At 56.9% G+C, this 66,833-nt stretch overlaps 6 protein-coding genes across 8 annotated transcripts in view; 3 read left to right on the plus strand and 3 right to left on the minus strand.

Moving 5' to 3' along the window:
• Positions 1 to 2,372: 2,372 nt before the first annotated feature.
• MARCHF9 (membrane associated ring-CH-type finger 9) lies at positions 2,373 to 15,034 on the plus strand. Its single transcript, XM_038753098.1, is given in 6 exon segments — positions 2,373 to 2,639; positions 2,641 to 2,802; positions 5,293 to 5,448; positions 14,380 to 14,572; positions 14,699 to 14,871; positions 14,873 to 15,034. Coding segments are annotated over 6 exon segments (1,095 nt in total). The 3' UTR covers positions 15,017 to 15,034.
• A 2,418-nt stretch (positions 15,035 to 17,452) lies between these two features.
• Positions 17,453 to 24,249, minus strand: LOC119933482 (25-hydroxyvitamin D-1 alpha hydroxylase, mitochondrial). Its single transcript, XM_038753016.1, has 9 exons — positions 24,049 to 24,249; positions 23,737 to 23,927; positions 22,198 to 22,433; positions 20,732 to 20,926; positions 19,657 to 19,775; positions 19,340 to 19,512; positions 19,080 to 19,158; positions 18,373 to 18,576; positions 17,453 to 18,268 (listed from the first exon to the last, which is right to left on the minus strand). Exons 1-9 carry the CDS (start codon positions 24,247 to 24,249, stop codon positions 18,155 to 18,157), a joined length of 1,512 nt encoding a protein of 503 aa, XP_038608944.1. The 3' UTR covers positions 17,453 to 18,154.
• A 1,276-nt stretch (positions 24,250 to 25,525) lies between these two features.
• METTL1 (methyltransferase like 1) lies at positions 25,526 to 32,330 on the minus strand. Its single transcript, XM_038752879.1, has 6 exons — positions 32,183 to 32,330; positions 27,629 to 27,768; positions 26,871 to 27,055; positions 26,550 to 26,663; positions 26,279 to 26,380; positions 25,526 to 26,180 (listed from the first exon to the last, which is right to left on the minus strand). The coding sequence occupies exons 1-6, from the start codon at positions 32,263 to 32,265 to the stop codon at positions 26,055 to 26,057; spliced, it is 750 nt and encodes a 249-aa protein (XP_038608807.1). The 5' UTR covers positions 32,266 to 32,330; the 3' UTR covers positions 25,526 to 26,054.
• Positions 32,331 to 32,600: 270 nt separating this feature from the next.
• Positions 32,601 to 38,419, plus strand: EEF1AKMT3 (EEF1A lysine methyltransferase 3). Its single transcript, XM_038752849.1, has 3 exons — positions 32,601 to 32,829; positions 37,347 to 37,458; positions 37,796 to 38,419. Exons 1-3 carry the CDS (start codon positions 32,665 to 32,667, stop codon positions 38,188 to 38,190), a joined length of 672 nt encoding a protein of 223 aa, XP_038608777.1. The 5' UTR covers positions 32,601 to 32,664; the 3' UTR covers positions 38,191 to 38,419.
• A 7,460-nt stretch (positions 38,420 to 45,879) lies between these two features.
• On the plus strand, positions 45,880 to 51,281 carry TSFM (Ts translation elongation factor, mitochondrial). The gene is made up of 5 exons (XM_038752077.1): positions 45,880 to 46,149; positions 48,353 to 48,481; positions 49,281 to 49,403; positions 49,936 to 50,023; positions 50,696 to 51,281. Exons 1-5 carry the CDS (start codon positions 45,880 to 45,882, stop codon positions 51,151 to 51,153), a joined length of 1,068 nt encoding a protein of 355 aa, XP_038608005.1. The 3' UTR covers positions 51,154 to 51,281.
• Positions 51,282 to 59,471: 8,190 nt separating this feature from the next.
• The window catches only part of CTDSP2 (CTD small phosphatase 2), an 8,565-nt gene continuing 1,203 nt past the window's right edge, over positions 59,472 to 66,833 (minus strand). The window contains exons 2-8 of one of the 3 annotated variants that reach the window (XM_038753145.1): positions 63,712 to 63,869; positions 62,842 to 62,880; positions 62,594 to 62,695; positions 62,306 to 62,362; positions 61,517 to 61,609; positions 61,016 to 61,201; positions 59,472 to 60,747 (exon numbers count right to left, since the gene is read on the minus strand). In XM_038753145.1, the coding sequence (XP_038609073.1) occupies positions 60,622 to 60,747; positions 61,016 to 61,201; positions 61,517 to 61,609; positions 62,306 to 62,362; positions 62,594 to 62,695; positions 62,842 to 62,880; positions 63,712 to 63,869 (761 nt within the window). In that variant the 3' untranslated portion in view covers positions 59,472 to 60,621. The remainder of the gene's footprint in view (positions 60,748 to 61,015; positions 61,202 to 61,516; positions 61,610 to 62,305; positions 62,363 to 62,593; positions 62,696 to 62,841; positions 62,881 to 63,711; positions 63,870 to 66,833) is intronic. The other 2 variants (XM_038753146.1, XM_038753147.1) reach the window with 2 other exon arrangements.

Here is a 66,833-nt window from a genome sequence, read left to right on the forward strand (position 1 = left end):
CGCTTACTGTTGCATTGTACTTTCCCAAGCGCTTAGTACAGTGCTTTGCACACAGTAAGCGCTCAATGATTTCCCCCCCCTTCTAGACTGTGAGCCCGTTGTTGGGTAGGGATTGTCTCTATTGGTTGCAGAATTGTACTTCTTTCCAAGCGCTTAGTACAGTGCTCTGCACACAGGAAGCGCTCAATGATTCCCCCCTTCTAGACTGTGAGCCCGTTGTTGGGTAGAGATTGTCTCTATTGGTTGCAGAATTGTACTTCTTTCCAAGCGCTTAGTACAGTGCTCAGCACACAGTAAGCGCTCAATGATTCCCCCCACTTCTAGACTGTGAGCCCGTTGTTGGGTAGAGATTGTCTCTATTGGTTGCAGAATTGTACTTCTTTCCAAGCGCTTAGTACAGTGCTCTGCACACAGGAAGCGCTCAATGATCCCCCCCTTCTAGACTGTGAGCCCGTTGTTGGGTAGAGATTGTCTCTATTGGTTGCAGAATTGTACTTCTTTCCAAGCGCTTAGTCCAGTGCTCTGCACGCCGTAAGCGCTCAATAAATACGATTGAATGAATGAATGAATGAATGAGTGAATGAATGAATGAAATTCGATTGACTGAATGACTGGCTGAATAAGGGACCGAGGATCCGGGAGCGCTGAGAGCGGCCTTTTCGCTCAGCCTCAGCTACCGCGGACAGCGACCTGGGAACCGGAGGCCCTCGTCCCGCCTCTCCCGGCCTCTTCCCGTCCCTCCGGGCCGCGCCCCCTCGCCTCTCTCCGTCCCGTCCCATCTCTCCCTGTCTCCTCCCTGTCTCTCCCCACGTCGCCCCGTGTCTGTCTCTCGGGTCTTTGTCTCTGCCTGCTGGAGGATGATGGACCCGGGGGCTAGGAGTTGGGCCCTGGGCTTCCGCCCTACCTTCCCTGGGGAGGGGCGGGGGACACGAATTGGCCTAGTAGCTGGCAAGTTGGCTAGCTACGGGTGGGTCCACGGGCGGGCCTGTCGGCCGGCACACTGACAGACCTACAGATGGACAACTTGATCACCTTGTAACCCCACCCCAGCGCTTAGAACAGTGCTCTGCACATAGTAAGCGCTTAACAAATGTCATTATTATTATTATTATTGTTATTATGGACCCCCTGACGGGCACACTGAGGGGCACGCTGGCGAGCACACTGAGAGGCATGCTGAGGGGCACACTGAGGGGCACGCTGACGGGCACGCTGAGGGGCACGCTGAGGGGCACGCTGAGAGGCAGGCTGAGGGGCACGCTGAGGGGCACACTGAGGGGCACGCTGAGGGGCACGCTGAGGGGCACGCTGAGGGGTACACTGAGGGGCACGCTGAGGGGCACACTGAGGGGCACACTGAGGGGCACCCTGAGGGGCACACTGAGGGGCACGCTGAGGGGCACGCTGAGGGGCACACTGAGGGGCACGCTGAGGGGCACACTGAGGGGCACGCTGAGGGGCACACTGAGGGGCACGCTGAGGGGCACGCTGAGGGGCACACTGAGGGGCACGCTGAGGGGCACACTGAGGGGCACGCTGAGGGGCACTTTGCTGGACACAGTGTCCGGAAGTACCGGCCCCGCCCCGTCTCTTTGCTGACTGATCCTCTTGCCGAGTCGCGTGGGTCCGGGAGGCCCCTGCGGGCGCCATCGCCCTCCGACCCCGCTTCCCGCCGCCCCCGGCCCCGCCCCCGCCCCACCTCCGGCCTCGGTCCCGCCCCGGTCCCCGGGCTCGGGCCCCGCCCCGCCCCCCCGCCCCGGCCCCGCCCGCCCGCCGCCCCGGGGGGCCCCGCCGCCGCCGCCGCCGCCGCCGCCGCCGCCGCCGCCGCCGGAAGGAGCCGCCATTTGCCGCCGCCGCCGCCGCCGCCGCCGCCGCCGCGCGGAGGACCGAGCCCCAGCTCCAGCCCCAGCCCGAGCGGGAGGTGGAGCCGGGCCCGGAGCCCGGAGCCCGGAGCCCGGAGCCCGGAGGCCGAGCCGGAGAAGGAGGTGGGGCGGGGCTGGGACCGGGACCGGAGGTGCGGCCGGGCCGGGCCGGGCCGGGGCGGACCGGGGCGGGCCGAGATGGCGGGCGGCGGCGCGGCGGGGGGAGCCGGACCCGACAGCCCGGGGCCCGGGCCCCGGCCCCGGCCGGACCCTGAGCCCTAGAGCCCCCGGCCGGCCCGCCCGGCCCGGCCCGGCTATGGCCCCCCGCCGCCCCCGGCCCGCCCGGACGGCCGCCCCCCGGGCCCCGGTGCAGGAGCGGCCGCGCTGAGAGGGGCCCGGACCCCCGGAACCCCCGGCCGCCCCCCGGCCCCCCCCCCGGCGCCCCGGCCCCGCCCGCCCTCCCTCCCTCCCCCCGGGGCTCCCCCCGGGGCTCCCCCCGCCCTCCCGAGGATGCTGAAGTCCCGGCTCCGCATGTTCCTGAACGAGCTGAAGGTGCTGGTGCTGACGGGCGGGGGGCGGCCCCAACCCCGGGCCCGGCCCGACCCGCAGCCCGGCGGCGGCGGCGGGAGGGGCGGGCCGAGGGGCTGCGGCTGGCCGCCTTTCTCCGGGTGCTCGGCCGGGGACGGCGACGGCGACGACGGCGACGACGAGGAGTACTACGGGTCCGAGCCGCGGGCCCGGGGCCCCGGGGTCAAGGAGCCTCGCGCCGGGCCGGCCCCGCCGCCGCCCCCCGCCCCCGCCGCCCCCGCCGCCCCCGCCGGCCCCGCCGCCGCCGCCGCCGCCGCCCCCCGGAGGGCTGGATACCCTGTCCCTCAGCAGCAGCCTGGACAGCGGCCTCAGGACCCCACAATGCCGCATCTGCTTCCAAGGCCCCGAGCAGGTCAGGGGGCCACACCGGGCAGGGCCGGGACGGGACGGACACGGCGGACACCGGGGCCGAGAGGGAAGAGAGACGGGGGGGGGGGGGAGGCGGGACCGACACTCGCTTGGCCTGGGTTGGGGGGGAGAGACATGGTGGGGGACGCTGGGGCTCCATCGGGAGAGACTGGGGCTGGATTAGGGGGACGGATGGGAGAGACTGGGGCTGGACCGGGTGAGACACGGGAGGGAGACTGGGACACCGGTTGGATTGGACGAGAGATGGGGCAGACTGGGGCTGGATGCGGGGAAACACTGGGGATGGAGTGAGGGAGAGACTGGGGTGAATTGTGCTAGGGACGGGGACTGGATTGTGAGAGAGGTTGGAAGAGATGGTGGGAGAGCCTGGGAAGAAACTGGGGCTAGATTGGGAGAGAGACTGAGGCTGGATTACAGGAGAGACCGCGTGGAGGCTGGGGTTGGACTGGGGGAGAGCCTGAAGAAAAGTAGGCCGGATTGGAGGAGAGACTGGAGCTGAACTGGGGAGACACGGGGGGGCTAGACTATGTAAGAGACTAAGGTTGGATTGGGGGAGACACTGGGGCTGGATTGGGGGAGACACTGGGGCTGGATTGGGGGAGACACTGGGGCTAGATTGGGGAGAGACTAAGGCTGGATTGGGAGGAGACACTGGGGCTGGATCGTGTTAGAGAAAGGGATGGGACTGTGGGAGAGGTGGGAAGAGATTTTGGGAGAGATGGAAGAGAGACTGGGAAGAAACGAGCTGGCTTGTGAGAGAGACTGGGGTTTATTCATTCAATCGTATTTATTGAGCATTTACTGCGTGCAGAGCACTATACTAAGCGCTTGAAAAGTATAATTCGGCAACAGATAGACAATTCCTACCCAACAACGGGCTCACAGTCCAGAAGGGGGTTGGATTGTGGGAGAGGCTGAGATTGGATTTTGGGAGAGACTGGGGCTGGATTCGGGGAGAGACTGGGTGGAGACTGGGGTTGGATTGGGGGAGAACCTGAAAAGAAATAGGCTGGATTGGAGGAGAGATTGGGGCTGGATTGGGGGAAGGCCTGGAGCTGGATTATGGGAGAGACTGGAGCTGGGATGGGGGAGACATGGGGACTACATTGTGAGAGACACTGGGGCTAAACCGGGGGAGATGCTGGGCTTGAATTGGAGGGGAGACGGGCTGGATTTAGGGAGAGATTGGGTAGAGACTGGAGTGGATTGGAGGTGAGATGGGCTGTGTGAGAGAGTTTGGGTAGAAACTGGGGTGTATTGTGGAAGAGATTGGGTCTGGACTGTGGGAGAGATTAGGGAGAAACTAGGGCTGGATTGAGAGAGAGAGAGAGAGAGACTGGGCCTGGATTTAAGGAGACTGGGGCTGGATTGAGGGAGTCTGGAGCTGGATTGGGGGAGTCTGGGGCTGGATTGGGGAAAAGACTGGGTGGAAACTGGGGTTGGACTGGGGGAGAACCTGAAGAGAATGGGCTGGATTCGGGGAGAGACTGAGTGGAGACTGAGGCTACATTGGGGGAGAGACGGGCTGGACTAAGGGCGAGACTGGGGTTGGATTCTGGGGAGACGCGGAACACAGGATGGACTGGGAGAGAGACAGGACTGGATTGGGGAGAGATGGGGAAGAGACTTTGGAGTCTGGACTGGACTGGACGGAGAGAGAGAGGGAAGTAAATGGGACGTGGGGGAACGTGGCCCAGGGACTGAGGCTCACCGCTCCTGTTACATTTGGGGGAGAACCATCCTCAATGGAGGCAGAAGAAAAGATGAGATTACCTAAACTGGGTCAGGGCAGGTCAGGTTGGGTCGGGTCCCTCTTCATCTCCCTCCTTCTTTCCTCCTCTCTTCCCTCCCTTCCAACCCTTCTTCCCACCCTCTTCCTTCCCTTCCAACCCCCCTCCCCACCCTCTTCCCTTCTATCTTCCTTCCCCTCCTTCCCCACTTCCCCCTCCCTCTTCTCTTCTCCTTCCCCCATATTACCTTCTCCTCCCTCGCCCTTTCCCTTCCCCCTTCCCTCCTCCTTCGTCTTCCCCCCTTCCCCTCCCCCTTCCCCCTCCCGTCTCTCCTCCCCCTGTTGCCTATTTATCCTTCCCCCCCTTGTCTCTTCTCCCTCCTCCACCCGTCTTCCCCCTCCCTCTCCGTCTCTCCCCCCAACTGTCCCTGTCCCCTTCCTCCCTGCCTTTTTTCCCTCGGTTTGTTTTTTTTTTGTAGATTGTGAGCCCACCCCGAGGGACAGGGAGCGTGTCTAGTTTCCACTCGTGTACTCTTTCCCAGCGAGCGCTTCATAAATAGTACTACTACTACTACTGCTACTACTACCGCTACTAGGACGGCTCCGACTGCTCCGACGAGTTGCCCGTCCTCTGTCCCGTGGCCAGTCCGGCGCGGTCCGGTCCTCCGGGCCCGGTCCCCGCCGCTCGGCTCCCGGTGCCCCCGGTTGCCCCCGGCCTCTGAGCGCACCCTTCCGTCCTGCTAGGGAGAGCTGCTGAGCCCCTGTCGCTGCGACGGCTCGGTGCGCTGCACCCACCAGCCGTGTCTCATCCGCTGGATCAGCGAGCGCGGCTCCTGGAGCTGTGAGCTCTGCTACTTCAAATACCAGGTCCTGGCCATCAGCACCAAGAACCCGCTGCAGGTGGGGGCGGGGCCCCGGGACCGGGTGGGGGTGGGGCCATCGGCACCGAGGACCGGCCCCGGGGAGGGAGGAGGGGCGGAGCCCGAGCAAGGGAGCATCCCCGCCCTCGATCCGTGCCGTTCACCGAGACCCTGCCGTGTGCTTTGCAAGGCTTTGCAACCGGGGAGAACGGTAGCGGGCCACACTGGAAGGGAGCGGGACTTCCAGGCAAGCGGAGAGCCAGAATCGTAATCAGAAGCAGCGTGGCTCAATGGAAAGAGCCTGGGCTTTGGAGTCAGAGGTCATGGGTTCGAATCCCAGCTCGGCCACATGTCTGCTGTGTGACCTTGGGCAAGTCGCTTAACTTCCCTGAGCCTCAGTTCCCTCATCTGTAAAATGAGCATTAAGACTGTGAGCCCCCCGTGGGACAACCTGATCACCTTGTAGCCCCCCAGTGCTTAGAACAGTGCTTTGCACATAGTAAGCGCTTGACAAATGCCATTATAAAAAATAATAATAGTGGCATTAGTGTCAACCACTGTACTGAGCACGGGCTTTGGAGTCGGAGGCCGTGGGTTCAAATCCCAGCTCCGCCACTTGTCAGCTGTGTGACTTTGGGCAAGTCACTTCACTTCTCTGGGCCTCAGTTCCTTCATCTGGAAAATGGGGATGAAGACTGTGAGCCCCTCGTGGGACAACCTGATTACCTTGTATCTACCCCAGCGCTTAGAACAGTGCTTTGCACATAGTAAGCGCTTAACAGATACCAACATTATTATTATTTACTAAGCGTTTACCAAGTGCAAAACACTGTTCTAAGCGCTGGGGAGGTTACAAGGTGATAAGGTTGTCCCACGGGGGGCGCACAGTCTTAATCCCCATTTTCCAGATGGCCCAGAGAGGCCCAGAGAAGTGAAGTGACTTGCCCAAAGTCACACAGCTGACAGTTGGCCGAGGCGGGATGTGAACTCATGACTTCTGACTTCAAAGCCCGTGCTCTTTCCCCTGAGCCACGCTGCTTCTCTGCAAGATAATCAGGTCCCACGTGGGGCTCGCAGTCTACCAAGGAGGGAGAACGGTGTTGAATCCCCAGTTTGCAGATGAGGAAATTCAGCCACAGAGAAGTTAAGTGACTTGCTCCAGGTCACAGAGCAGACGAGCGGAAAAGGTGGGATTAGAACCGCGAGAAGCAGCGTGGCTTGGTGGAAAGAGCACGAGCTTGGAAGCCAGAGGTCGTGAGTTCTACTCCCGGCTCCACCACTCGTCTGCTGCGTGACCTCAGACAGGTCACTTAGCTTCTCTGGGCCCCAGTTACCTCTTCTGGAAAATGGGGATGAAGACTCTGAGCCCCACGTTGGACAACCTGATTACCTTGTGTCGACTTCAGCGCTTAGAACAGTTCTTGGCCCGTAGAAAGCGCTTAACAAATACCATCGTTATTATTAACCTAGGTCCTCTGACAGTCAGGCCCGTGCTCTTTTCCCTAGGCCAAGCTGCTTCCCACGATCAAGAGATGAGAAGAAGGCACAGCATGTAGGTTAACTCTAGAGGAATGATGAGTGCGAGCTGAGGCGTAGTGGGAAAAGAGTGGAAAATGATGGAGAGAGCTAATCAAATGCCTTAATGCAGAAAGGAATATGGGAAACCCGTTGGTGTACAGAATGACATTTTTGAAAGGCGATCAGGGCAGCAGAATGAGTTATATGCTGGAGAGGAGAGAGGCTGGAGGCAGGAAGACCAACGAGGAGACTGATGTAATAATCAAGCTGGAGATTCATTCATTCATTCATTCAATCGTATTTATGGAGCACTTACTGGGTGCAGAGCACTGTACTGAGCGTTTGGAAAGTACAGTACAGCAATAAAGAGAGACGATCCCTGCCCACAATGGTCTTACAGTCGGGGGGGGCGGGGGGGAGTGGAGACAGACTTCAAAACAAGTAAACAGGCATCAATATAAATAAATAGAAATCATAGATCTACACATATATACGTAAGTGCTGTGGGGCCGGGGGTGGGGGGAAGAGCAGAGGGAGCGAGTCAAGATGACGTAGAAGGGAGGGGGAGCTGAGGAAAAGGGGGCTTAGTCTGGGAAGGCCTCTTGGAGACAGTGTGCCTTCAGTAAGTCTTTGAAGGGGGGAAGAGTGATTGGTAGATTTGAGGGGGGAGGGCGTTCCAGGCTAGAGGTAGGATGTGGGCCAGGGATCAGCGGCGAGACAGGCGAGATTGAGGCACAGTGAGAAGGCTCATTCATTCATTCAATTGTATTTATTGAGTGCTTACTGTGTGCAGAGTACTTGTACATATCTATTCTATTTATTTTATTTTGTTAGTATGTTTGGTTTTGTTCTCTGTCTCCCCCTTTTAGACTGTGAGCCCAATGTTGGGTAGGGACTGTCTCTATATGTTGCCAATTTGTACTTCCCAAGCGCTTAGTACAGTGCTCTGCACATAGTAAGCGCTCAATAAATATGATTGATTGATTGATTGATTGCAGAGCACTGTACTAAGCGCTTGGGAAGTACAAATTGGCAACATATTGAGACAGTCCCTACCCAACAGCGGGCTCACCGTCTAGAAGGGGGAGACAGACAACAAAACGAGTAGACAGGCATCAATACCATCAGAATAAATAGAATTATAGCTATATACACACCATTAATAAAATAAATAGAGTAATAAATATGTACAAATATATACAAGTGCTGTGGGGAGGGGAAGGGGTAGGGCAGAGGGAGGGGGGCGATGGGGAGGGGAGGAGGAGGAGGAAAGGATAAAGGGGGTGTTCAGTCTGGGAAGGCCTCCAGAAGGTTAACACCAGAGGAGTGGAGGGTGCGGGCTGGGATGTAAAAGGAAAGAAGGGAGATGAGGTAAGGAGGGGCAAGATGATGGAGAGCTTTAAAGCCAATAGGGAGGAGTTTTTGTGTGATCTGGAGGTTGATAGGCAACCACTGGAGATTTTTGAGGAGGGTGGTGACATACACTGAACGTTTCTGTAGTAAGTTAATCTGCCAGTGGAGTGAAGTATGGACTGAAGTAGGGAGAGGCAGGAGGTTGGAAGGTTAGAAAGGAGGCTGATGCAGTAATCCAGTCGGGATAGGATGAGTGATTGTACCAACGTGGTAGCAGTTTTGTTGGAGAGGAAAGAGCGGGTCTTGGTGATGTTGTGAAGGTGAGACCGGCAGGATTTGGTGATGGATTGGATGTGCGGGGTGAATGAGAGAGCGGAGTCAAGAATGACACCGAGGTGGCGGGCTTGTGAGATGGGAAGGATGGTTGTGCCATCTATGGTGACAGGAAAGTTCGGGAGAGGACAGGGTTTGGAAGGGAAGACAAGGAACTATGTCTTGGACATGTTGAGTTTGAGGTGGCGAGAAGACATCCAAGTGGAGATGTCCTGAAGACAGGAGGAGATGCGAGCCTGGAGGGAGGGAGAGAGAACAGGGGAGGAAATCTAGATTTGAGTGTCATTCTCACAGAGATGATAATTGAAGCTGTGGGAGCGAAGGAGTTCTCCAAGGGAGTGAGTGTAGATGGAGAATAGAAGGGGACCAAGCAGTGAACCTTGAGGGACCCACTACAGTTAGGGGATAATAATAATAATGATAGTAATGGCATTTGTTAAGCGCTTACTATGTGCCAAGCACTGTTCTAAGCGCTGGGGGGATACAAGGCAATCAGTTTGTCCCACATGGGGCTCACAGTCTTAATCCCCATTTTACAGGTGAGGGAACTGAGGCCCAGAGAAGTGAAGTGACTTGCCCAAAGTCACACAGCTGACAAGCGGTGGAGCCGGGATTAGAACCCATGACCTCTGACTCCCAAGCCTGTGCTCTTTCCAAGGAGCCATGCCGCTTCTCATGGGATGAGAGGGAGAGGAGAAGCCCGCGAAGGAGACTGAGAAGGAATGGCCAGAGAGATAAGAGGAGAGCCGGGAGAGGACGGAGTCAGTGAAGCCAAGGTTGGATAATGTATTGAGGAGAAGGAAATGGTCCACAGTGTCTAAGGCAGCTGAGAGGTCAAGGAGGATTAAGAAGGAATAGGAGCTGTTGTATTTGGCAAGAAGGCAGTCATTGGTGACTTTTGAGAGGGCAGTTTCTGCGGAGTGAAGGGGGCGGAAGCCAGTTTGGAGGGGGTCCAGGAGAGAGTTGGAGGACAGGAATTCGAGGAAACAAGTGTAGATGACTCGCTCAAGGAGTTCGGAGAGGAAGAGTAAGAGGGAGATGGGGTGATAACTGGAGGGGGCTGTGGGGTCAAGGAAGGGTTTTTTTAGTTTGGGGAAGACATGGGCATGTTTGAAGGCAGTGGGGAAGAAGCCACTGGAGATGTGACAAGTGTCTGAGCCAGTGCAGTGGCTATTTAGATAGAGAGGAAAGGGCAGAGCTTAGCAATGCTGTGGAGAAAAAAAAACCGTTGAAAGAGTGGGAGGAGTCGAGGATAAGGCCAAGGTTAGGGCCTAGAGAGACAAGGAGGTTGGTGGTGGTGTCAACAGTCATGGAAAAGTTAGGGGGAGGAGAGGATTTGATTGGCAGCAAGCTCGTCTTCTAGACTGTAAGCTCATTTTATATCACGGTACTTGTTAAGCACTTATGTTCCAAGCACTGTTCTAAGCACTGGGGTAGACACAAGTTAATCAGGTCGGACACAGTCCCTGTTCCAGATGGGGCTCACAGTCTAAGTAGGCCAGAGTAGGATATAATTCCCATTTTACAGATGGGCTAACTTCTCCTATGAATCGATGCCTCATCGTGGCAGGAGAATCTGTGCACTCTGATGAAGCTTAGAGCTATGTCATATCAGGCTACGCATAAAGAAAGGTCTAAGCCGAAGCATCGGACAAAGTCGATTCACCTATGCTGGGCAGCGGCATGGGAAAGAGTCAAAGGCGGGTGATCAAGTGATCGAACGTTGATCAAAGACAATGGCAGAGACTCAAGTTTTTACTGCGCAGAAGAAGGCAATGGTAAACCGCGTCTGTATCTTTACCAAGAAAACTGTATGGATACGCATACCAGAATGACTTTATGACAGCAGATGGGATGTTCTGAAGACGGTGTGTCCATGGAATTGCTATGGTTTGGAAATGACTTGACAGCATTCGAATGATAGCAATAATAATAATAATAATAATTATGGTATTTGTTAAATGCTTACTTTATCCATCAGTCAATCAGTGGTATTTATAGAGAAGCAGCACAACCTAGTGGAAATAGCACAGGTCTGAGAGTCAGAGAACCTGGGTTCTGATCTTGGCTCTTTCAATTGCTAGCAATGTGACCTTGGGCAAGTCACTTTACTTCTCTGTGCTTCAGCTTCTTTAGTGGTAAAAATGGAAATTCAATACCTCTTCTCACTCCTATTTAGACTGTGAGCCCCAAGTGGGGCAGGGACTGTGTCCAACTTGATTTACTTGTCTCTACCCCAGCACTTGGAACAGTGCTTAACACATACTAAGTGTTTAACCAGTAATAGTAATAATAGAGTACCTACTGTGTGCAGAGCACTAAACTAAGCATTTGGGAAAGTACAATACAATGGAGTTGGTAGACACAATCCCTACCCTACAAAGAGCTTAGTGTCTAGAAGGGGAGCCAGACATTAAATTACAAATAGAGGAAATGGGAGAAAATAAGGATATGTACAAAAGGGCTGGGTGGGTTGCATATCAAGTGCTTACAGGATACAGATCCAAAGGCATAGGTGATGTAGAAAGGGAGAAAAACGGGAAATGAGGGCTTAGCTGGGGAAGGTCTCTTGGAGGAGCTGTAACCTTAGTAGGATTCTGAAGGTGGGGAGAGTGGTGGTCTGGACAAATGGATTGAATGTTTTGTTTAGGAAAATGATCTGGGCAGCACAGTAAAGAATGGATTGGAGTGGGGAGAGACAGGAGGCAGCGGGGTCAGCAAGGAGGCTGATGCAGTAATCAAGGCAGGATAGGACAAGTGTTTGGATTAAGGCCGTAGCAGTTTGGGTGGAGAAGAAGGGGTGGAATCTGGAGATGTTGAGAAGGTAGATCTGACAGGATTTGGTGACAGATTGAATTTGTGGGTTGAAGAGAGGGATGAGTCGAGGATAATGCCAAGGTTATGGGCATGGGAGAATGGTGGGGTTGTCTGTAGGGATGGGAAAGTCAGGGAGTGGACAGGGGACAGGGCTTGGATGTGAAGATGAAGAGTTTTGAGGAAGACATGGGAACAGTTGAGCTCCCTGAGGGAGGAGTGTTGAGAGAGAAGAGTTGGGAACCCAGGTCAGTGCTTGGAAGGACACCCCCAATTAGGGGGTGAAAAGCAGAGGAAGTGCTGGTGAAAGAGAATGAGAAGGAGCGGACAGAGGTGGGGGGAACCGGATTAGTACTGAAACAGGAATTATACCGAGAGTTTCAAAAGAGGAAGGAGTGGTCCACAGTCTCAGAGGCGGCAGAGAGGGGGCCGCAGTGACCGAGGCAGCGGAGTGGGGGGTCACAAGGCCTAGGCCAGAGTGGAACCCTTTAGACTTGGCTATTAAGAGGTCATCGTTGACTTTGGAGAGAGCACTCTCCATGGGTGAAATGGACAAACCCGGATTGCAGCGGACCAAAAAGGGAGTTGGAGGAGAAAGGAAGTGGAGGCCACCCATCCCAGAAGTTTAGTCTAGATTGTAAGTTACCTGAGGCAGGAATCACCTCTACTAACTCCACTGCATTCTTCCAAGCACTTTTTACAGTGCTCTGCACACGGTAGTAATAGTGGTAGTAGAAGTAATAGTAGAAATAGTAACATCTTTTTTTGAGCACTCATTTGGTGCAGTGCACTGAACTAGACACATGGAAAGTACAGAATAAGCAAGCGACCTGTTTCCTGGGCACAAATAGCTTACATTAACGGGAAAGACAAATAGACAAGTATGCATTATAGTGGTCAAAAACCATAAATTGAATGGATTTATTATTATTAAGTGCAATCGAGTCGTTTCCGATTCATAGCGACTCCATGGATATAGTTTCACCTGAAGGTCCTGTCCTCTGCCATAATCCACAACCTTTCTAACGGTTCTTCTGTTATCATTGTTATGGTCTCTATCCACCTAGCAGTTGGTCTGTCTCTTGCCCATTTTCCCCAGACTTTTCCTAACATTAATGTCTTCTCTAGAGAATTAGTCCTCCTGATTATGTGTCCAAAATTTGATAATCTAAGTTGAGTTATTTGGCCTTTCATTATATACATGAAAAGCAGTGTGGCCTAGTGGAGAGAACACGGGCCTGGGAATCAGAGGACCTGAGTTTTCATCCCAGCCCAGTTACCCGTCTGCTGTGTGATCTTGGGCAAGTCACTTAACCTCTCTGGGCCTCAGTTTCTTCATCGGTAAAATGGGGATTAAATACTTGTTCACCCTCCTACTTGGACTGTGAATGCCATAAGGGATTTTTAAGTACTTTTAGACTGTGAGACCACTGTTGGGTAGGGACTGTCTCTATATGTTGCCAACTAGTACTTCCCAAGCGCTTAGTACAGTGCTCTGCACACAGTAAGAGCTCAATAAATACAATTGATGATGATAAGGGACAGCGGACTATAGCCAACCTGATCATCTTGTATCTCCCCCAGCCCTTAGTATGATCCTTGGCACATAGTAAGCACTGAACAAATCCCACCATGATTAATAATAATAATAATAATAATGGCATTTGTTAAGCGCTTACTATGTGTAAAGCACTGTTCTAAGCGCTGGGAAAGATACAAGGTGATCAGGTTGTCCCACTTGGGGCTCACAGTCTTCATCCCCATTTTACAGATGAGGTAACTGAGGCCCAGAGAAGTGAAGTGACTTGCCCAAAGTCACACAGCTGACAATTGGTGGAGCCGGGATTTGAACCCATGACCTCTGACTCCAAAGCCCGTGCTCTTTCCAATGAGCCACGCTGCTTCTCTTATTATAAGTGTCAGTCTGTAAGCTCCTTGCGGGTAGGACCGGTGTCTACCAACTGTACTGTGTTATAGTTTCTCAAGCGCTTACTATAGTGCTCAATAAATACCATTGTTGAGCTGATAAAGGAAGGTGTAAATAAGTTCGTAAGTGCTAGAGATGGCTGAAGGAATGGTATGACTCAGGTTGCTGGGAAATTAATCGAGGAAAGCTTAGTAGCCACTCAATAAATACTGCTGGACAGGGACCTGCGGGAGTGCGGGGTGGGGGGAGAAAGAGAGAGAGATAGAGAGAGAGGGAGAGAGAGAGAGAGAAGGGTTGAAGGAGTTTGTCAGGGAGGAGTGAAAGAGAGAGAGGTCATGTTTTCTAGAAGATGAGAGGAGTTAAGGTCAGAGGTACAAATAGAGGGGGTGGATTTTGAAAGCAGAAGGTTGCCTACCTTTGGAGATGCCTAGGATGGAGGAAGGAGAGAGAAAATATAGGCCGGGATGGGAGGGAGTTAGGTTGATGAAAGGGAGATGGTGTGGTTCAGGCTGGGCCAGAGGTGGGACCACCAATGTCATTCATTCATTCGATAGTATTTATTAAGTGCTTACCACACGCAGAGCACTGTACTAAGTGCTTGGGAAAGTACAATACAACAATAAACAGTGTCATTCCCTGTCCACAGTGAGCTCAACAACCCCTAGGAGGGGGAACGGGGATGAGGTGGGGGTGGGTCTGGGGGCAAGGTCGTGGAGGAATTGAGACTGGCAGGGGCAGGCCGAGGACACCAGCATTAAGAACCCCCTGCAGGGGGTTGGGGCCCAGGAGTGGAGCTGAGAGTGGGACGGGGGTGGGGGCAGAGGCTGGGGGTGGGACGCTGTCTAGGGTGGTGAGTTGGGAACCTCACTGCGGGGTCACTTGAGGAGGTCCCCGGTCCTGGGCCCCTATGCCCTGGGGGTGGTGGTGGTAGTGGTGTGTGTGTGTGTGTGTGTGTGTGTGTGTGTGTGTGTGTGTGTGTGTGTGTGTGTGTGTCCGTTTGTCCACATGGCTCTCCTCCGTTTGCAGTGGCAGGCCATCTCCCTGACCGTCATCGAGAAGGTCCAGATCGCGGCCATTGTGCTGGGATCCCTGTTCCTCATGGCCAGTATCTCCTGGCTAGTCTGGTCCACCCTCAGCCCCTCGGCCAAGTGGCAGCGACAGGACCTGCTGTTTCAGATCTGCTACGGCATGTACGGCTTCATGGACATCGTCTGTATCGGTGAGAGCCGGTCCCGGCCCCGGGCCCCCGGGCCCCCGGCCCTGGCCCCCGGTCCCTGGCCTTCCTCCCCGCACCCCCCACCCCCTTCCGTGTCGTCTCGGTCCTGACCTCGTCCCTCCCCGGCAGGACTCATCGTCCACGAGGGTGCCTCAGTTTACCGCATCTTCAAGCGCTGGCAGGCGGTGAACCAGCGATGGAAAGTGCTGAACTACGACAAGAGCCAGGACCCGGGGGAGGGTCCGGGGGGCGGGGGGGCGAAGCCGGGCCGCAGGACCTCTCGGACAGGCCCCCCCCGCGGCCCGCCGCCGCCGCCGCCGGCGGACACTGCTACCCCCGCACTGCCGCTACACCATCCTGCACCTCCTCACTCAGCTGCGGCCCCCGCACCCCCGGCCCGGGCCCCGCTCCGCCCGCGAGGTGGTCATGCGAGTCACCACGGTCTGACTGGACGCGGCCCGGCACCGGGACCGGGACCGGGACCGGGACGCGGCCCCGGCCGGGGAAAGCCCCGCGGGGCCACCGGGGCGGGCCTGGCCCGGCCGCACCCACCCTGAGGAGCAGCGGGCGGCTCCCCCGGCCCTCCGGCCCCCCGGCCCCCGGCCCCCCGAGACTCGCTCCCACGTTGGCCCCTGCATGAGGGCGGAGCCCCCGGCATGAGGGCGGAGCCCCCGGCGAGAGGCGGCATAAAAAGTCATTTATATGCAAGAGGAGGATCCGCTGTGGCGCTGTGTGTGGTGCTCCAGGGCAGCCGCCTGACCCTTGGCAACTGTGGCCAGCGCTCCGGCCCTTCCCCCCGCCCCAAGCCCGCCCACCCAGAACGGAGTCGAACCCCTCTCCCGCCACCTCGCCTTCTCCGCCCTGCTTTAGGCCCTCCTGGGGGAGGGGCCGGGCCGTTTCCACACTCGCCGGTGAATAACTCACACGGGCGTCGGAGGGGCCTGGGCAGGGGCTACGTTTTGCCGGCTGGGCCGCGGGGGTTCGGGGAAGGGAATATCTCCGTCCTGCCGAGAGCACCGGGGGCTCAGCCAGGGATGGCACGTGGCTCGCTGCAGCCTGTTCCTCTGTGGAACACTACCGGCCCAGTTCATAGTGCAGTGTGGATAAGAACGGAGGCATGGCCCACCGGATGGCCCTCTTCTTTCTTTGGGGGAATACCACCGTTGCGGGGGGAGCGCAGGGAACCAGGTCTTCTAGGCAGCCTTAGGGCAGGAGTGGTAGTGGTGGTGGAGTTGTGCTGTGTAGGCCGTAGGTCACTCTCTCTCTCTCTCTCTCTCTCACACACACACACACACACACACACACACACACACACACACACACACAAAGATATGCCCAAGCACAGCTGGTCATGTCCATGCACACATGAGTGCATTCTCACATCCCTGTGACATGTGCCTGGTGCACATACTGTGTTGCTGCTTCTCAGCATCCCCTCGCAACCAGAGCCCCATCCGTGCGCACAGATCCCCTCGCACCCAGACCCACGTTGGCCACGGGCACCCCCTGACCCCATGGGTTCAGGGTCCCTCAGAACCCCGCAGGGTCCTGCGGTGCAGGCACCGCTTCCACTCCCCCACCCTCGGGCAGGCGCAGGCCCTTTGTGGGCTGGGGTGGATGGACCCCTTTCATTGCGGGGTTGAGAGGTCAGGCTATAGACCTGACCCTGGACTTCTGCACGTCTCGGCTCTGGGCTGGAGGGAGTGGGGGTGGAAGGTGGAGGGGGCGGGGTGGGGAGTGGGGCTGGATATTGGGAAAACGGGGGCAGAATGGGGATGTGGGGGAGAGGGTTGAAGGAGAAGAGATGCAGAGGGGTGGGGGAGGGAGAGGGAGTGGGGATTCAAGGTGGGGATCTGGTAATTCCCAAAGCAAAAGTGGGGTGAGGGTTCAGTTCATTTGAATTCAATTCATTCTTATTTATTAAGCGCTTACTGTGTGCAGAGCACTGTACTAAGTGCTTGGGAAAAAACTGCAACAATAAACAGTGACAATCCCTGCCTGCAATGAGCTTGAAGTCTAGACGGGGGGAGACAGACATCAATACAAATGAATAACATTACAGATATATACAAAGTGGTGTGGGGCTGGGGCAGGGGGAGAGCAAAGGGAGCAAGTTAGAGCAATGCAGAAGGGAGTGGGAGATGAGGAAAAGTGGGGCTTAGTCTGGGAAAGCCTCTTGGAGATGTGCCTTCAATAAGGCTTTTAAGGGGGGATGAAGAGTAATTGTCTGGCGGATTTGAGGAGGGAGGGCTTTCTAGGCCTGATGGAGGACGTGGGCCGGGGTCGTTGCTGAGACAGGTGAGATCAAGGGTTGGCGGGGTGGGGCAGGGTGGGGGCCGGAATGGGTTTGGCTGGTGACCTCTGACCTGGAGTCTGCCCCAGGCGTGCCTGCTCTCTTCTGTCCTCTGCCTTCATCTCCCTTGTTTAGGGAATCAATCTCACCTGGGCAGCGCCTCTTAGTCTCTTCTGTGAGGGTCTCTGCCTCATCAGTATCTGCTTGTGGTCCCTCACTGACTGAAGCAATGTGCTGGTCGAAGCAAAGCGGTGACCTGGTGGCTGCTTTAATCCATTGTTCAATCAATCAGTCAGTGGCATTTATTGAATGCTTACTGTGTGCTGAGCACTGTACTAAGCACTTGGGAAAATAAAAAACAAAGGACTTGGTAGACACATTCTCTGCCCACCAGGTACTTACAGTCTAGAAGGGGAGACAGACATTAAAATAAATTATTGAGATGTTCGCAAGTGTCCTGGGACTGAAGGTGAGTTGAATATCAAGTATTTAAAGGGGGCAGATCCAAGGGCATGGGCGACACAGAAGGGAGAGGGAATAGGGGGAATGAGGGCTTTGGGTCTCATTCATTCAATCAATCAATCAAACAGTCAAATCAATCACTTGTATTTACTGAGCATCTTTTATGTGCAGAACACTGTAATGTGCACCAGAGAGCGTACAGGCTAGTAGTCCAGGAGTAGACACGGTCCCTACCCTCAAGGAATGTACAATCTAGTTTGCTAGGCAGACAGTAGAGTAAGTTATAGGGAGGAGAAGCAACTGAGTTTAAAGGTAAATGATAAACTATGTGGGGGGAAGGGGGTGGGATGAAACCCTAAATGCTATTTGAAGTGGGGACTCGCAAGCGCTAAAGTGGCGGTGTGTTGGGGGGGTGGGGGAGGGAGGAAATAGGGTGGGGCCGAGTCCCCCCGCCCCGGACCCCAAGGGGAGAGGCTGTGCTGGCCGGAGATCCCCCTTCCCCCGCTCCCCAGAGAACTGGGGCTAGGATTTACACCTGTGCAGAGGTGCAGGGCTGAAAGTGAAGGCCTATTCCGGGGAAGGGGAGGAGTCAAGCGGGAGAGGCGGGGCCTGGCGTCCCAGCCTCTCCTTCCGCCGCCCCCCGCCCACCCCACAACAAACACACCTTTCCCGGCCCGCCTGCCTCGGCTCTTCTGGCTCTGGTCCTGAGCGGGGCCTCCGGCCTTGTTGTCCCCGGCCCGGGGCGAGGGCGGTGCGACGCGGCGCGGCGGTAGGTCCCATTTCTATTTTATTTTATCCATTTGGGCCCCCACCCCCCGCCCCGCTTTCTCCTAGCGGTCCAAAAACTGCAGGTTGATGCTTCTCGCCGGCACCAGGACAGTGCGGGTCATGGGCTCTACGGGGGCAGCGTCCGGTTCTGGCCGCACCTCGAAGTGAAGCAGGATCTGTGGAGGGGGGGCGAGGGGGTCTTGGGGTGACTACTTAGGTGAGGCGGGGGTAGCCCCGGCCTCGCCCGCCCCCGCCCCCCGGACTCCTTCGCCCTCCACACCTGGGCCAGGGTCAGGTGTAGCTCCAGCTCTGCCAGGCGCCGCCCCACGCAGCTGCGCTTGCCGAAGCCGAAGGGCAGGGAGGCGAAGGGATGCGGGGCCGGGGCCGGGGGCCCCGACAGCCAGCGCTCCGGCCAGAAGGAATCCGGGGCCCGAAAATGCCGAGGGTCGCGGGACGTGGCAAACTGGCAGAGAGTGACCAGCGTCTAGGGGGAGGAGGAGGAGGAGGAGGAACAGCGCTTCGTGCAAAGCACTGAACCTAGCACTGGATGGGATGAGGTGTAGACACAACCCCCGCCCTCGCTCCCCCCCCCCCACCCCCACCCAAGGATCTCGCCATCTGAGAGTGAGGAGGGGAGGCGGGAGAATTGGCGACGGGCCCTGAAGGCAGAGCGACCAGAAGTTCAAGAGAGACAGACGAGGCCGACCACCAGGGAAGGAGCAGCGAGGCTCCAGGCGGCCCCTCGCGGCCCGGACCGCCAGACTCCCGGCCTTGCCTGCCGCTGGGGCGGGGGCGCCCAGGACCCCGAATCCGGGGGATGGGAAGGGAGTCCCGCGGCTCCGGGAATGGGTCAGCCAGGGCGGGGGGGAGGGGAGATGGTTGGCGGAGGAGGCCGCCACCTGGCAGGGCTTGGCGACGACTGGGGGCGCGGGGGGTTGGCGGGTGGAGGCCCCAGGGGAGCGGGCGAGGCTTCACTCCACTCCTTACGTTTCGAGGAATGACAAAACGGCCCACGCGAATGTCTCTGTCGGGGACGCGGGAGTTTCCTGGAACCACGGGATAGAGCCTGGCGCGGGGGGGCACGGAGCGCTTAGTACAGTGCTCTGCACATAGTAAGCGCTCAATAAATACGATTGATTGGAGCAGTGGGTTCCCTGGGCGGGGGGCCCCGGGGGCCGAGCAAGCCCCCCACCCGCCGCGGCCCGGCCCCGGCCCCCCGGCCCCCGGCCCCCGGCCCCCGGCCCTACCTCAGCACCTCCTTCACCACGGCCCTGAGCAGGGGCAGCCGGGCCAGGGCTGCGGCCGAGGAGGGGGCGCGGGGCCCCGCGGGCAGCGCCGACGCGATCTCTGCGTGGAGGGCGGCCTGGACCTCGGGCCGGCGAGACAGCTCGTACAGCGTCCAAGACAGGGTGTTGGAGACCTGGGGGCGGCCCGAGACAGGGGGGCGGGTCACCTGGAGGGGCGCGGCCGGGGGGAAGAAGGGGGCCGGCCCCGACGGACAGACAGGGCGGCGGCCCGAGGGCCCCGACGGACAGGGCGGCGGCCCGAGGGCCGAGGCGCTCACCGTGTCCACTCCGGCCAGCAGCAGCTCCGTGACGCTGCCCAAGACGGACTGTGGGGGCAGCGGCCCCCGGAGCAGAGTAGCGGCCAGGCCGCCCCCTGCACGCTCCAGGTGGCGCTGAGCTGCGGGAAGGAGAAGGGGGGAAGGTTCCCGCCGGGGCCCGCGCCCGGCCGCCCCCCGGAGGGCCCCTGGCCGTCCCCCACCGTTCCCCCGCCGCCCCCTGACGGTCCCCCGCCGCCCCCCCCGCCGCCCCCTAGCGGTCCCCCGGTGCCCCCGCCGACCTCTGGCGGTCCCTCGGTGTCCCCGTCGCCCCCTGGCGGTCCCCCGGAGTTCCCCCGCCGCCCCCTGGCGGTCCCCCGGAGTTCCCCCGCCGCCCCCTGGCGGTCCCCCGGCGGTCCCCCGCCGCCCCCTGGCGGTCCCCCGGAGTTCCCCCGCCGCCCCCTGGCGGTCCCCCGGAGTTCCCCCGCCGCCCCCTGGCGGTCCCCTGCCGTCTCTTCGCCGCCCCCTGACGGCGGTCCCCCGCGGTCCCCCGCCACCTCCCCGCCGCCCCCTGGCGGTCCCCTGCCGTCTCTTCGCCGCCCCCTGGAGGTCCCCCCGGTGCCCCCGCCGCCCCCTGACGGTCCCCCGCCATCCCCTGGCGGTCCCCCGCCGTCCCCCCGGCGCCCCCTGGCCGTCCCCCCGGCGCCCCCTGGCGGTCCCTCGCCGTCCCCCCGCCGTCTCTTCGCCGCCCCCTGTTGGTCCCCCGCCGTCCCCCCGCCGCCCCCTGGCGGTCCCCCGCCACCTCCCCGCCGCCCCCTGACGGTCCCCTGCCGTCTCTTCGCCGCCCCCTGGCGGTCCCCCGGTGCCCCCGCCGCCCCCTGACGGTCCCCCGCCGTCCCCTGGCGGTCCCCCGCCGTCCCCCCGGCGCCCCCTGGCGGTCCCCCGCCGCCCCCTGACGGTCCCTCGCCGTCCCCCCGCCGTCTCTTCGCCGCCCCCTGGCGGTCCCCCGCCGTCCCGCCGGCGCCCCCTGGCGGTCCCCCGCCGCCGCCTCCCCGCCGCGGTCCCCCCGCCGCGGTCCCCCCGGCGGCCCCGGCCTCACCGAAGCCGAACATCCGGTCCCAGTCCCGCTGCAGCCGTCGCCGGGGTCCGGGCAGCAGGCGGGGCACCACCATGGCCAGCAGCGCCCCTTCCAGGGCGGAGCCCACCGCGAGGATGAACGCGGCCGTGTCCGCCGGCGGCGGCCCCGCGGGCTCCAGGCAGCCCAGGCGGGAGCCCAGCAGCACCGCCGCCATGGCTGGGGGAGGAGGGCAAGGGGGCAAGGGGTCAGGGGGTTAGGGGGTCAGGGGGTTAGGGGGTCAGGGGCCCACCCTCACTAGACTACACTAGACTAGACTACACTGCCAGCCCGCCGTTGGGTAGGGACCGTCTCTCTATGTTGCCAACTTGGACTTCCCAAGCGCTGAGTACAGTGCTCCGCACACAGTAAGCGCTCAGTCAATACGATTGAATGAAACCCACCGCCACGGCTCGGGGAGGAGGTGTTATTCAGTCGTATTTATAATAATAATAATAATAATTTTGGTATTTGTTAAGCGCGTAGCACAGTGCTAAGCGCTTAGTACAGTGCTCTGCACACTGCAAGCGCTCAATAAATACGATTGATTAAGCGCTTACTCATCATCAATCATCAGTCGTATTTATTGAGCGCTTACTATGTGCAGAGCACTGTACTCAGCGCTTGGGAAGTACAAATTGGCAACATATAGAGACAGTCCCTACCCAACATTGGGCTCAGTCTATGGGCTCACATTGGGCTCACAGTTTACTATGTGCAAGGCACTGTTCTAAGCGCTGGGGAGGATACAAGGTGATCAGGTTGTCCCCCATGGGGCTCACGGTCTTCATCCCCATTTTACAGATGAGGGAACTGAGGCCCAGAGAAGTGAAGTGACTTCATCATCATCATCATCAATCGTATTTATTGAGCACTTACTATGTGCAGAGCACTGTACTAAGCGCTTGGGAAGTACAAATTGGCAACATATAGAGACAGTCCCTACCCAACAGTGGGCTCACAGTCTATGGGCTCACATTGGGCTCACAGTCTACTATGTGCAAAGCACTGTTCTAAGCGCTGGGGAGGATACAAGGTGATCAGGTTGTCCCCCATGGGGCTCACAGATGACATTTTACAGATTTTACAGATGAGGGAACTGAGGCCCAGAGAAGCGAAGTGACTTGCCCAAAGTCACACAGCTGACAATGGGCGTAGCCGGGATTTGAACCCATGACCATTATTTTATTTTGTCAGTATGTTTGGTTTTGTTCTCTGTCTCCCCCTTTTAGACTGTGAGCCCACTGTTGGGTAGGGACTGTCTCTCTATGTTGCCAGTTTGGACTTCCCAAGCGCTTAGTCCAGTGCTCTGCACATAGTAAGCGCTCAATAAATACGATTGATGATGATGCCCTCTGACTCCAAAGCCCGGGCTCTTCCTGTGTGCTGAGCCCCGTACTGAGCGCTCGGAGGGGGGGAGCCCGGACCGCAGGGCCCCCGGCCGGACTTACCTTCGAGGCCGAACTTGTAGAGCTCCCCGGCCACGTCGCTGACCAAGGCGGGCGGCCCGGCCCGGCCCCGGCCCCGGCCCCCGCCCCCGCCCCCGGCCCGGCCCCGCTGCCTCCGGAGCCGCACCACCAAGTCACGGACGACGCTGTCCAGGGGCTCCGCGAAGGCCAAGGCCGCCTCGGGCCGGAGCAGGAGCGGGGCCAGGAGGCTGCGGAGCTCCTCCCACTCGCGACCTTCCCTGGGGGCGGACGCCGGAAGGCTCGCGTTATTATAAAATAATACTAATACTACTACTAATAATAGCATTCCCAGACTGAGCCCCTTCCTTCCTCTCCCCCTCGTCCCCCTCTCCATCCCCCTCATCTTACCTCCTTCCCTTTCCCACAGCACCTGTATATATGTTTGTACATATTTATTACCCTATTTATTTTACTTGTACATATCTATTCTATTTATTTTACTTGTACATAGCTATCCTATTTATTTTATTTTACTTTATTTTGTTAGTATGTTTGGTTTTGTTCTCTGTCTCCCCCTTTCAGACTGCGAGCCCGCTGTTGGGTAGGGACTGTCTCTGTACGTTGCCAACTTGGACTTTCCAAGCGCTTAGTACAGTGTTCTGCACACAGTGAGCGCTCAATAAATACGACTGATTGATTGATTCGTTGAGCGCTTACTATGTGTCAGGCACTGTACTAAGCACTGGGGCGGACACCATGGAGGGGTATTGGACACAGTCCCTGTCCCACGTGGGGCTCACGGTCTCAATCCCCGTTTTACAGAGGAGGGAAATGAAGCCCAGAGAAGTGACTTGGCCAAGGTCACACGGCAGACAAGTGGTGCAGTCGGCATTAGAACTCATGACCTCCTAACTCCCAGGCCCGGGCTGTAGCCACTACGCCACGGGGCTTCCCCGGTTATGGCCGGGGCCGGACCGGACCCATAACAGGGGGGTGTCCCCGAGGCTCCGCAGCCTGTCCCGCCCCCGGCCGGCTCATTTAATCAATCAATCAATCAGTCGTATTTATTGAGCGCTTACTGTGTGCAGAGCACTGTACTAAGCACTTGGGAAGTCCAAGTTGGCAACATCTAGAGACAGTCCCTACCCAACAGTGGGCTCACAGTCTAAAAGGGGGAGGCAGAGAACGAAACCAAACATATTAACAAAATAAAAGATATGTACAAGTAAAATAGTGTAATAAATATGTACAAACATATATACATGTGCTGTGGGGAAGGGAAGGAGGTAAGATGGGGGGATGGAGAGGGGGACGAGGGGGAGAGGGAGGAAGGAAGGGGCTCAGTCTGGGAAGGAGGGACTGTCTCTCTATGTTGCCAGCTTGTACTTCCCAAGCGCTTAGTACAGTGCTCTGCACACAGTAAGCGCTCAATAAACACGACTGATGATGATGATGGAGGAGGTGAGCTCTCAGTAGGGGCTTGCAAAATAGGGACCGCTTCACGAATTTGCGCGTCGTTCCCGGGGTGTTGGGCGGCGGCCTTGGGGCCGGTGAGGGGCCGGGGTGGCGGGCCTCACTCACGCGGTGAGCAGCCCGCAGGCCCGGGGCCCCCGGCGGCGCAGCTCGGTCCAGGGCGAGAGGCGGCAGCGCTCGGGCCACGGGCCTTCCTGCCGCAGGACCTGCTCCACCAGCGCCGCCGCCGCCACGTGCACCGTCCGCACCGGCCCGAACCGGGCGGCCCACACCGGCCCGAACTCCGCACGGCCCCGCAGCTGCGGGAAAGAAACCCAAGCCTCCGGGAAGCCCCCGCGGCTCCCCCTTGTCCGGCCCGCCCGCCCCTCCCGGGCCCCGGGGCTCCGGGCCCCGCCACTCCCTTGGTGCAGCCCCCCGTACCTGCAGCTCGTGCAGGCGGCCCAGCCCTCCCCCAAACAGGAGCTCGGCCGCGAAGGCGGGGCCCGAGGGTCCCGGGATGTCGGCCAGGCCCCCGGGCCCCGAGGCGGTGGCGTTGGAGGCGGCGGCCCGACCCCGCGGGAGCCCCCGGAACCAGGCCCCGACCCGCGGCAGCCCCTGCACCAGATCCACGACGCTTGGCATAGCGCTGACCCCCCTCTCGTGCAAGACAGGGCAAGACGGGACCGACTCCCGGCCCTTTAAACCGCCCTTAGGGCCCGCCCACCCTATCTCCCCGCGAGCTTCACATTGGCAAATTTGTATTTCCCACCCGCTGTTACTCCCCCCCGGGTTGCGGTCCCTCCATCACCCCCCCCGCCGGAGGACAAGGGGGCAGGGACCGAGTAAAGTAAAAAAAAAAAAAAAGGAGTAGACAAACTGGCTAACTCTCACGCGCTGGCACCTCTGGGCTCGGTCCTCACCCACCCCTAAGACCCTCCAGGGGCTCCTTGGGCAGCGAGTAATGGTAATGATGGCATTTATTAAGCGCTTACTATGTGCCAAGCACTGTTCTAAGCACCGGGCTAATCAGGTGGTCCCATGTGGGGCTCACAGTCTGAATCCCCATTTTACAGATGAGGTAACTGACTGAGGCACAGAGAAGTTAAGTGACTTGCCCAGAGTCACACAGCTAAGTGGCAGAGTCTGGATTAGAACCCACAACCTCTAACTCCCAAGCCCGTGCTCTTTCCACTAAGCCACGCTGCCTTAGAAACTTCCAAACTGCGGCTCTGGTCGACGTTCTCCAGCAGCTTTTGCTCTCTCCTCCTTCATCCCCTCTTCCCTCTCGTAAGTCTCCCTCACTCCCTCACATGTCCCTTTTACTCAAGCTTATTCCCCTGGCCTGGAGGACTCCCACTTTCCTAAAACCCAATAGACCCTTTCTTCAGAGCCTCCTGAAAACCCATTTCCAACTAGCCTTCTCCAATTAATCCCAAAACCCTGTATCAGAGCCCACCCTGGCCCTCCGGCACCCAATACCTGTAGCATGTATAGATTTATTTAATCTAGTGCTTAGTACAGTGCCTGGCATATAGTAAACGCTTAACAAATACAATCGTTATTTATTATAATTAATGTGTACTGTCCTCGGCATTTATGTACATGTATTCAATTATTTAGTCTTATTCCATCTTGTAGTCATACGTTGGTCTCCCTATCTTTGGGAAGCAAACTTGTGTGTAGGGAACACGTCTTCTTGATGATGATGATGATGGCATTTATTAAGCGCTTACTATGTGCAAAGCACTGTTCTAAGCGCTGGGGGGATACAAGGTCATGAGGTTGTCCCACGTGGGGCTCACAGTCTTCATCCCCATTTTACAGATGAGGGAACTGAGGCCCAGAGAAGTGAAGTGACTTGCCCAAAGTCACACAGCTGACAAGTGGCTGAGCTGGGATTTGAGCCCATGACCTCTGACTCCAAAGCCCGGGCTCTTTCCCACTGAGCCACGCTGCTTCTCCGCTGCACTTCCCCTAGTGCTTGGCACAGTGTACGGTGCGCAGCAGCCGCTCAGTATATACTATTTCCACGCCTACTGGACTAGGATCAGAGGTCAGCTCAGGCGAGGTGGGGCAGGATGGAGAAAAACTCAAAGGAGAAGAAGGAACAGTTTTAATCCACTGCAGACGGTGCCGTGGCTGCCGGCCACCAAGGATGGAACGAGCTGCTGGAAGCCCAGGATCCTGGGGGTCCCAATGCTTCCCCGTGAGTCGGTGGTCTCCCAGCTGCCGGTGGGGGGGAGGCCTCTGTCCAGGCTCAGAAGGAGGCAGCTTTAGCCCGTGGGGAGGCTGGGGCAGGTGGTAGAGGCTGACGCCAGGTCCGTGGAGCGGTCAGCGTTCGGCTCTAGTTCCGTGGGACGGAAGGTCAGCGTCCAACAAGTGATGGCGCGTCCACCCCAGAACCCGGGGGTGGAGGTGAGTGTCCAGGCTGTGGTGGTGGTGAAGGGTCAGTTTTGGGCCGGGGACTCTCCGACTCTCCGGAAGACGGCTGGAAACGTCTGGCCTCCGGTGCGCCCGACTTTCTTCCCCTCCTCTGTCGAGGTGTCGAGCCTCTTCACGATGGGGTCGTCACTCTGGGTGATCGGAGGCAGAGCGCCAGAATGGTCACCCCTGTCCTTCTCTGTCCCTCCCCGCCTTCACCCTTCCCTCCTTCCAGCCCCCGCCCTCTCACCAGCATTTCCAGGGGTACACGCTCAAACAGCGGGTGTTCCTCAAAGTGAGTACAGATCCAGGAATGCAAGTCCGACACATCTGTGACCGTGTACACCAGCCCCTGTCCGAGACGATTCCCCCCAACAAAGCAAGTTCCCGGTCAGCCTGGCCTGAGCCGGAAAGTCTCCGGTCCCATAGCGGCTGGGCTGACCGAGGCCAGCGCGTGCTGAGGCCGCCGGCCAAGGGGCCCCTCCGTCTCCCCGTGCTCACGGATGCCGGGCGGGCCTCACCCCGAGGGCCAGCACGTAGGCGTACTCTGCCAGCAGCGTGGGGCTGATGATCCGCCACTTGTGTTTTGTCCGCTTGAAGTGAGGGTCCGGGAACAGGAAGAACATCTTCGTCAACTGGGAGCGACAGGCTGGTGAGAGGAGGCCCCTTCCCCTCCTTCCCACGGCCTCCACCCCCTGGCACTCTGTGGCTCTCCCAGTTCCTTCCCGCGGCCACCCTGCTCCCGGCCCTGTACGGCTCCCCGTATCCACGCTGGCCCCGTGAGACTCCCTCCGTCCCCGTCCCGCTCCCACCCAACCTCGTGTGCCCCCTCCGCCCCCGACCTGTCCTTTTCGGAAGAAGTTGGGGAGGTGCTTCATAGCATTGCTGCGCAGACAGGCGATGTTCTGGTATCCGCCCGTGGAGGCTGCCCTCAGGGCCCGGATGCGGTCCTGGACGTAGTCCGAGACCTTCACTCTGATCTCCAGCCCCAGCATCAGTGTGGATGGGAACAGGGGGGACAGTTCCACTGTAGAGACATGAGGAGGTGTTGGGGGAGGAAGACAGTGCCACTGTAGAAGCTGGGGTGGGGGGCAGTTCCACCGTAGGGACATGGGTGGGGTGTAGTTGCCTTGTAGAGAGCTGGTGGAGGGGAGAGTACCCACTGGAGAGAGCTGGGGGAAAGGGTCCATTTGGGGGAAGCGGGGCCCGAGTGTGCCAGCCGGCCTGTTCTGCTTCACTGGCTTAGCTAGCTGCAGGGGGCCGCCCTGACCCGCTGGCCCTGACCTGCTCACTGACCCACTCACTGAGTTGCCCGGGACAGGTACCGCTCCGGGCTCTGAGTAGACGGAGGCGGCTCAGCCCGGGTGGCCCCGTCAGCCCCTCCCCCCGGCCCCCGGTGACGGTCCGTGCGGTTGGGGCCGGGGCTCCGGGAGAGCGGAGCGGACCGCTCTGACGTCAGGGAGCCACGCGCCCGGGTCCGAAGGGGAAAGGCCACGGGGCAGCGCAACCTCCCCAAACCTGCCAAGGCAGCAGAACCCGTCCAGTCTAGGAGGGCCGGCGGGGACAGAGGAGAAGGGGCGGGGGCCGTGGCGGGACTCACCTAAGAGGCCTCCGTAGCCACAGCCGATGTCTGCGAACTCCACACGGGCAGGGGCCCGCCCCTCCTCCTTCTGCTTTGTCAGTGGAGGGCAGAAAGCGGGGAACAGCTCAGACCAGTCCATGTCCTCAGGGCGCACTGGGCTGGAGGAGGACATTATCACCAAGGGGAATTCAACGTATGCCAGGGGGAGCCGGGAACCCGCAGAGGTCTGAGTCACTGGACAGAGCGGAGGGAGGGAGGGAGGAGCCGACCCTACAGGGGCTTTGGAGTCTGCCGCAGGCCAGGAGGGTTTCCCTGAGTCAAAGTGTCTCTCGTCCCCCCTCCCCATCCCGGGGGGCGGTCGGTTCACAGAGTGAGGAACTTTGCAAATCAATCAATCAATAGTATTTATTGGGCACTTACTATGTGCAGAGCACTGTACTAAGCGCTGGGGAGAGTACAAGACAATAAAGCTAGTAGACATGTTCTCTACCCTCAGGGCTCTTGCAGTCCACACTGGGAGACAGCCATTAAAGTGAATTACAGATTGATACATAAATGCTGAGGGTGGGGTGAATATCAAGTGCTTTAAGGGGATAGGGTGAGTCAGAAGGGAGAGGAGATAGGGGAAATGAGGACTTAGTTGGGGAAGGCCTCTTGAAGGGGATCTGATTTTAATTAGACCTTAAAGAGGGGGAGAGTGGTGGGCCGTTGGATATGAAGGGAGAAGGCGTCCCAGGCCAGGGGCAGGTCGTGGGTGAGAGGCTGACGGCGAGATACATGAGATACAGACAGTTGATTGGCATTAGAAGAGCAAAGTGAGCAGGCTGGGTTGTAGTAAGAAATCATGGAGGTGAAGTCGGAAGGGGTGGGCTGATCGAGTGCTTTAAAGCCTAGGGTAAGGAGCTTCTGTTTGCTGTGAAGATGGATGGGCAACCACTGGAGATTCTAGAGGACTGAGGAGGTGCACAGTGAATGTTTTTTCCAAAAGACAAAACAAAACATTCTTTACAGTTCAGTGCTCTGCCCACAGTAAGCCCTTGCTAAATATCATTGATTGGCAAACTCAGAGATGAGTAGATCACCTCTTTTCCAAGTTGATCTCCCACCTCCAATTCAGCAAGATTGGGGGTCGGGGGCCATCTCCACCCTTCCCATTTCCCCAAGCATCCTCGGCCGGCATTTCCTAGAAATCAAGCATTGAAGGCCAGGGTCAAACAGCCACCGATCAGCCAGTCGCTGGTCTCCTACTCCGGCCCTAGTGGCTCCTCTAATGCTAACTTAGTCGCTTTTCCTCCATCTCATCTATCCCGCCACTGACCCCTCGCCCACGTCCTGCTTCTGGCCTGGAACACCCTCCCCCTTTATATCTGTCAGTCAGACTTCCTACCACTCTCCTATCTTTAAAACCCACCTCGAAGCACATCTCCTCCAAGACGCCTGCCCTGACTAAGCCCTCATTTCCCCTATCAGCCCTTTGGAGTCGGCTGTGCTCTCCTTAAGCACTTTGATTCTCTCCCCTGTCCCACTTCTCACTGTGCCTTGTTCTCGCCAGTCCCGCTGTCGAACCCTGGCCCATGTCCTACCTCTGGCCCGGAATGTCCTCTCTCCTCAAATCCGCCAAACAGTCACACTTCCCCCCTTCAAAGCCCTATGGAAGGCTCACCTCCTCCAAGACGCCTTCCCAGACTAGCTTTTAGACTGTGAGCCCACTGTTGGGTAGGGACTGTTTCTATATGTTGCCAAATTGTACTTCCCAAGCGCTTAGTACAGTGCTCTGCACACAGTAAGTGCTCAATAAATACGATTGATTGATTAAGCCCCCCTTTTTCTCAGCTCCCTCTCCCCTCGCCCCGACTCGCTCCCTTTGCTCTATCCCCCTTCCCTACCCCACAGCACTTGTGCAAATATGCACATGCCCATAATTCTATTTATTTATATTAATGCCCGTTTACTTGTTTTGATGTGTATATAGCTATAATTCTATTTATTTATATTGATGCTACTGATGCCCGTTTACTTGTTTTGATATCTGTATCCCCCCCTTCTAGACTGTAAGCCCGTTGTGGACAGGGATCGTCTCTGTTGCTGAACTGTACTTCCCAAGTGCTTAGTACAGTGCTCTGCACACAGTCCTCAGTAAATACGACTGAATGAATGAACAACACTTAGGTCCACGTCCTTATACTCTACACCAGTTCCCCTAGCTGTAATTAATCTTAACGCCTGTCTCCCCCTGTAGACGGCCAGCTCTTTGTGGGAAGGGATCACGAACTGTACTTCCCAAGCGCTTAGTACAGTGCTCTGCACACAGTAAGCGCTCAAAAAATACGACTGAATGAATGAATGAAAGGGATCATTCTTAGCAGCTCAGCCACAGTGTAGAAGCAGCGTGGCTTAGGGGCTAGAACCAGCCCATTGTTGGGTAGGGTCCGTCTCTATATGTTACCAACTTGTACTTCCCAAGCGCTTAGTACAGTGCTCTGCACACAGTAATCGCTCAATAAATACGCCTGAATGAATGAATAAATACGACTGAATAAATACGAATGAATGAATGAATGAAAGGGATCATTCTTAGCAGCTCGGCCACAGCGTAGAAGCAGCGTGGCTTAGGGGCTAGAACCAGCCCGTTGTTGGGTAGGGACCGTCTCTATATGTTGCCAACTTGTACTTCCCAAGCGCTTAGTAATAGTGGTGGCATTTATTAAGCACGTACTATGTGCAAAGCACTGTTCTAAGCACTAGGGAGGTTACGAATAATAATAATGTTGGCATTTGTTAAGCGCTTACTATGTGCAAAGCACTGTTCTAAGTGCTGGGGGGGGGGATACAAAGTGATCAGGTTGTCCCATGTGGGGTTCACAGTCTTAAGCCCCATTTTACAGATGAGGGAACTGAGGCTCCGAGAAGTGAAGTGACTTGCCCAAGGTCACACAGCAGACATGTAGCGGAGCCGGGATTTGAACCCCTGACCTCTGACTCCAAAGCCCGGGCTCTTTCCACTGAGCCACGCTGCTTCTCACGAAGTGATCAGGTTGTCCCACGGAGAGCTCAGTCAATCCCCATTCTACAGATGAGGGAACTGAGGCCCAGAGAAGTGAAGGGACTTGCCCCAAGTCACCCAGCTGCCAAGCGGCGGGGCCGGGATTTGAACCCCTGACCTCGGACTCAACATGTCGAGTTTAACATGTGTTAAGCTCAACATGTCGAAGACTGAACTCCTTGTCTTCCCTCCCAAACCCTGCCCTCTCCCTGACTTTCCCATCTCTGTTGACGGCACTTCCACCCTTCCCGTCTCACAAGCCCGCAACCTTGGTGTCATCCTCGACTCCGCTCTCTCATTCACCCCTCACATCCAAGCCGTCACCAAAACCTGCCGGTCTCAGCTTCACAACATTGCCAAGATCCGCCCTTTCCTCTCCATCCAAACCGCTACCCTGCTAATTCAAGCTCTCATCCTATCCCGTCTGGACTACTGCACCAGCCTTCTCTCTGATCTCCCATCCTCGTGTCTCTCCCCACTTCAATCCATACTTCATGCCGCTGCCCGGATTGTCTTTGTCCAGAAACGCTCTGGGCATGTTACTCCCCTCCTCAAAAATCTCCAGTGGCTACCAATCAATCTGTGCATCAGGCAGAAACTCCTCACCCCGGGCTTCAAGGCTGTCCATCACCTCGCCCCCTCCTACCTCCCCTCCCTTCTCTCCTTCTCCAGCCCAGCCCGCACCCTCCGCTCCTCCGCCGCTGATCTCCTCACTGTACCTCGCTCTCGCCTGTCCCGCCATCGACCCCCGGCCCACGTCCTCCCCCGGGCCTGGAATGCCCCCAATCCCTCTGCCCCTCCGCCAAGCTGGCTCTCTTCCTCCCTTCAAGGCCCTGCTGAGAGCTCACCTCCTCCAGGAGGCCTTCCCACACTCAGCCCCTTCCTTCCTCTCCCCCTCGTCCCCCTCTCCATCCCCCCACCTTACCTCCTTCCCTTCCCCACAGCACCTGTATATATGTATGTATGCTTGTACATATTTATTACTCTATTCATTTCACTTGTACATATCTATCCTATTTATTTCATTTTGTTAGTATGTTTGGTTTTATTCTCTGTCTCCCCCTTTTAGACTGTGAGCCCACCGTTGGGTAGGGACCGTCTCTATGTGTTGCCAATTTGGACTTCCCAAGCGCTTCGTCCAGTGCTCTGCACACAGTAAGCGTTCAATAAATACGACTGATTGATTCCTCTCCCCCTCGTCCCCCCTCCATCCCCCATCTTACCTCCTTCCCTTCCCCACAGCACCTGTATATATGGATATATGCTTGTACATATTTATTACTCTATTTATTTGACTTGTACCTGTCTATCCTATATATTTTATTTTGTTAGTATGTTTGGTTTTATTCTCCGTCTCCCCCTTTTAGACTGTAAGCCCACTGTTGGGTAGGGACCGTCTCTAGATGTTGCCAATTTGTACTTCCCAAGCGCTCAGTCCAGTGCTCCGCACATAGTAAGCGCTCAATAAATACGATTGATTGATTGATTGATTGAGCCAGGCTGGGTGGGAGGCGGGCGGGGCGACTCACTAGCGCAGGGTGTGGTCCGCCATGGGGTTGGAGTGCGCCCGCTGACGGTAGAACCGTTTCTGGGGCGGAGGAGCGCCGGCCATGGCCGGTCCGGGCCGGTCCGATCCGGTCCTATCCGGTCCGATCCGGTCCGCCGCACGTGCAGCCCGAGCCGCCGGCGCAACCGAGTGACGCCCGACCCTGGAGGGCGCGCACGCACGCGCCTCCCTCGGTCAGGCCCCGCCCCTCCGGCGGGCGCGCGCGCGCCTCCGTCGGCCAGGCCCCGCCCCTCCAGTGGGCGCGCTCGCCTCCCTCGGCCAGGCCCCGCCCCTCCGCCGGGCGCGCGCGTGGGCGGCCGCGCGCCCCCCCCCCGGCCGGGCGCTGGGCTTCAGGGGCTGCTGCCCGCGCGCCGCGGAAGCCGCCCTCCCATTGGCTCCTGCCGGAGCGCGCGCGCGCGCGTGTGTGCGTGCGCGCCCCCGCCCCCCACGGACGTCGCCTTCCGGATGGCGGAGCGGGAGGGGTCGGTGGAGCCGGAGCTCCCCCTGGCGGCCGGGCTGTTCGCCGACAGTTTCCCGGAGGAGGCCCGTTTCCGGTTCTGCGGGCACCGGCTGAGCATCGCGCAGCGGTTCGGGGCGCGCCTCGGGGTGGCGGCGCCCGTCTGGGACGCGGTGAGGCCCGGGACACGCGCGCAGCCGCACGTCGGCCGCGGGGTTTTTTTTTTTTTTTTTGGGTGGCACTTATTAAGCGCTTCCTCTGTGCAGAGCGCTGTTCTAAGCGCTGGGGAGGCTACAAGGTGTGGGAAGCAGCGTGGCTCGCCACGTGGTTTTTGGTTTTTTTTGGATGGCACTTATTAAGCTCTTCCTATGTGCAAAGCACCGTTCTAAGCGCTGGGGAGGTTACAAGATAATCAGGTTGTCCCACAGGGGGCCCACAGTCTTCATCCCCATTTTACAGATGAGGGAACTGAGGTCCAGAGAAGTGAAGTGACTTGCCCAAAGTCACACAGCCGACAAGTGGCGGAGCCGGGATTTGAACCCATGACCTCTGACTCCAAAGCCCGGGCTCTTTCTGTGTGTAAAGCACCGTTCTAAGCGCTGGGGAGGTTACAAGGTGATCAGGTTGTCCCACAGGGGGCTCACAGTCTTTTAATCCCCTTTTTACAGATGAGGGAACTGAGGTCCAGAGAAGTGAAGTGACTTGCCCAAAGTCACACAGCCGACAAGTGGCGGAGCCGGGATTTGAACCCATGACCTCTGACTCCAAAGCCCGGGCTCTTTCTGTGTGTAAAGCACCGTTCTAAGCGCTGGGGAGGTTACAAGGTGATCAGGTTGTCCCACAGGGGGCTCACAGTCTTAATCCCCTTTTTACAGATGAGGGAACTGAGGTCCAGAGAAGTGAAGTGACTTGCCCAAAGTCACACAGCCGACAAGTGGCGGAGCCGGGATTTGAACCCATGACCTCTGACTCCAAAGCCCGGGTTCTTTCCACTGAGCCACACTGCTTCTCTGCTTCGTGTTTGTACATATTTATTACTCTATTTACTTATTTATTTATTTTACTTGTACATATCTATTCTATTTATTTTATTTTGTTAGTATGTTTGGTTTTGTTCTCTGTCTTCCCCTTCTAGACTGCGAGCCCACTGTTGGGTAGGGACTGTGTCTATGTGTTGCCAACTTGTACTTCCCAAGCGCTTAGTACAGTGCTCTGCACACAGTAAGCGCTCAATAAATATGATTGATTGATTGATTGATTCGTGGTTCAATGAATCGATCCATCTGTGGCATTTATTGAGGGCCTGCTATGTGCAGAGCACTGTTCTAAGCGTTTGGGAGACTACACTACAACAGCATTAGCATTCATTCAATCGTATTTGTTGAGCGCTTACTCTGGGCAGAGCCCTATACTAAGCGCTTGGGAAGTTCCCTACACATTACGAGTTATTTCTTCTTCTTCTTCTTCTTATTTATTTACGAGTTAAATACGATTGATGATGATTACGAGTTACCACCTGGAGGAGGCCTCGCTGGGTCACTTGGGGAGAATCAGGGGTGGAGGGTGGCCCGCGCTGGGTCACTGAGGGGAATCAGGGATTGTTGGGTGGCCCGCGCTGGGTCACTGAGGGGAATATCAGGGATTGTTGGGTGGCCCGCGCTGGGTCACTGAGGGGAATCAGGGATTGTTGGGTGGCCCGCGCTGGGTCACTGAGGGGAATCAGGGATTGTTGGGTGGCCCGCGCTGGGTCACTGAGGGGAATCAGGGATTGTTGGGTGGTCCGTGTTGGGTCACGGGGGAGGATCAGGGGTGCTGGGCGGTCCGTGCCGGGTCACGGGGGAGGATCGGGTTCCGGGCGGTCCGGGCTGGGTCGCTGGGGGAAAAGTCCAGGATGTTGTTTGCTCCATTCCTCCCCTTGAGGGTGGGCGTCCAGGAAGGCTGAAGAAGTTCCCGGCCAGTGGGGAATCTCCAGCCCTCCAATTTGATAGGCAGTTGTCTCAGCTGGGGTTCAGTAAGGTTTTTCTGCTGCCCAGTGGGCCCGGTGATTTAGAGAAATCCCCCTGGCCTGGAATGCCCTCCCTCTGCCCATCCGCCAAACTAGCTCTCTTCCTTCCTTCAAGGCCCTACCGAGAGCTCACCTCCTCCAGGGGGCCTTCCCAGATTGAGCCCCTTCCTTCCTCTCCCCCTCGTCCCCCTCTCCATCCCCCCATCTTACCTCCTTCCCTTCCCCACAGCACCTGTATATATGTTTGTACATATTTATTACTTTATTTATTTATTTTACTTGTACATATCTATTCTATTTATTTTATTTTGTTAGTATGTTTGGTTTTGTTCTCTATCTCCCCCTTTTAGACTGTGAGCCCACTGTTGGGTACGACTGTCTCTATATGTTGCCAACTTGGACTTCCCAAGCGCTTAGTACAGTGCTCCCTTTTTTTCTCCGTTTTTGTAGATCACAGTGCTCTGCACACAGTAAGCGCTCAATAAATACGATTGATGATGATGATGATGAGAAATGCTAGCTCCTCTGCCAGCCCATCCAGTAATCAGTCATACTCACTGAGCGTTTATTCAATAGCAAGCACAATACGAAACCCCTTGAAGGGTTTTAGAAGCAGCGTGGCTCAGTGGAGAAGAGCACGGGCTTTGGACTCAGAGGTCATGGGTTCAAACCCCGGCTCCGCCAATTGTCAGCTGTGTGACTTTGGGCAAGTCACTTAACTTCTCTGGGCCTCAGTTCCCTCATCTGTAAAGTGGGGATTGAGACTGTGAGCCCCACGTGGGACAACCTGATCACCTTGTAACCTCCCCAGTGCTTAGAACAGTGCTTTGCACATAGTAAGCACTTAATAAATGCCATCATTATTATTATTAGCATTGAAGGGGATAGTAGAGTTAATGGAAATGATCCTTGCTCTCCAGAGCCTTACAGTCAAGCCCCTCTGTCCTGGTAACCCTCTCTTCAGCCATGAGTGGCTGCCCCCGCTCCAGACAGTAGCCAGCCCAAGCACACGCCCTCCCGCTTTTATCCACACACAGACAGTGTCAGGTGTGTAGACGACATCGTGTCATACATCATGAGCCCCGTGGAGACCAGTCCACCGGAGGTGATCCTGGGTCCCTCTTCTGCAGGCCAGGCCCCGAGGATCCCCTGCGTTTGCACCCTGTTGCGTCCTGTTAGGCCCTTAGAGACTACAAACTTAGACTTAGAGCCTTCCACGCTCTGTATCTTCACCGCTGGAGACGGACCATCTTGGGTTGTCTTCTGGGGCCAGAGACCCGAGAGGAGCTGGCTGTCTCAGCTTCCAGAGGTGATAATAATAATAATAACAATAATAATGGCATTAAGCGCTTACTATGTGCAAAGGACTGTTCTAAGCGCTGGGGAGGTTACAAGGTGATCAGGTTGTCCCACGGGGGGCTCACAGTCTTAGTCCCCATTTTACAGATGAGGGAACTGGGGCACAGAGAAGTGAAGTGACTTGCCCAAAGTCACACAGCTGACAATTGGCGGAGCCGGGATTCGAACCCGTGACCTCTGACTCCAAAGCCCGTGCTCTGTCCTCTGAGCCACACTGCTACTGTGCTCTGCACACAGTAATAATAATAATAATAATAATGGTGGCATTTAGACTGTGAGCCCACTGTTGGGTAGGGACTGTCTCTATGTGATGCCAATTTGTACTTCCCAAGCGCTTAGTACAGTGCTCTGCACATAGTAAGCGCTCAATAAATACGATTGATTGATTGATTGATTGATTTATTAAGCACTTACTAAAGCACTGTTCTAAGCGCTGGGGAGGTTACAAGGTGAACAGGTTGTCCCACAGAGGGCTCACAGTCTTAATCCCCATTTTACAGATGAGGGAACTGGAGCACAGAGAATCAATCAATCGTATTTATTGATGAATGACATCGCCGGGTTCCTGGTTCCTGGTGGCTGTCAGCCCTGACTTCGGGCTGCCCTCCAGAGGGGCTCCCATGGGGAAATGGGGATTTTGGGGAATTTGAGTCCAGTCTGGGGTCTTAACTGCCCAGGGTGGAACTCAGCAACAGTCTTGCTTTTCCCTCGTAGATAAAGGAAAAGGTAAATAGCATTCTCCCATTGCTTCCTGTCCTCCCACCCGCGCTCCCGCATGCATACGCATGCCTGCAGATATGCGCACACACACTCATGCCCGTCCCCCACAGGGGCGGCCAACCTATCCCCTACTTTCTTGACTCTTGAGAGCCCTGTATGGGGGCCAGATCAGATTTCTAGCTTGTTCCCAAAGGCCGTACCCAAAGTCACCCCCTCAGGAGCAGGAAAATGCCAGGGGAGCAGAGAGGGCGGCAGCCCTTCCCCTCCCCCGGACCCGTCGGGAACGTCGGGCTAGTTTGCCCACTGGCATGTTTCAGGTGCCAGGGGTGAACCTGGTACCTGTGTTTTCTCAGCCTGCCCTGTGGGGCCTGGAGATTCCTCTCCCGGTTTCTAGTGGGTGCGGGTTTGGATCCAGGGACCATCAATAGCACCGTTCCAGCCTCCTGGGGCTCCTGTTGGAGGCAGATGGGGCCCTGGGCTGGACGGGCCGGCCGGGGGCGGGCACCGCGGGGCTGCTGGCGGGCTTTCTGCCCTCGGAGTCAACCGACACCGTTCGCTGCCCCCTTTGCCCAGCTCACTCCATCTCACACCTTCTGTCCCTCCCAGGCCCTCAGCTTGTGTGGCTACTTTGAGCAGCAGCAGTTGGACTTTGGCGGAAAGAGGGTGATTGAACTGGGGGCCGGGACCGGTGTCGTGGGCATCTTGGCTGCATTACTGGGTGGGTCCGGGGGGCTGCCGGGGGCCAGTGGGGCGGGGAGAGGGGTGGGTATATCCTGTCAGGTACCATCGACTGTCTCCCCAGTCAGATCCCCGGGGGCAGGGACCGTATCTCTTCCCTCTGTTCCTCTCCCAGTACTGAGCACAGTGTGTGTGGGGGTGTGGGGGTGTGTGTCTGTCTCCCCCATAAGACTGGCAGCCTCTTGAGGCCAGGGACCAGGTCTCTCTCCCCTCTCTGACCCTCCCAGCCCAGGACTCCAACTAGGGGTGCCTCCAGAGATCAGACCCGGGATGGACCCTGACCCTCTTCCATCTGGCCCCTCTGTGTCCTCCCCCAGGGGGTGACGTGACCATCACCGACCTGCCCCTGGCCCTGGAGCAGATCCAGTGCAACGTGCGAGCCAACGTGCCGCCCGCCGGCCGGGCGCGGGTCCGGGCCCTGCGCTGGGGGCAGGACCAGGAGCTGTTCCCGGACGACTTCGACCTGGTGCTTGGCGCAGACATCGTCTACCTGGAGCCCGAGTTCCCGCAGCTGCTGGCCACTCTGCAACACCTGTGTGGGCCCCGCGGCACCGTACTCCTGGCCGCCAAGATGCGCGAGGAGCACGGCACGGGACGCTTTTTCCACTGCCTGCTGCCCCGTGCCTTCCACGTGGAGCTGGTGCAATGCGACCAGGAGCAGAACATCCACATCTACAGGGCCACGCCCAGGGGGGCCGGACCCCCGGCCTGAATGGGTCATACCCGACCCCTGTGTCCCCAGCAAGGGCCGGGCAGGGGCGTCCCCGCCCCGGAATCTTGCCCACCGCAATGGCTCTCCGGTTTCTGCCCTCCCGTGGGGGAGGCAGGCCAGGAGCACAGCCGAACGGTGGTCGAGTGGTCCCGGGAGAGGAGGCCCGGCCGGTAGGCCGTCACCGGGCCCCTTCGGACGCGTTGGGCATTAAAAGCCTCCTGGAACCTCAGGGTGTTTCTTCCTTGCTGTGTGGGTCCATGGCCCGGCCGTGGAAGTGGAAAGGCGGCGGCGGTTTGGCGGGGGAGGGTAGGGAAAGGTGGCCCATGGGGCTGGTCAGCAGGATGACCGGAGACTGATTAGACCTACTCCACCTCCTCCAGGAGGCCTTCCCAGACTGAGCCCCTTCCTTCCTCTCCCCCTCGTCCCCCTCTCCATCCCCCCACATCTTACCTCCTTCCCTTCCCCACTGCACCTGTATATATGTATATATGTTTGTACATATTTGTTACTCTATTTATTTATTTATTTATTTTACTTGTGCCTATCTATTCTATTTATTCTATTTTGTTAGTATGTTTGGTTTTGTTCTCTGTCTCCCCCTTTTAGACTGTGAGCCCACTGTTGGGTAGGGACTGTCTCTATATGTTGCCAACTTGTACTTCCCAAGCGCTTAGTACAGTGCTCTGCACACAGTAAGCGCTCAATAAATACGATTGATGATGATGATGATGATGATTAGACTTTGTCTTGGCAGCACCCAGGCCCCCAGGAACAGGTCGAACTTCGGCTCCCACTGGTCATGTTCAGTCAGCAAGCAGGTATCATCTGGAAAGTGGCTGTGGTTCCACTGCCTAACTGCTCCTCAGTTTTGTTCGCAGGCTCCTCTCTTCCTCACGACCCCCCCTACCCGGCCGTCTCTTCCCTTGGCTCTAGGAGTCTCCCAAGGCTCCGCCGGGTCCCCTGCTTCCCTCCCTGTATCCCCAGGAGGGGAGCTCATCTGCTTGCCCGCTTGGTTTCAGCTGCCAACTCCATTATTATTGTTATCGTGGTATTTGTTAAGCTCTTAGTATGTGTTGAGCATTCTCTTGGGGGGAGATCCAATCAATCAATCAATCGTATTTATTGAGTGCTTACTGTGTGCAGAGCACTGTACTAAGCGCTTGGGAAGTACAAGTTGGCAACATATAGAGACAGTCCCTACCCAACAGTGGGCTCACAGTCTAAAAGATCCAAGGTAATCAGGTCGGATTGCCATGCGGGCAATTCCTTAATCTCTGGCCCTACTTTCTCATCTGACTGGCAGTCTCTTAAACTGGAAGCCCCACTGGGACAGGAACTGGGTCCAACTTCAGTGCTTAGAACAGTGCTTAGCACATTGTGCTTAACAAGTACCATTTATTCATTCAATCATATTTATTGAGCGCTTACTGTGTGCAGAGCACTGTACTAAACGCTTGGGAAGTACAAGTCGGCAACATATAGAGACAGTCCCTACCCAACAACGGGCTCACAGTCTAGAAGGGGGAGACAGACAACAAAACAAAGCATGTAGACCATCATCATCCATCCATCCATTGTGCATCTCCTCTTGCTTTCAGGACGTATCCATCCCGATAATTCTACCAAAATCTCAAACTCAACAGGCCGAAGAATGGACGATTCTCTATTTTCCTCCAGAATTTCCTCCTCCCCTTTAGCTTTCTTGCTTGAGTCAGTGCCACCGCCCACCCTCCCTGTCTCAGAAGCTTGCAGCTTCAGCGTCATCCTAGAACCCCTGCTCCCCTTCAGCTCGCCTCGCTCAATCTGCTGGCAAAATACTGTCTGTTCTCCACTGTCCCCTAGGCCCCACCTCCAATGGTCAGGACTGTTTTGTTGCCTTTCTTGCCTCCTTTCTCTCCTCCATCCCTGACCTCAGCTTCCACCTGGATGTTTCTGAAGGTGTGCCAGCCTCCCGCTTCCCCTAACTCCCCAGCCCTGCTGACTCCCTGCCACATCATACCTCATCCCCTCACCAGCGTGGGCACGCACCGGAGCTCCTCCCCATCATCATCTCTGGTCAGCGGACAGTCTTTAACCCGTCAACCCTGTATGACCACAGACCCTTGTCTGACCACAGCCTCCTCACCTGCCTTCTCTGTGACACAACTCCTTCCTGAAAAACTCACAGAGATCCGCCATTTACGCCAGGCCACCAGACTCCCTTAGGGCGACCTCCCCAACGTCCCATCTCTCGACACACACGTCCACAGTCTCCACTCTGCGCTCCACGCTGAACTCGACTCCCGTCCCTCCGACCTGGCCCCTCCCAGCTCAAACATGGAGGTCTGGTTCGCCCCCGTCCTCCCTTCTCTAACCCGCAGGCCTGGGAAGCCCCCACAGTCGCTTCCTCTGCTCAAGCGCTCATCCCACGGAGCCCTGCCCTGAGGGAGGAGGAAAATAATAATGATGGCATTTGTTAAGCACTTATTATGTGCAAAGCGCTGTTCTAAGCGCTAGGGAGGACACAAGGTGATCAGGTTGTCCCAAGTCACTTCACTTCTCTGGGCCTCAGTTCCCTCATCTGTAAAATGGGAATTAAGACTTTGAGCCCCACGTGGGACAACCTGATCACGTTGTATCCCCCCAGCGCTTAGAACAGTGCATGGTGCATTGTAAGCGCTTAACAAATACCATCATTATTATTATTATTTAAGAACTTCCGGAGGTCAATGTGGGTCTGTGTTGGGCGTACTTGGGAGAGCTGGGAAAATGCCCATTCTTCCCGAGTCCTTCCTGAGCAGGTCATTGAGAAGCAGTGTGGAGCAAGGATCTGGGTTCTAATCCCGGTTCTGCCGCATGTCTGCCGTGTGACCGTGGGCCAGTCCCTTCTGGGCCTCAGTGACCTCATCTGTAAAATGGGGATAAAGACTGTGAGTCCCCCGTGGGACTGTCCAACCTGCTTAACCTACATCTACGCTGAGAAGCAGCGTGGCTCAGTGGAAAAGAGCACGGGCTTTGGAGTCAGAGGTGAGGGTTCAAATCCCGGCTCTGCCAATTGTCAGCTGTGTGACTTTGGGCAAGTCACTTAACTTCTCTGTGCCTCAGTTACCTCATCTGGAAAATGGGGATTAAGACTGTGAGCCCCCCGTGGGACAACCTGATCACCTTGTAACCTCCTCAGTGCTTAGAACAGTGCTTTGCAAATAGTAAGCGCTTAATAAATGCCATTATTATTATTACTATTATCCCCTCTCTCCTCTTTCCAGATGCTTCTCAAGAGGAGGTCTCCAGCCTTCTTTCAAAGCCTGAGAAGCAGTGTGGCCTAGTGGATAGAGCCCAGGCTTAGAAATCAGAAGGACCTGGCTTTCAATCCCAGCCCCACCACTTGTCTTCTGTGTGATCTTGGGCAAGTCACTTCACTTCTCTGGTCTTCAGTTACCTCATCTGTAAAATCTGTAAAATGTAAAATAGCCTGTGAGCCCCATATGGGACAGGGACTGTGTCCAACCTGATTTGCTTGTATCCACCGCAGTGCTTAGCACGTTGTAAATGCATAACATACCAAAATTATTATTATTATTATAACTTCTCTATGCCTCAGTTATCTCATCTGTAAAATGGGGATTAAAACTGAACCTTATGTGGGACAGGGACTGTCTCCAATATGATTATCTTGTATCTATCTCAGAGTTTAGTACAGTGCCTGGCACATAGTAAGTGCTTAACAAATACCATTAAAAAAAAATGCTGCCTCTGATCCCGTCCCTCTGCACCTTGTGGACAGGGAATGTGTCTGCTTATTGTTATATTGTACTCTCCCAAGTGCTTAGTATAGTGCTCTGCACACAGGAAGCACTCAATAAATATGATTGAATGAATGTGTGCATTAAAACGTTCTCTCCCTCTCTGACCACCATCTTCAACTGCTCACTCACCAATGGTCCCACCCCTCTGCATTCAAACGTACCCTCATCACTCCTAGCCTAGTCTCCCCCACTTCAAAGCCTTAGTGAAGGCTCATCTCCTCCAAGAGGTCTTCTCTAAGCCCCCCTTTCCTCTTCTCCCACTCCCTTCTGCATTGCCCTGACTTTCTCCCTTTGTTCTTCCCCGCTCCCAGTCCCACAGAACTTATATACATATCTGTATTTGTATTGGTGTCTGTCTCCCCCAGTCTAGGCTGTAAGCTCACTGTGGGCAGGGAATATGACTGCTTATTATTGTACTCTCCCAAGTGCCTAGTACAGTGCTCTGTACACAGTAAGCACTCAGTAAATATGATTGAATGAAAAGTATGCAAAAAGTGTCTTCAAAATAGTGCTAGTAATCCAAACTGATCCTTAACATGAACTCATTTTTACAAAGATTGTCATTAAAAATTTGGGTGGTAGGCTTTAAGCTCCTTATGGGCAGGGAACGTGTCTACCAACCCTGTCCTCAAAAATCTCCAGTGGCTACCAATCAACCTACGCATCAGGCAGAAACTCCTCACCCTGGGCTTCAAGGTTGTCCATCACCTCACCCCCTCCTACCTTACCTCCTTTCTTTCCTTCTCCAGCCCAGCCCGCACCCTCCGTTCCTCTGCCGCTAATCTCCTCACCGGGCCTCGATCTCGCCTGTCCCGCTGTCGACCCCCGGCCCACGTCATCCCCGGGGCCTGGAATGCCCCCGATCCCTCTGCCCATCCGCCAAGCTCGCTCTCTTCCTCCCTTCAAGGCCCTGCTGAGAGCTCACCTCCTCCAGGAGGCCATCCCAGACTGAGCCCCCTCCTTCCTCTCCCCCTCCTCCCCTTCTCCATTCCCCCGCCTTACCTCCTTCCCCTCCCCACAGTACCTGTATATATGTATGTATGTTCGTATGTATTACTCTATTTTATTTGTACATATTTATTCTATTTATTTTATTTTGTTAATATGTTTTGTTTTGTTGTCTGTCTCCCCCTTCTAGACTGTGAGGCCACTGTTGGGCAGGGACTGTCTCCATATGTTGCGAACGTGTACTTCCCAAGCACTTAGTCCAGTGCTCTGCTCCCAGTAAGCGCTCAGTAAATATGAATGAACGAACGAACCCTGTTGTACTGTGCTGTCTTAGTACAGTACTCTGCAGACAATAAGTGCTCAGTAAATATGGTTGAGTAGCAGAATGGGCTGTGGCATAAGGACTCAGTTGGAGGTCGGTCAAAGCAGAAGCTTTATTCCTTTAGCTAGAGAGATAACACCGACAGAAGCAGAACCTCCATCCTAATTGTGAATTCTGGGTAGCACAGCTTGGGCCTCATTATACAGTGATATTTGCACATCACTTGGTAGTCGTGGAACAAAAGGAGGAAACTGTGGTTACAGTTGGCCATTGAGAGCACAGCCTCCAGGTGAGGAAAGCAATTGTTTCACAGAAAGGAGAGGGAAACTGAAGGTGCAGGTTTTGGACATTTTCTACAAGGGGAGGTCCAGAGGAGTGCCTAGGCCTGGTATTTTTTTTAACCCTAAAGGACGTGCCACTGGGGGTTCTGGGCCCCAGGGTCCAGGGGCTCGGCTTGCCATTTGGGGTTCTGGAGTCGTCATCATCATCATCAATCGTATTTATTGAGCGCTTACTGTGTGCAGAGCACTGTACTAAGCGCTTGGGAAGTCCAAGTTGGCAACATATAGAGACAGTCCCTACCCAACAGTGGGCTCACAGTCTAAAAGGGGGAGACAGAGAACAAAACCAAACATACTAACAGAATAAAATAAAATTAAAATAAAATAAAATAAAATAAAATGGAGTCCAGGGTCCAGGAGTTCGGCTTGGCTTTCAGGGTTCTGGGCTCCAGGGTCCAGAGGCTCGGCTTGCCATTCGGGGTTTGGGCCCCAAGGTCCAGGGGCCTGAACCTCGACAATTGATGGGTTGATGTTGATAAATAAATGTTGATAAATAAATAGAGTAATAAATATGTACAAACAACAAATATGTATTTATTACTCTATTTTACTTGTACATATCTATTCTAGTTATTTTATTTTGTTAGTATCTTTGGTTTTGTTCTCTGTCTTCCCCTTTTAGACTGTGAGCCACTGTTGGGTAGGGACTGTCTCTATATGTTGCCAACTTGGACTTCCCAGTGCTCTGCACACAGTAAGCGCTCAATAAATACGATTGATTGATTGATTGATATAATTTACATGATTTGGGTTCTAAACCATACGCATTTCAGCAAATTCTTTACTGCTACAGAAGTGTATGCCCAAATGTTCCAGAAGATTTCCGCTAAATATCCTGCTGCCTTTGAACATCTGCTTCATTAAAACAAGCAATAGGCTCTCAGGGTCATTTTTCCTGTTCCTTTTTTGTTGGGGCCACCTTCTTTTCAAGCTTCACCATCAGTGGAAGAATGAGTTCTCGACACGACCTAGAGGAAGAGCATGGGCCTGGGATTCAGAAGACCTAGGTTCCAGTCTGCTGTGTGACCTTGGGCAAGTCACTTAACTTCTCTGTTCATCGCTTTCCTCATCTGTCAAGTCGAGGTTAAATTCTCCCTTCTAATGAGACTGCGAGCCCGTTGTGAGATAGGGACTATGTCCAACATGATTATCTCGTATTTACCCCAGAACTTAGTCTACTGCTTGGGACATAGTGAGCTAAGACTTAACAAGTATCATTATTATTATTATTCATTCATTCAATTGTATTTATTGGGCGCTTACTGTGTGCAGAGCACTCTACTAAGCGCTTGAAAACTACAATTCAACAGCATATTAAGCCAGAGGACCTGGGAGCTAATCAGAGAAGCAGCGTGGCTCAGTGGAAAGAGCCCGGGCTTTGGCGTCAGAGGTCCTGGGTTCAAACCCCAGCTCCGCCAACTGTCAGCTGGGTGACTTTGGGCAAGTCACTTCACTTCTCTGTGCCTCAGTCCCCTCATCTGTAAAATGGGGATTAAGACTGGGAGCCCCACGTGGGCCAACCTGATCACCTTGCAACCTCCCCAGCGCTTAGAACAGTGCTTGGCACATAGTAAGCGCTTAACAAATGCCATCATTATTATTAATAAATGCCATTATTATTATTATTGATTCCCAAGCGCTTAGTCCAATGCTCCGCACACAGTAAGCGCTCAGTGCAGTGCTCCGCACCCAGTAAGCGCTCAATAAATACGATTGAGTGAATGAAAGGATGGATTGATTGATTGATAGTACAAGAAGCAGCGTGGCTCAGTGGAAAAGAGCCCGGGCTTTGGAGTCAGAGGTCGTGGGTTCAAATCCCGGCTCTGCCAATTGTCAGCTGTGTGACTTTGGGCAAGTCACTTAACTTCTCTGGGCCTCAGTTACCTCATCTGTAAAACGGGGATGATGACTGTGAGCCCCCCGTGGGACAACCTGATCACCTTGTAACCTCCCCAGCGCTTAGAACAGTGCTTTGCACATAGTAAGCGCTTAATAAATGCCATTAAAAAAAAAAAAAAAAAAAGTCCGCGGCGGCCGGTGGAGCAAACTCGTTTGCAGCGGCCCTCCGGCCGCCAGGGGGCAGCACGCGCGCACCCAGCCGCTCCTGTTCCTCTGACGGCAGCAGGCTGGCCGCTCTGGCCCCGGGCGCTCGCGCATGCGCTCCTGATGCGCCGGAGGGCTGGTTGCTCTCTCCTGGGCGGCCGGCAGGGGTCGCGTGCGCGTGTGCGTGTGCGCGCGCTTATCGTGGGGGTCGCGGGGTGGCGCGCGCGCGCGGGCGGGCGGGCGTGAGGCGATGGCGCTGCTGCGGCCCAGTCGGGGCCTGGTCCCCGTCCTGTGGGTCCTGTGGGTCCGGGGCCGGCGGCCCGGGGCCCCGCTGCCCGGGGGCCGCGCGCTTCGGTCCGGCCCGTCGGAGCCCCCGGGGCCCCCGGAGCCCCGGAAGAAGGAGCCCCCCGCCGGCGCGGGGCCCCGGAAGGAGCTGCTGCTGCGGCTGCGGCGGCGGACCGGCTTCTCCTTCGTCAACTGCAAGAAGGCGCTGGAGGCCTGCGGAGGGGACCACCGGCGGGTCAGTGTGGCCTCTCTCTTCCTCCCTTCAAGGCCCTGCTGAGCGCTCACCTCCTCCAGGAGGCCTTCCCACACTCAGCCCCTTCCTTCCTCTCCCCCTCGACCCCCTCTCCATCCCCCTCATCAATCAATCAATCAATCAATCGTATTTACTGAGCGCTTACTGTGTGCAGAGCACTGGACTAAGCGCTTGGGAAGTACAAGTCGGCAACGTACAGAGACGGTCCCTACCCAACAGCGGGCTCACAGGCTAGAAGGGGGAGGCAGAGAACAAAACCAAACATACTAATAAAATAAATAGAATAACCCTAACCCTCATCTTACCTCCCTCCCTTCCCCACAGCACCTGTACATATGTATGTACATAGTACTCTATTTATTTATTTTACTTGTACATATCTATTCTATTTATTTTATTTTGTTAGTAGGTTTGGTTTTGTTCTCTGTCTCCCCCTTCTAGACTGTGAGCCCGCTGTTGGGTAGGGACCGTCTCTAGATGTTACCAACTTGGACTTTCCAAGCGCCTAGTCCAGTGCTCTGCACACAGTAAGCGCTCAATAAATACGATTGATTGATTGATTCCTCTCCCCCTCGTCCCCCTCTCCATCCCCCCATCTTACCTCCTTCCCTTCCCCACAGCACCTGCATATATGTATATATGTTTGTACATATGTATTACTCTATTTATTTATTTTACTTGTACAGATCTATTCTATTTATTTTATTTTGTTAGTATGTTTGGTTTTGTTCTCTGTCTCCCCCTTTTAGACTGTGAGCCCACTGTTGGGTAGGGACTGTCTCTAGATGTTGCCAACTTGGACTTCCCAAGCGCTTAGTCCAGTGCTCTGCACACAGTAAGCGCTCAATAAATACGATTGATTGATATGTATATATGTTTGTACATATTTATTACTCTATTTTACTTGTACATATCTATTTATTTTATTTTGTTAGTATGTTTGGTTTTGTTCTCCGTCTCCCCCCTTTTAGACTGTGAGCCCGCTGTTGGGTAGGGACTGTCTCTGTATGTTGCCAACTTGTACTTCCCAAGCGCGTAGTACAGTGCTCTGCACACAGTAAGCACTCAATAAATACGATTGATTGATTGATTCCTCTCCCCCTCGTCCCCCTCTCCATCCCCCTCATCTTACCTCCTTCCCTTCCCCACAGCACCTGTATATATGTGTATATGTTTGTACATGTTTATTACTCTGTTTATTTCTTTTACTTGTATATTTCCATTCTATTTATTTTATTTTGTTAGTATGTTTGGTTTTGTTCTCTGTCTCCCCCTTTTAGACTGTGAGCCCACTGTTGGGTAGGGACCGTCTCTATATGTTGCCAACTTGTAGTTCCCAAGTGCTTAGTACAGTGCTCTGCACACAGTAAGCGCTCAATAAATACCATTGATTGATTTTACTTGTACATATCTATTCTATTTATTTTATTTTGTTAGTATGTGTGGTTTTGTTCTCTGTCTCTCCCTTTTAGACTGTGAGCCCATTGTTGGGTAGGGACCGCCTCTATATGTTGCCAACTTGTAGTTCCCAAGCGCTTAGTACAGTGCTCTGCACACAGTAAGCGCTCAATAAATACTATTGATTGATTTTACTTGTACATATCTATTCTATTTATTTTATTTTATTTTGTTAGTCTGTTTGGTTTTGTTCTCTGTCTCCCCCTTTTAGACTGTGAGCCCACTGTTGGGTAGGGACCGTCTCTATATGTTGCCAACTTGGACTTCCCAAGCGCTTAGTACAGTGCTCTGCACACAGTAAGCACTCAATAAATACGATCGATTGATTTTACTTGTACATATCTATTCTACTTATTTTATTTTGTTAGTCTGTTTGGTTTTGTTCTCTGTCTCCCCCTTCTAGACTGTGAGCCCACTGTTGGGTAGGGACTGTCTCTATATGTTGCCAACTTGGACTTCCGAAGCGCTTAGTACAGTGTTCTGCACACAGTAAGTGCTCAATAAATACGATTGATTGATTATTTATGTGCGTGCGTGTGCGGTGCGCGCGCGCGAGACGCGGGTCCGAGGGTGCGGTAGCAGGGCCTGACAGGCCTGTGTATCTCTCTCTCTCTCTCTCTCTGTCTCTCTCTGTCTCTCTCTCTCTCTGTCTGTCTGTCTCTCTCTCTCTCTCTGTGTGTGTGTGTGTGTGTGTGTGTGTGTGTGTGTACACACACACACGGTGCAGGCAGAGTTGTGGCTGCAGCAGCGGGCCCGGGAGGAAGGCTGGGTCCAGGCGACCAAGCTCCGCGGCCGGATCGCCAAGGAGGGGCTCGTCGGCCTCCTGGAGGAGGGCAACGCGGCCGTGCTGGTGGAGGTGAGACAACAGACGCCGGAGAAGCGGCGTGGCTCCGTGGAAAGAGCCCGGGCTTTGGAGTCAGAGGTCATGGGTTCAAATCCCGGCCCCGCCGGTTCTCAGCTGGGGGACTCTGGGCGAGTCACTTCACTTCTCCGGGCCTCAGTTCCCTCATCTGGAAAATGGGGATGAAGACTGGGAGCCCCACATGGGACAACCTGATTACCTTGTAACCTCCCCAGCGCTTAGAACAGTGCTTTGCACGTAGTAAGCACTTAATAAATGCTGTTATTATTATTATAAGAGAACCCCCCCTCGTTCATTCATTCATTCAATCGTATTTATTGAGCACTGACTGTGTGCAGAGCACTGTACTAAGCGCCTGGGAAGTACAAGTTGGCAACATGTAGAGACGCTCCCTACCCCCAACCCTCTCCGCCCCCTCCTCCACGCCTCCCGTCTCCTCCCCTCTCCCACGCCCTTCACTGCCCTCGACTCCCCCACGCCTCCCATCCCCTCCTCTCCATCCCCCACATCTTCCCTTCCCTCCTCCGCGCCTCCCATCCCCCCCTCCCTGTTCTCAGGCCTCCCATCTCCCCTTCTCCTTCTCCACGTCTCCCATCTCCCACAGTTTCTAGACTGTGAGCCCACTGCTGGGTAGGGACCGTCTCTAAATGTTGCCAACTTGTACTTCCCAAGCGCTTAGTACAGTGCTCTTCACACAGCAAGCGCTCAATAAATACGATTGAAGAATTGAATCCCCTCTCCCTTCTCCTCCCATTCCCTCTTCCACATCTCTCCCTCCCTCCTGTCTGAGCAGGTGAACTGCGAGACAGATTTTGTGTCCAGGAATGCCAAGTTCCAGCAGCTGGTCCATCAGGTAGCCCTGGGGACGCTGCGCCACTGCCAGTCCCTGCAGCAGCCACTGTCTACGTACAGTAAGGTAACGGGGTGGTGGGACCGGGGATGGGGGCGGGGCAGCGGGATGCCCCTCGGTGGGGACGGGAAGGAAGCAGCTTCTTAGAGAAGCAGTGTGGCTCAATGGAAAGAGCCCGGGCTTTGGAGTCTGAGGTCGTGGGTTCAAATCCCGACTCTGCCAATTGTCAGCTGTGTGACTTTGGCCAATTCACTTCACTTCTCTGTGCCTCAGTTACCTCATCTGTAAAATGGGGAATAAGGCTGTGAGCCCCCTGTGGGACAATCTGATCACCTTGTATCCTCCCCAGCGCTTAGAACAGTGCTTTGCACATAGTAAGTGCTTAATAAATGCCATTATTATTATTATTATTATTATTGCTATTCTAGGCTGGGGCTTCAGGCTCCCCCGAGACGGAGTCTGCCCCACACCGGAAGCCCCAAAAGGAATCAGCTCGGGCAGGAGGGATTGGGCGGGCGGAGCTGCTGGGCCGCAGGGGTGCCCTCGCCTCTCTCCCTTGTGCTCATCCTCTCTGCCCCCCACCCCTTTGTGCCCCTAGGGCTGTTTGCACGGCCCTGAGCTGTGTGACCTTAGCTCTGGGCCCGGCAGAGATGGCTCCCTCGGGGACCAGCTGGCCCTGACCATCGGTGAGTGGGTGCACGAGTGACACAGGCCAGTGGGCGGGACACGGGGGCGGGGGCCGGGCCGTCAGTGGGGCTGGGGGCGGGGCGGACGGCCCCTCAATGGGTAGGTGGGAACGGTGCTGCCTCCGCCACTGCAAGGGGATGCCCATCCTGGGCTTCGCTTTGTCCTGTGGCCCTGTCTGTCTGTCTGTTCCCAGGGAGAGGTGAAGCGTGGTCAGATTTTCGGACCACCCCCCGGCCCAGGATTAGTAGTCAGGCCGGGGCAGGGGTCTTAGGCTTCAGTGTACATCGGCTGCTAAGCAAGGGCGCTTTCTCCGGAATGGAGATGCATCTCGGGAGTGGAGGGCCCGGTGGCTTTTGGAAGTGAGACTCGATGGTTCCATTTCCAGCTGCCCCCACCCTAAAGCTCTTTCTGGATTTCCATGGGAAACTCTTCCCTGGAGGCGGCCCTGCCTGAAGCCAGCGAGCACCCTGATCTCTCTCCGGGCTGGACTGGGTGGTTGTTGGGGAAGAAGGCCCTGGATTTGTGTGGGTTGTCCCTGGCGGAGCGGCCAGGGGTAGGGGGACTGGGAGCCTGGGATTCCGGGAGCAGAAGGGCTGGGGGCGTGGGTTTCCGGGGTCGGAGGGTCCGGGGCCAGCGGGGTTAGGGTGACCGGCCGCGCTGTCGTACACCAGGTTCCCTGGGAGAGAACGTGCTGCTCCGCCGTGCCGCGTGGCTCATGGTGCCTCCCGGCTTCCTCATCGGCTCGTACGTGCACGGGACCGTGGAGGGACCCTCCGCCCCCACCGCCCCAGCCGCCGCCGCCGCGCTGGGCAAATACGGGGCCCTCGTCGTCTGCCGGGCCCCCGACCCGACCCCCGACCGGACCCCTGACCTGGCCTGGCTGGGCCGGAGGCTGGGCCAGCACGTGGTGGGCATGGCCCCTCTGTCCGTGGGCTCTCCGGACGACCCTCCCGGTGGGGAGGCGGAGACCCGCATGTTGGCCCAGCCCTACTTGCTGGACCCTGGCCTGACGCTGGGCCAGTTCGTGCAGCCGCACGGCGTCACCGTGCTGGACTTTGTACGCTTCGAGTGCGGGGACGAGGGCGGGGGCGAAGGCGAGAGCTTGGGTGCGGTGGCTAGCGCCGGGTAGCGCCTGCGATGGCTGGGGCCAGGGCCTGGGCCCGGGCGAGGGTCGGGGCAGGCCTCAGATGAGTTGGGGGAGCCGGGCCCTCGGCGCCGGCCGGGGTGAAAATAAAAACTGTCTCGGATGGCGCCCCAGTTGGTGGTCTAACTCTTCCTGCTCGGGGTGGGGCTGGACGGAGATGGCCCGGTTCCACTGGCCTGGGTTTCACTGAGGGGCGTCGCGCCAAGGCGAGGAGCCGGAGGGCTGAGGTAGGGGGAGTCTTGTCTCTCCCTGTCTTCCTCTCTGGCTGTGGAGCTATCGGGTGGGCTGGCATTGGAGGAACGTTGCCCCTTTTCAAGGGGTGGTGGCCCGCTCCCCCATCATCCCCACTGTTGGGGGCCCTGCCCCACTCATTTCGGGCTCATTCCCCCCCCCCCCCCCCCCCCCCCCCCCCGCCATTCCCTCCGTTTCTGTTTCATTTCCACTTGCACCTGTCGGGCCCAGGGCTCAGTGCTTGGGTCTGGTTGTGGGTGATGAGCTGGAGTGACCCCAGGTGCAGGCAGTGGGGCAGGGCCAGCATCGAGGGCTGTTGCCAGGGATCATGACAGTGCTTTCACTGGCTTCCTCTATCCCCTTCAGCCCTGCTCCCTCTTCCAGCCTGCAGCCTGCAGGCTAGCCCTGTGCGCCCCCCTCCCTCCCCCGACCCAGGTCCCCCTCCCGCATCCTTCTTCCCCATCACCATCTCTGTTAGGACCCTATCAGGCCAGTTATCTTGAGCCGGTCATACTCAGCAGGCACCCAGCTAATCCTGGAGTGGGGTGGGGGTCAAACACCCAAAGGTTTGGCCGTCTTCGGGGGCAGGACGGAGTTGGGACCCACGCGGACTCCCCGCGCCAACCACGAGGTTGCCAAGTTGGGATGGTCGAGGCAGGATGGGGTCTGCCCTTGGGAAAGGGGTCTTGTCTGTTGTTGGCCCAAGCAGGCAAGGAGCAGGGCCCTCGGGAGCGGCAGATACCCACCTGTAAGGTGACCCTGGCCGGGTGCATGCAACAGGTTGGGTGTGGGTCTGGCCAGGGGCAGGTTTGGCATGCAGGTGTGCAGGTTTGGGCCCCGCCAGCTGAGGGCTGTGCCTGCAGGATAGAGATGAGCGGGCGGTGGCGGTCTCTTCCAGCACCAGCAGCCTGGTGGAGGTGCCCCATGCCATCCCTCGCCCCGCTGTCGCACCTGGCCTCAGGGAGGCTCTGTGGCAGCCCACTTCCCCTCCTACTCCCACCCCAGTGGGGACCATTGCTACCCTGGAAACTGCCTGGGGGCCAGTAGAGGGGTTCACTGAGAGGACCACGTGCCGGTGCCCCATGAGGGAGGCCTGGCCGGGGGCTGCCGTGGGCCCACATCTTCATCCGTTTTGAGGGAGGCCGAAGAGTGGAAACCCTGCAAGAGGTGAAAGTCGGCCGCACATCCTTCCCTGGGCCCACTCCGTGAAGACCACCGTGACACCGCACCACAAAGCACCGCATGGCACGGCTCGTTGCTGCACAGGGTATGGAAAGAGGTGGTTGTGATTTTTGGGGTGGAGTCTCATTCATTCATTCATTGTCGTATTTATTGAGCACTTACTGTGTGCAGAGCACTGTACTAAGCGCTTGGGAAGTACAAGTCGGCAACATATAGAGACGGTCCCTACCCAGCGATGGGCTCACGGTCTAGAAGGGGGAGACAGACAACAAAACAGAACATGTAGGCAGGTGTCAAAATCGTCAGAACAAATAGAATTGAAGCTATATGCACATCCTTAACAAAATGAATAGTATGTACAAGTAAAATAGAGTAATAAATCTGTACAAATATATATATACAAGTGCTGTGGGGAGGGGAAGGAGGTAGGGTGGGGGGGATGGGGAGGAGAAGAGGAAAATGGGGGCTCAGTCTGGTCTCCCTCTGCTCCTTCTGCCAATCTTGCAGCTTCCCCCCATGGGGACTCTCAACTCCAGTCTCTCTCACTCAACTCACTCAACTCAACTCACTCGCTCCCCTTTCCCTTCGCCGCTGTCGTACCACTGACCCACAGCCCTGGATCACTGCCACTGTCCGCCTCCTTTGCTCTTATGCTCGAGCTGCTGAACGCTGCTGGCGAAAGTCTAAACATCAAGCCAACCTTGTTCACTTCAAGTTTATCCTTTCCTGCCCTAACTCTGCCCTCTTCTCTTCCAGGCAAAACTTTCTCTTCCCTTATCGACACCCATGCCCAGCATCCCCGTCAGCTCTTCCGTACATTTAACTCCCTTCTCAGGCCCCTTTTTCCTCCCCCTCCTCCATCCCTCACCCCCAACGATCTGGCCTCCTACTTCATTAGTAAAATTAACTCCATCAGGTCTGAGCTCCCCAAAGTCACTCCTCCCCCTTCTCCAACACCCCCCTGCTCTCAACCCTCTCCACTTCTCTCCCATCCTTCCCAGCAGTATCTTCAGATGAGATCTCCCTCCTCTCAAGTGCTACTCCAGCCACCTGTGCTTCATACCCCATTCCCTCTCATCTTATCAGATCTCTCGCCCCTTCCCTCCCCACCTCCTTCACTTCCATCTTCAACCGCTCATGTCCACTGGCTCCTTCCCCTCTGCCTTCAAACATGCCCACGTCTCCCCCACCCTAAAAAAACGCTGTCTTGACCCCACCTCCCCTTCCAGTTATCACCCTATCTCCCTCCTACCCTTCCTTTCCAAACTCCTAGAATGAGTCATCTACACCCCCGCCTCGAATTCCTCAGTGCCAACTCTCTCCTTGACCTCCTCCAATCTGGCTTCCGTCCCCTACACTCCACCAAAACTGCTCTCTAGAAGGTCACCAGTGACCTCCTTCTTGCCAAATCAGATGGCTCCTACCCTATCCTAATCCTCCTCGACCTCTCAGCTGCCTTCGAAACTGTGGACCACCCCCTTCTCAACACGCTGTCCAACCTCGGCTTCACAGACTCCGTCCTCTCCTGGTTCTCCTTTTATCTCCTCGGCTGTTCATTCTCAGTCTCCTTTGCGGGCTCCTCCTCCCCCTGCCATCCCCTTACTGTAGGGGTTCCTCAAGGGTCAGTTCTTGGTCCCCTTCTGTTCTCTATCTACACTCACTCCTTTGGTGAACTCAGTCGCTCCCACGGCTTCAACTATCATCTCTACACTGATGACACCCAAATCTACATCTCTGCCCCTGCTCTCTCTCTCTCTCCCTCCCTCCAGGCTCGTGTCTCCTCCTGCCTTCAGGACATCTCCATCTGGATGTCTGCCCGCCATCTAAAACTCAGTATGTCCAAGACTGAACTCCTTATCTTCCCTCCCAAACCCTGCCCTCTCCCTGACTTTCCCGTCACTGTAGATGGCACCACCATCCTTCCCATCTCACAAGCCCACAACCTTGGTGTCTTCCTCGACTCCGCTCTCTCGTTCACCCCACACATCCAATCCGTCACCAAAACCTGCCGGTCTCGCCTCCACAACATCTCCAAGATCTGCCCTTTCCTCTCCATCCAAACTGCTACCTTCCTGGTTCAATCTCTCATTCTATCCCGACTGGATTACTGCATCAGCCTTATCTCTGATCTCCCATCCTCCTATCTCTCCCCAGTTCACTCTGCTGCCCAGATCATCTTTGTACAGAAACGCTCTGGGCACGTTACTCCCCTCCTCAAATATCTCCAGTGGCTGCTTGTCAACCTACAAATCAAGCAAAAACTCACTCTCAGCTTCAAGGTTCTCCATCATTTCGCCTCCTCTTACCTCACCTCTCTTCTCTTCTTCTCCAGCCCAGCCCGCACCCTCTGCTCCTCTGCCGCTAACCCCCTCACTGTACCTGGTTCTCGCCTGTCCCGCCGTCGACCCCCGGCCCACGTCCTTCCCCTGGTCTGGAATGCCCTCCCTCCACACATCCTCCAAGCTTCCTCTCTTCCTCCCTTTAAAGACCTACTGAGAGCTCACCTCCTCCAGAAGGCCTTCCCAGACTGAGCCCCCCTTTTCCTCTCCTCCTCCCCATACCCCCCACCCTACCTCCTTCCCCTCCCCACAGCACTTGTATATGTATATCTGTACAGATTTATTACTCTATTTTACTTGTACATATTTACTTTTCTATTTATTTTGTTAATGATGTGCATATAGGCTTTAATTCTATTTGTTCTGACGATTTTGACACCCGTCTACATGTTTTGTTTTGTTGTCTTTCTCCCCCTTCTAGACTGTGAGCCCGTCGTTGGGTAGGGACCGTCTCTATATGTTGCCGACTTGTACTTCCCAAGCGCTTAGTCCAGTGCTCTGCACACAGTAAGTGCTCAGTAAATACGATTGAATGAATGAATGAATGAATGACAGACTCTGGAACAAGTGAGGGGAGAGCTCAAAAGCCAAGGTTCCCAATTAGTCACTGAGTGGTTATTTATTTAGCTCTTACTGTGTGCAAAGCACTGTTCTGAGTGCTTGGGAGAGTTCGCTACAGCAGAGTCGGTAGACAGGTCTCCTGCCCATAAAGAGCTAAATAAGTTCTGGGTATGTACGTTAAGTGGTGTGAGGTGAACAAGTCCCCAAAGGGTACAGACCCAAGTGCATAGGTGATGCAGAAGGGAGAGGGAGTTAGGGAAAAGAAAGCCTAATCGGGGAAGGCCTCATGGAGGAGATGTGGCCTTAATAAGGCTTTGAAGGTGGGGAAAGCGGTGGTCTGGCGTCAATGGAGAGGGGAGAGAGTCTGAGGGTAGAGGGGGGGCGCGGAAAGGGGGTCGGCGGTGAGGCAGACGAGACTGAGCCACGGTGAGCAAGTCGGTGCTAGAGGAGCAGGGTGTGTAGCCTGGGTTTCACTAGGAGAGTAGCGAGCAGTAGAGAGTAAGGTAGGAGGGGGCAAGGAGATTGAGTGCTTTAAAGCCTACTGTAAAGAGTTTCTGTTTCATGTGGAGGTGGGTGGGCGGTCACTGGAGGTTCTCGAGTGGGGAGACGTGGATGGAACATTTTTTTTTAGAAAAATAATGCCCAGCTGCCACCCGTCCTCTGTCGTCTGCTGAGGGCCCAGCATCAGGTAATGGGCCCCTGGCACAGCCACTCAGCTGCTCCTGCAGCCTTCGAGCGTGGCAGGGGGAGGGCAGGCATCGGGCCGGTCTCGTCCGGCTCAAATTTATCATTGACTGCTTGAACTCTGCTCTCTCCACCCAGCAGCATTATTTTTCCATCTTTGTTGTCTCCTTGACCTTACCCTCACCGATGTTTAGCTCCTTCCTCAAACTCCATCCTCCCGTCCCCACCCTCCCTTTTCCCCCTGTAACCTGGCCACGTGTTCTATTGAGAAAAATGAAACTATCAGGAGTAACTTCCATAAAATTTTGCCAGCTTCACCCCAGTCCCTCCCTCCTCTTGCCCCTTCTTTGACTCTTCCATCTTTCCTAGCAGTAGTTCAAGAGATCTCCTGTCTCCTCTCAGAATCCACCCCCTCCACCTGTGCCTCTAACCTCACTCATCCTTTTGCACTTTATCAAAAAAAACTTGTTCCCTCCCTCCCTGACCATCTTGATTCGCTTTCCAATAGCTTCTTCCCCCCTCTGCTTTAAAACCTGCTCACGTCTCCCCTGTCCAAAATACCCCAAAACCCTTCATTTGGCCCTATGGCTCATTCTAGTTATCTCCCCATCTCCCTCCTACTGTTCCTCTCCAAGCCCCTTGAGCGAGTTGTAGGCACTTTCTGCCTCCACTTCTCTAATTCTCTCCTTGAACCCCCTCCAGTCTGGCTTTCACCCCCTTCGCTCCCAGGAAACCGTCATCTCTAAGGTCACCAATGGCCTTCTGGTCTCATCTGGCAGTCGCTACTCCATCCCAATCCTCCTCCACCTCTCAGCTACCTTTGACACTGTGGACCACCCCCTTTGCCTGGAATCATCTAACTTTGGTTTCCCTGACACTGCCCTCTCCTGCTTCTCCTCCCCTCTCTCTCTGGTTGCTCATTCTCTGTCCCTTTGGTGGACTCTTCCTCTGCCTCCCACCCTCTGACAGTGGAGGTCCCTCAGGGGCTCAGTTCTGGGTCACCTTCCATTCTTCATCTACCTCCACTTCCTTGGAGAACTCATTGGTTCCCATGGTTTCGACTATCATCTCGAGGGGGGTGATTTCCCACTCTACCTCTCCAGCCATGACCTCTCTTTCTCTACAGTATCGCATTTCCTCCTGCCTCTAGGATATCTCTACTTGAATGTCCTGCCTATACCTCAAACTTAACCTGTCCAAAGCGAAACTCATCATCCTACCCAAACCCTCTGCTGACACCACTACTCATCTCCCTTTCTCACTAGTTCTTGACCATAGATGAGCTCTCTGACTCATCTATCCCATTCAACCCACGTATTGAATGAGTCTCTGAACCCTGCTGATGCTACCTTCCCAACATCACTGAAACCTGCCCTTTCCTCCTCAAACTACTGCTGCGCTGATCCAAACACTTATCCGCATCAGCCCCCTTGCTGACCTCCCTGCCTCCTGACCATCCTTTGCCCTCCTGCCTGGATCATTTTTCTAAAAAAAATGTTCAGCCCTTCTCCCCACTTCTCAGGAACCTCCCATGGTTGGCCATTTACTTTTCCATCAGACAGAAACTCCCAACCATCAGCTTTAAAGCAGCGTGGCTTAGTGGATAGAGCAGAAGCCTAGGAGTCAGAAAGACCTGGGTTCTAGTCCCAGCTCCGCCACTTGTCTGCTGTGTGACCTTGAGCTAGTCACCTGACTTCTCTGGGCCTCAGTTCCCTCACCTGTAACATGGGGACGAAGACTGCAAGGCCCATGTTGGACAGGGACGGCGTCCAACCTGATTAGCTTGTACCTACCTCAGCATTTAGGACTTGACACATAGTAAGCGCTTAACAAATAGCATAGTTAATTAAAGCAATCAGCTCACCCCTCCTCCCTTACCTCACTAATTTCCACACCTGAGCCGCTCCTCTGCCAAAATGCTCACTGCACTTCAATCTTGTCCGTCTTGCCACCTACCCTCTGCCCATGTCATCCTTCTGGCTTGGACCTCCCTCCCCCTGTAGAGGTGACTAAAGTCACAGGTCCTCCAAGAGACCTTCCCCAACCAAGGCCTCATTTTCCCTGACTCCCGCATCACCCCAGCACTTGGGTGTTTACCCTCTAAGTCCTTGATATCCACCCTACCTTCCGACCCTCAGCAGTTATGTCTGTGTCTATAATTTATTTTCATACATTGCCCAGTCTAGACTGTCAGCTGCTTGTGAGCAGGGATCCTATCTCCCTACTCAGATAGGCAGATAGGCTGCTTAGAGAAGCAGCATGGTTCAGTGGAAAGAGCGCGGGCTTTGGAGTCAGAGGTCATGGGTTCAAATCCCGGCTCTGCCAATTGTCAGCTGTGTGACTTTGGGCAAGTCATTTAACTTCTCTGTGCCTCAGTTACCTCATCTGTAAAACGGGGATGAAGACTGTGAGCCCCACGTGGGACAACCTGATCAACTTGTAACCTCCCCAGCGCTTAGAACAGTGCTTTGCACATAGTAAGCACTTAATAAATGCCATCATTATTATTATTACTCCAACGCGATGTCCTTCCTCAAGCAGTCAGTACTGTGCTTTGCACACAGTAAGTGCTCAATCAATAGCGTTGATGGATTGGAGGGAGCTGTTCTCTGGAGGCCTGTGGTGATACATTGTGCTGTAGGCATATTCTCTGTAGTCTGGGTGCTGGGCTGTGTGTGTACTCTACACTGGCTTGGGCTGTGCTTTTTGTGCATTCTATATATTGGCTGTGCACTGGGGGATTGGGTGGTCCAAAGTGCCTCTGGGGGAGGAGCAGAACAGAGAGTTCCCTGTGGAGGTGCCCAGGAGGCTGTGGGTGTTCTGGTGGAGAAGAGAGATGAGGTCGGGCGGGTGGGGGGTGGCAAAGCCGGCCCGCACCTCCCCCCAGCACTGTCCCCAGCCATGTAAATTTGGGCTGCAGCCCCTGTCCCGTTTGACCAACCTCCCCAGCTTCCTCCCGTGAGCCTGAGGCCCAGCGCTGCAGCCTTTACGGGCCCTCCCCACCTCCGGGTGTGATGCCCCTCGTCAGAGGCCGAGGCCACCCCAGAGCCTGACCCTACCGGTCGGACCACCGGATCTGTTCCTCTGTGAGCCCCCCCAACCAGTGACTCGCACAGGCACTGCCCTGCGGTTGGGGGTTCAGGCCCTAGCCAGGAGGCAGGGGGATGAGCACCTGACTTGGGCCACCCCTGCTGCAGTGGGGGTGTGTGTGTGTGTCCGTCTACCCCTCCCACAGTGCCCCCCTCCCGGGGGGCATCCCTGCCGACCCGGTACAGGTATGGCTGCAGGTGGTCGAGGAGTCGTTGCTCCTGTGTGTAAAACTTTATTCCGAGTCATATAAAGATTCCAAAAATAGAAAGTGTCGGCACTAGCGGCGCTTGGACCCTGAATGCACAGATTACCGGGGTGGGGTGGGGCAGGGCGATGGCCCAGGCCCAGGCAGCCCCGTCCCTGGAGAGAATCTGGAGGTTGCTGACATCACCAACCCCGTTTCTATTCCATTTGTAGGGTGGAGTGGGTTTAGCGGGGCCCCCGCCCCCCACCCCTATAAGGGGGACACAGACCCATGTCCGGCTCAGCTGCAGGGGCGGGTGCCCCTCCCAAGGCCACCGGGTCCCTGGGCACAGTCCCTCCCATCAGCTCAGGCCCCCGAGATGAATGAGGCAGCCCCGGAGGGGTCTCACCCAGGCCTTCCTCTTCCTCCCCCGCAGCCGCTGACTTGTCATCCCGGTGATGGAGCCATGAGGAGCCGAAAGGAGACTCCGGGTCCGGGAGAAGCGGTACAGGGGCGGAGAATGGTAAAGAGGAAGAAGCCAGAGGTGGGGGGGAAAGTCGGAGAGGAAGCATGTGGCTGGGTTTGTGCCTGGGGCTGCCACACGGCATGGATCCCGTGCCCGCGGGCAGCAGGAGCCAGTGAGAGACAGGGTAAGGTGTCTGGCTGCCCCCACCCTGCCACACAGCATGGACCCTGTGCCTGCGGGCAGCAGGAGCCGGTGAGAATGCCCGGTTGGCTCCATCCTGCCACTTGGTCTGGGCCTGCCACACAGTACGGACCTTGTGCCCGTGGGTAGCAGGAGCCGGTGAGAGACTGGGGAGGTTTCCCGGCTGCCCCCGCCGCCCGCCACACAACATTGACCCTATGTCCATGGGCAGCAGGAGCTGTAAAGAGGCCACGGAGGGTACCCAGCCGCCGCCGCCGCCGCCCCGCCCCCCGGGAACGACGAGCCTGGGATTGTCGCTCGGTGCCTATGGGCCAAGGGTCCTGCTGCTGCTGCTACAAGGACCAGAAGGTCTGGCAGGAGGCTGGAGACTGAACATCTTGACCCCGCTCCTGGGGGGACTGGGGAGAGGGGAGGTGGGGATCACCCTGTGCCCCAAGGCCGCCCGGGTGAACCGAAGGGGCAAAGGGGCCGGCGAGGCAGACGGGCAGGCACTGGTGGGTGTGACGCAGGCTTGGCTACGGGCCACGCAGCTGGCCCAGACCGCGGTACACGTCATCGGCAGCGCTCAGCTCCTCAAACACCGGGATCAGGTTCAGCAGCTCCGTGTCGCTCATGTCGTCGAACCAGGACTGCACGGGCACCTGGGCCAGAGGTGAGAGGAACTTCACTGCCCTAGGATCCAGGGCCAGGTGCGGCAGGGGGATCGGGGGAGAGAAGGGGGAAGGCTTACATCTATCCTGACCCCACGGGTAAAGCAGGGGCGGGGGGGGGAGGGGGCAGCGGTAGCTGGGGGCCAAAAGGCAGAAAGGCTTCGGACTAAGGCCTCTGTGGGTACCCGGTGGGGCCCCCGCATCCAAGGGCAGGCTCTGTGTCCCCCACCCGGCCCCCACCCCCGGGGCGATGTCGTACCGCGTTGGCCGGGTGGAAGGTGTAGGAGGCCGGAGAGTTGTCGAGAATGAGGGTTTTGTGCAGGTCCCGCCCCAGGCGGCTGAGGTCCTTGACATAGCAGCCCTGGTGGAACACGCAGGCCTCGCGGAACAGCCGAGAGCGGAACACGCCGCAGCGGTCCAGCAGGTCCGTCACCGGGTCCGCGTACTGAGACGGGCAGACAGATGCAGATGGAGGACCCGGCGCTGCCCCCGTGAACCCCCCTGACCTCTCCCGGGCCCCCAGCTCCGCCTTGGCCAGACTGGCACTGAAGAGCGCACGCTACCGATCAGCTCCACCCCCAGGCCCCGGCCCCTTCCCCTGCCCTCACCAGGCTGCTGGTGAAGAGCGCACCCTAACAGCTCCACCCCCAGCCTCCTCCTCGTCCCAGGCCCCGGCCCCACCTTGGCCAGGCTGGCGGTGCAGGGCGCACTCTAGCAGCTCGTCCCTGGCCCCCCTGGCTTCCAGCCCCCCCGCCCCCACCTTGGCCAGACTGGCAGTGAAGAGCACACACTCAAACAGTTCCCCCATTCGTCTCAGGAACTCGTCCACGTGAGGCCGCTTGAGCACATACACCTGAGGGGAGAGGCAGAGGGGTCTGGCTGGGGGCGGGGGGGCCTGGCAGGGGCACGGGGGCAGCGGCCCGGATGGACGGCGGGGTGGAGTCCAGGGCAGACAGACCGGGCCAGAAGCTGCTTTCGGCCCCGCTCGCCGAGCCGGGGTGACGGGCATCCCGGCTCAGGGAAGAGCCCCCGCCCACCCTGTGCCCCCAAACTTGCACGGAGGCCCTTCCCCAGGGGCCGGGCGTCGGGGTGTGGGCGGCCACCTCCCGAGACAAGTAACCGAGGACAGGCCGTGGTGCCGACAGCCTATCCTGGATTACTTGAACCGGGTGGGAGCCACGAGATTACCCGGACCCCGGGCTGGAAGCGCCCTACCCATCTCCGCTCTCAGTTCCCCCTCCTCCACCGCCGTGCCCACCTCGGCCCTGGCACCCGGTTCAGCAGATAGCAGTACCTAGCCCGGTGTGCTGACACCGCTCCACCACCACCACTGCTACGCTCCGAGCAGGGCTCTGGCTGGACCGGCCCCTCCTCCACCGCCCGCTGGCCATGGGGAGGGGACCTCACAGTGCCCGCCTGCTGGGCCGGGTCGCCGGGCCCCGGCCGCGCCAGAGCCGGTGTGGGCTGCCGTGCCCGGGCCGTGCCGGAGCTGGTGCGGGCTGCCTTGCCAGAGCCATCCCGGAGCCGGTGCGGGCCCCATCCCGCTCACCTGGTGAGTGGTGCCCTCAATCTCAACGGGGACGATGAAGTCAGCATTGTTGACCGGCTGTAAGACAGGGGCCTGGGCTGGCACCAGCCTGGCAGGACAGAGCCCATGGGGGCTCTCACCCCACCCCACCCCCGGCCCAAGGAGAAGCTGGAGTCCCCGCTGTTGGGGAGCTGCCGGCCCCCTCCCCGACTCACAGCCCAGTCCCCACCTTGGGAGTCTGTGGGAGAGGTGAGGTAGCCCTAGCCAGCCCCTGACCGGCCCCCCCCGGCCCGCCCCCAGCTGACGCACCTTGAAGGAGCTGTGCACGAGCGTCTCGTCCAGATCGATGACCACGCAGATCCTGCCCTGATCCTGTCGGGCCACCTCCGGCAGCAGGTTAGACCCTGGCACCTGAAATGAGAAGGCAACCCTGTGGTCGCCAGCCCTGGCCCCCGCCCCATCCCTCCCATCTCAGCCCAACCCCCGCCCATCGTGACCCACCCCCAGCTGTGGGAGCAGAGCCCGGGACTCCCCCAAGAGCCCCCCAGTCTCTGTACCTGGTAAAACTGGTACTGAAGGCATTGGAGCAAGTCAGACTGGTGGGCGGGGGGAGGGAGGAGAAAGGGGGTGGGGGAGAAAAGGGAGGGCAGGAGAAGAGAAGTCAGCATGGCTGCTTGCAAAGCTGGCCCAAGACCCGACCCCCTCCTCTCCACGGTCGCCCGGGTGGCTGGCTGAGGAGTCGGGGTTCAAGTCTGGAGAAGCCCGCGCGGTGGCAAAATCTCTCTGCAGGTGGCCAGGGTTGAGCCTGTGGGTGTGGCTGAAGCTGGGGCCAAGGGGAAGCCAGGCCCGAAGCAAATTCTTCCGGGGGGCCCCCATCCCACAGGGAAAAAAGTGGGAACAGAGAGGCCCCAGTTGAGGGCTCTGGGCCGCCCGGCAGGTAAGGGCCGAATTCGAATCCAAAGCCTCAGGGTCCCAGCTCTGGCCTGTTAGGAGGAGGCCACTGCTGCCTCCTCGTGGGCAGGAGCCGCATTACATGCAGGGAAGAGCAGTCCCGAAAACCGGACCGGAGTCCCCAAGCCGAGCGGAGCGGAGCGGAGCGGAGTGGAGCAGCCCACGGGGTGAGCGGCAGCGACGGTAAGAGTATTGGTTAGGCGCTTACTGTGTGCACGGCACTGTACTGAACGCTGGGAAAGAATACAGCGCGGGGGCGGGGATCTGACACGGTCCCCGAGGGGCTCCGTAATCTAAAATGGGGTGCGAGGCGCTGACCCAGGCTGTGGGCAGGGGGTCCGTCGGGAGGGATGGAAGGCGGACCTCGGCCTCCCCCAGCAGATCTATGGGGCTTCTGGTCACGGGGGACTGGTGGGGCGGGTGGACTCCCGGTCAGCTCATCCCAGTCCTTCCCACCACCCCGCCGCGTCCACTACCTTGGCGATGATGCTGGCCTCCTCCTTGCAGGCGGTGAACTGGCCGCCACTGCTGGGGCCCCCAGGCCGCCTGCCATGCTGGGCCCGGAAGCAGCACAGAAGGTTCTGGAAGATGCTCCGACCACGGGGCTTGTGTGCAGAGGGTGCGGGCACCAGGCCTGGACAGGAAGAGGGACAGGCATCACACCGGGTTGGGACGAGACGCAAGCGCCAGGGGCTGGGCCACCCGGCTACTCTGACTGGGCTGCCCGGGAGTTCAACTGAGGCCTGGGCACCCTAGCTGCCCAAGGGCACAGCTGGGCCCTGGTGGGGGTTGGGGGGAAAGGGGGTTGGCCTGGGCCCAGCTCTGGACAACTGCTGGGGTGGCCTTGGAGAGGTCAGAGGTCAGATGCCTAGAGCAGACATCCGTTCCAAATCCTTGGCCTTGGGCTGTTCCTGGATTTGCCATGGCGCAGGGCAGTCTGGCAAGAAGGTGAGTGTGGCTGGGTGCTGACCCCTTTCCCCAGGGGCTGCTCAGGATGGAGGACAGAGCGCTGGGGGCTGGTCGCGAGGAAGGGGAAAGGGTCCAGTTGAGGTCGGCTCTAGCCTTGCGCTCTCTTCTCCTCTGCCAATCATTCTTCTGAACCTCCCTTCACTCTGCACTGGCCTGCTGGGATGGGAGACCTCACAGTGCTGTGACAGGAGGCCAGTTGATGACCAACTCCCACTAGACCTCGGCCCTGTCCCTGCACCATCTGTGACGGGATGGAGACAAGGTGCTTTAGAGACCAGGCGCAGGCTGCTCTCCTGGACACCAATCTCCGGGACCCTCATAATCAGGGACAGAATGTCCAACACCCCTGACTCTCCCCAGCGACCCAGCACGGACCATCCAGCTCCGACTCTCCCTAGTGACCCAGCACAGATCATCCCACACCCTTGCCTCTCCCCAGTGACCCAGCATGGACCATCCCACACCCCCGACCCTCCCCCAGCGACCCAGCAGAGACCATCCCACAACCTCGACTCTCCTCGAGTGAGCCACCACGGCCGGTCCAACACTCCCGACTCTTCTCCCGGTGACCCAGCGTGGACCTCCCACGACCTCTGACTCTCCCCATTGACCCAGCATGGACCACCCCACGCCTCTGACTCTCCTCACTGACCCACCATGGACCATCTCACATCCCTAACTTTCCCCCAGAGACACAGCTCAGACCATCTCACATCCCTAACTTTCCCCCAGAGACACAGCTCAGACCGTCTAACACCCCTGATTCCCTTCTCCCCATCCCCGACTCTCCCCCAGTGACCCAGCACGGAACGCCCCACACCCATAACTCTCCCAGCGGGGAACTCTCCAGACCCTCTAGACTGACCCTGAGTCGCCAGATGAATATTGTCCCTCATTCTGTGGTCTGATCTGGTTTCTGGGGGTTGGTCAAGAGGGACCTGGGGTGCAGCCAACCACAGTTCTATAGAGAAGCAGCGTGGCTCAGTGGAAAGAGCGAGGGCTTTGGAGTCAGAGGTCATGGGTTCAAATCCCAACAGCCAATTGTCAGCTGTGTGACTTTGGGCAAGTCACTTCACTTCTCTGTGCCTGTTACCTCATCTGTAAAATGGGGATGAAGACTGTGAGCCCCCCGTGGGACAACCTGATCACCTTGTAACCTCCCCAGTGCTTAGAACAGTGCTTTGCACATAGTAAGCGCTTAATAAATGACATTATTATTATTATTATTATTATTATTATTATAATCAAGCTCCGGTTCTCGCCCACATCCCTCATCCTGACTCTGAGCAACTCCCACCCAGGGGGGCAAGAGAGGAGAGCTGCGCACCCGATGCCTTTCCACCCAGATGCCTCCAGCGCGTTTGTCAGCAGAGGGTAAGAGGGAGAGTGGATCCCCAAGCCGCTATCGGTGGGTCAGTTGGTGTCGGGGGAGCCGGGGCCTTGGGTCCCCTCCATACGGGAAGCTGAGGAGTACATTGCGGGAGGAAGTGTTGCCCGTGCCTGCCAGGCGATGGGAGAAACTGGCAAGAGTCGAGGGAGGCCGGGAAAGTTGCGGGCGGGCCGCTGACCCCTCTCGATGACCACAGCCCCCTCTGCCATTTGCAGAGTTTATTCTTGACCCTTGGCTACTCTTCCTGCCCATGCAGACCTCGGCTCTGCCCGCGCAGACCCTGGCCCTGCCCCGCAGAGTGGCCCATCAAGCTGCCGGTGCGGGAGGAAAGCTAGGGAGCATTTCCGAAGACTCCGCACAGCCTTCTCTGTCCCACCCGGTCAGTGCCAGCTTCTCCTGAGCAACTCTCAGTATCCACCGTCCCCACAGACAGCCAGGACAGTCGAAGCTGGAACTTGATCAGCTCCTTGCTGGACTGATCTTTGGCTGGGAAGTGGGGAGTAACCGGGGGGAGTCTCGGGGCTCTCCTTTACAGGTCCAAGGCCCCAGGACCCTCCGGCCGCCCCGCGGACCAGTCCCGGGGGGCCACCTGATCCCTGACGGCTCGGCTCCCCGCTGCCCGGGGCATCGGACGCCGGCGTGGTTTCTCAAAAGAGGGGCCGGATTCCGGGTACTCCGTTTCAGTTTCCTTCGGATGGCTCCTCAGCCCGCACCTCCCGGCGGCCCCCGCCCAACTCTTGGAGGGGACGAAGCCAAGATCCAGGCAGGCCCTGCCCCCGGCTGGGGCACCGAATACGATTGATTGATTGATTGATCCCCCACGCCCTGAACCCTGCGCGAGGGGGTACGGGGATTCCCCAAGGGTTCCGCGGTAGTTCGATGTGGGAACAAATTGTCCTCAAGTGGCCAGTAAGGCCCGCCCCGGAGGCCATGGACTGGCGGGTGGGAGGATGGGCCCCGTCCCGATGGGGAGGGGAGAGGGTGCCATTCCCGGGAACGGGGCCCCGGGACCCGCTGTGATCCGGGAGTAGGGGGAGAGACAGAGAGGCAGCCTGAGGGTTAGGGTTAGGGTCACCCCTCCCCGGCCCCCTCCCCTTCGGGGGCTCTGCAGTGGCGGGCCTCTCCCGGACCGGACGGCTCCGGCCCCATCGAGGACTGGCCTTCCTCTCTCCCCCGTCCCCCATCTTACCTCCTTCCCTTCCCCACAGCACCTGTATATATGTATATATTTGTACATAA

The sequence above is a fragment of the Tachyglossus aculeatus genome, chromosome 10 (genome assembly GCF_015852505.1).
Source record: "Tachyglossus aculeatus isolate mTacAcu1 chromosome 10, mTacAcu1.pri, whole genome shotgun sequence".
NCBI lineage: Eukaryota > Metazoa > Chordata > Mammalia > Monotremata > Tachyglossidae > Tachyglossus > Tachyglossus aculeatus.

What these genes read in the sequence shown, in the direction of transcription:
- TSFM (XM_038752077.1), top strand. Translation starts at nt 45,880, where the DNA reads ATGGCGCTGCTGCGGCCCAGTCGGGGCCTGGTCCCCGTCCTGTGGGTC. An exon ending in GCGGAGGGGACCACCGGCGG is followed by an intron (nt 46,150 to 48,352) that starts GTCAGTGTGGCC and finishes CACACGGTGCAG; the next exon opens with GCAGAGTTGTGGCTGCAGCA. An exon ending in CCAGCTGGCCCTGACCATCG is followed by an intron (nt 50,024 to 50,695) that starts GTGAGTGGGTGC and finishes GTCGTACACCAG; the next exon opens with GTTCCCTGGGAGAGAACGTG.
- METTL1 (XM_038752879.1), bottom strand. Translation starts at nt 32,265, where the DNA reads ATGGCCGGCGCTCCTCCGCCCCAGAAACGGTTCTACCGTCAGCGGGCG. An exon ending in TGGCTACGGAGGCCTCTTAG is followed by an intron (nt 27,056 to 27,628) that starts GTGAGTCCCGCC and finishes ATGTCTCTACAG; the next exon opens with TGGAACTGTCCCCCCTGTTC. An exon ending in GTGTACCCCTGGAAATGCTG is followed by an intron (nt 26,181 to 26,278) that starts GTGAGAGGGCGG and finishes CCGATCACCCAG; the next exon opens with AGTGACGACCCCATCGTGAA.
- LOC119933482 (XM_038753016.1), bottom strand. Translation starts at nt 24,249, where the DNA reads ATGCCAAGCGTCGTGGATCTGGTGCAGGGGCTGCCGCGGGTCGGGGCC. An exon ending in GCCGCCTGCACGAGCTGCAG is followed by an intron (nt 23,928 to 24,048) that starts GTACGGGGGGCT and finishes TCTTTCCCGCAG; the next exon opens with CTGCGGGGCCGTGCGGAGTT. An exon ending in TACACCTGACCCTGGCCCAG is followed by an intron (nt 18,269 to 18,372) that starts GTGTGGAGGGCG and finishes CCCCCTCCACAG; the next exon opens with ATCCTGCTTCACTTCGAGGT.
- EEF1AKMT3 (XM_038752849.1), top strand. Translation starts at nt 32,665, where the DNA reads ATGGCGGAGCGGGAGGGGTCGGTGGAGCCGGAGCTCCCCCTGGCGGCC. An exon ending in CGGCGCCCGTCTGGGACGCG is followed by an intron (nt 32,830 to 37,346) that starts GTGAGGCCCGGG and finishes TGTCCCTCCCAG; the next exon opens with GCCCTCAGCTTGTGTGGCTA. An exon ending in CATCTTGGCTGCATTACTGG is followed by an intron (nt 37,459 to 37,795) that starts GTGGGTCCGGGG and finishes GTCCTCCCCCAG; the next exon opens with GGGGTGACGTGACCATCACC.